Source organism: Panthera leo, chromosome B2 (genome assembly GCF_018350215.1).
Source record: "Panthera leo isolate Ple1 chromosome B2, P.leo_Ple1_pat1.1, whole genome shotgun sequence".
Taxonomy (NCBI): domain Eukaryota; kingdom Metazoa; phylum Chordata; class Mammalia; order Carnivora; family Felidae; genus Panthera; species Panthera leo.
The window spans coordinates 121,104,702-121,166,862 of NC_056683.1; the positions used below are offsets into that span (position 1 = coordinate 121,104,702).

General features: G+C 45.4%; 1 protein-coding gene across 1 annotated transcript; it reads right to left on the bottom strand.

Annotated features, from left to right (window-relative positions):
* Nucleotides 1-32,041: 32,041 nt before the first annotated feature.
* On the bottom strand, nucleotides 32,042-55,586 carry ALDH8A1 (aldehyde dehydrogenase 8 family member A1). Its single transcript, XM_042939887.1, has 7 exons — nucleotides 54,410-55,586; nucleotides 50,411-50,558; nucleotides 48,985-49,140; nucleotides 47,181-47,330; nucleotides 41,824-42,080; nucleotides 37,989-38,150; nucleotides 32,042-32,784 (listed from the first exon to the last, which is right to left on the bottom strand). The coding sequence occupies exons 1-7, from the start codon at nucleotides 54,638-54,640 to the stop codon at nucleotides 32,332-32,334; spliced, it is 1,557 nt and encodes a 518-aa protein (XP_042795821.1). The 5' UTR covers nucleotides 54,641-55,586; the 3' UTR covers nucleotides 32,042-32,331.
* Nucleotides 55,587-62,161: the final 6,575 nt, after the last annotated feature.

Genomic DNA, 62,161 nt, shown 5'->3' on the forward strand with positions numbered 1-62,161 from the left:
TGTGGTCCCTGATCTAATGACCAGCATCCTTGCAAGAAGAGGGAAATTTGGACACCGTGACATACACAAAGAGAAGACGACCCTGCGAAGAGACGGAAAGAGCGCCATGTGACAACTAGGCAGAGATGGATGGGCTCCATCTACAAGCCAAGGATTGCCGGCATCCACCAGAAGCTGGGAAGAGGCAAGAAATAACCCTACCCTGGACTCTTCAGAGAAAGCACGGTCTTGCCTACACCTTGATGTTGGACTTCTAGCCCCCGAGATCTGTGAGAAGATATGTGTCTGTTGCTTCAAACCACAGAGTTTGTGCCACTTCATGATGGCAGCCCTCATAAGGCACTACGCTAGTCCTCGAATTTTTGCAGCCTGGTCAGCATCTAGCTGCAAACAGGAGAGACTCCAAGAACTGCCCACCAACCCTCCGATTTCCTGCCCCCCCCCAACTGTGAGCAAAAGGAATTGGTTATTTTGAGACTCCAAGGTTTGAGATAATTTGTTCCACAGCAGCAGTAACTGGGGTACCTGGGTACTCCCATTCACCCTTCGGGTTTCCATTTAGCCATCGTCCTAGGACGCCTTCTCTGACCTACTCAAACCCCCCTCTGAGCTCCCACAGTGTCTCTTTTTACTTGCTCTGCTTTTCATTCTGCGTTGTATGAACCCATACTGTCCCCCAAAACAAGCCTTTCCTTTCACCATATTCCGGCGATGATGCATGTTCGCCTCGAGACATTAGCCCACCCGCTTTGCCTCAAAGAAGTCTGTGCATTGTTGATTTTACTAAAGCTTCTGTGCAGGAGATAAAAGAGAAAGATGGCAATATACACTCACAGAGCAGATAACTAACACACTCGCCCATAGATTTTTTTTTTTTTTTTTAATTTAGCCTGAAGTCCTCCAGGGGCATCTTTACCACATACATTCTTAGGACCCTTCATATGTCGATGACCTATTAAGAAGAAGAGGTTCTGAGGGTTTCCCAAACTTACAAAATGGCTGAAGTCTTTTTTATGGAGTAGTTTCAATGGCTTGGGATTTTCCTGAATTTGATTTAACTACCAAAACTCATCATCATTATAAATCCCATTTTTTAATTAAATTTTTTAATGTTTATTTATTTTTGAGAGACACAGAGACAGAGCATGAGTGGGGGCAGGGCAAAGAGAGAGGGAGACACAGAATCTGAAGAAGGCTCCAGGCTCTGAGCTGTCAGCACAGAGCCCAATGCGGGGCTTGAACTCATGAACTGGGTGACCTGAGCCAAAGTCCGGCGCTTAACCGACTGAGCCACCCAGGCGCCCCTAAATCCATTCTAAGATATTGCAATCTTTCCCCCAAAGCTTTGGACTCTCTGAAAAAAAAGAGCAGGACCCTGGGCATTTCACCCTGGCTTCTTTATCATCATTAATAAGTCCTAGAGAGAGTTTCCAGACAGACCCTTGAAGAGTCTTTACCCCTGTGACTCATGTTGACGTTCCTCATCCCGAGCACATCACAGAACGACTGAAAAGTTCCCGCAAACTTTCCGACTGCCCAAAGCCAAATACGACACCATTTGGAGCGCACCGAATACTCAATGTTTCTGCTCACTAATTTCATTTCTTAGTTTCAGGCATAGTACTCGTAGGCTACTAAAAAGTTGACGACCCCTGTACGTGTGGCACAGAGAAGGTGTAATGGAGCCAAAAGGAGGCCCCGATGGAGCCTCAGACGCCTTCTCGCAAGGTTCTGTCTACCTCCCAAACGACTACCAGCCCTGAGCAACTGCCAGGAACGCCATAGGGTCTGCCAACGCGTTTTGTTTGTAGATGATAAAGCAAGTGAGGGTCATTCTCTAGCCCCTGGGAAGTGTGAGGGAACGACCGGTGCAGGACACGAACCCATTTAGGAGCCCTGCTCCAGTGCTGGGCGAAGCCCACGGCAGAGGAGGGCTCCCTCAGTTCTCCATCGCGTTTCCTGTTCCTGTGCGTTGGGGCTCTGTGTGTGCTCAGCTGACCTGCGGTCCTTACCGGTACAGTCCTCCTTACCCATAGAGCTTCATTTGCAAGGACTGCAGATTTAACCTCCTCTAGGGTGGAGAGAAAATCAAGCATGGTCTTTTAATAATTGAAATATTGTAACTATGATACAGATTGTGATGTTGCACTGTAATCCTGGTTGGTAACAGTGAGGTCTCTCGATGCTTGTATTTCTTTAGGCTCAAAGTCATTCATCCCTAAGCTGAAAATATACCATGCTCACTTGCCAACACACTCACATTTTCTTGTACACACACACACACACCCACACACACACCTCGTGTAACTCTGACTCCTCTTACGACTACACTCCCTAGTACCCTTTATTCTACCTGCCTGGTTTCCAAAATAAAACAGGAAGTCACCCTGGATTCATTCCTCCCCCTCTCCATCAGCACTGGGCAGCTACCATGAGCTGCAGTCTACCCCTTTCCAACCCTGAACTCCATCCACTTCTCTCCCTACCTGCCGCACCCAGCACTATGCAGTTTAATCACCAAAACCCTTGGCTGTCTTTTCCTTAAAGGCACAGACCTACCTTCACATCATCTTTGTGCCTTAGGCCCTGACAACATAGTGCCTGGCACCTAGCAGCTCTTCAATCATGTTTGCTAAATGGATGATTTTCTCATGCAACCTCTTCGTGCATTTGCTAGAACATATGGCCGCCCAGGCGGTAGGACCGGCAGGCAACCAAATGGAGTCCAGGAGCGATTTGAACCTACCTCCCTCCCAACATGATATAATGCCAGAAATGTCCCCTGGCAGAAGAGACATAACTCCTGATCTGATGCATTATGTTTCCAGGAGGCCCGTGTTTAAAAATCAAACATGGCTCCCCTAAGACAAGAATTATCAAGTCATATCAACGTATTTGGTCAATCGGCAAGGTTCTGGATGGGACATGAGACAAATGAGTTTTGACAGCCGATTAGGTCAAGTGAGATCCATGGCATAAGATGTTACCCCTTGGAAGGACAGGATCTGAAAGAAAAATCACAGAAATAAAACCCGGCATTTAGGCGTTGCCTCTAGAATTAGATGGATCAAAAGAGAGAAAAGCCGATCGTTCAGGTTTGAGTCAGAAATGGGAAAGCTGTACTTCCTGTCTCGGTTCATCGCCTAGATGCTCTGGTTCCACTTACAACGGTAATTCTGTCTCTAGACATGAATCTAATAAGGCCATGTGTCTGGATTTCCCAGAATTTTTCTGACTCTGAATATGGACTTGTTCCCAAAAACGTCCATGTCCCATCTGCCCTCATGAGTGGGTCATTTCCATGATGTCAGCCGAGGGAAGGCAGGGAGATGCCTGAAGCCTGCTCACTGCTGCCACATTTGACAACAATGGCGGACGGAGACTTATCCTCACCAAGAGAAGTGAGGGCTGAATTCACCTTTTAATTTACTGCCTGAGTCAAAATAGCATGAAATGAGAGCTAACAAAATAACCCAGTTGGCTTGGAAGTGTTATCTAATTTCTAAGAGTTCTCTAAACCAGGTTGAATCATCTCAGGATCTACCAGATTTCACTGGCCATTAGAGTTCCTGCGAGTTCACTGGGCTTCTACCCCCTTCACTCCCCTCCCTCTCCTTCCCCTTTCCTTCCCTTTTCTTCTCCCTCCCTCTGCTCCTCCTCCTCCCTCAGCTCTTCCCCCTTGTCCCACTTCCTCACTCCCTCCACACCTCCTCCCTCTCTCCCTCCATCTCTACCTCCTTCTCTCTCTTCCTCCTTCCCTGTCCTCCTCCCTTTCTGTTTTCTTTCTCTTCCTTCCTTCCCTTCCTTTCCTCCTTTCCTCCCTTCCTTGCTTCTGTTCCTCCTTCCCTCTCTTCCTTCTTACTTTCTTTGCTTTCTTCATTTCCTCCCATCCCTCATTTATTCAACAAATACTTGTTGAGGGCTTACCTCAGGTCAGATGCTACAAAAAAGAATGAGATAATTGCACAAAATCCCTGTTACACACACTCACACACTCACTCACACTCAGTAGCACACTCCTATTTGGGGACTGCCCTTGGCAGTTTCTCCGATGGAAACCGGTGTTGACAGTTGGTGGCCCTGCATGCCCCATGCTAAGAGGCAAGGTGTGCTAAAGATCAGGGCAGGATGGGGAGGCCAGGATGACTGGAGGACACCTGGGTTTGCCTCGGGACTCTGCCTGCGACTTCATGAATGACCTTGACCAGGGATCTGGGCTCTGAGATCCTCACTGAAGAAAGGAGGTGCCTGCTCAAGTTCTCTCAGTTTCAACTGGCTATAAGAACTGACAGATCAGCTCAGTGTAGGAAGGGCTCAAAGATAATGAGGAACCAAGTCTTCCAAGGTCAGAAATGGGAAAATGGAAGCCATGAGAAAAATAAGTAAAGACCTGGTTCTCTGAAACTCTTGTCTATCAAGGAATATATGACAGATGTAAGCAAGTCTTATTTCCCCTAGCATAAAATATTCAAGTCGCTTTTCTGGGTCAGGCCTTTGCAGGAGCGACTTGAATGAGAGAGAGGCTAGAGTGGATCACGAAAAATTTCTGCAGAGAAGCAGCGCCACCTGCTGCTGTTCAGTGGTGCTGCACTTGATAAATCTAAATCAGGACCAATCTCCAGTCTGGGGCCTTCCTGAGTATGGAATCAGGAGCGTCAGTCTTAATCAAAAGCTGAGGTTTTCGATTTTGACAAGACCATCAGACTGTGGAAAGATTTCTCCACAGGTTAATTTTAGCCATGTTTTAGATTTACCTTTGCCTCAAACTGTTCAGCCATGCTACTACGTATCTTTCTTTATAAATCAGCTTCAATGATATGTGCTATTAAAAGCCATTTAGTCAAAATCTGACATTCTAAGTAGGTGGCTAGGTTCAAAGGTCCCAAGTGTCCTTTAGTTCAGACTCCATTAATCAATCAACCAACCAGTCAGATCTCCAAATCTCTTCCATCTCTAAAATTCAGCCTCCTGGAGAAAATAGTGTTATCTGTTGAGTTCTATTGAACATGGGGCATTTTGTATACTGAGGGGTAGAGGCATAGGATGCATTCCTGACCTGTCACTGTAGAGAACTGTTATGAAAATATACAAACATAAGTAGCAATTATAAAAAGTAAATAAGGATTCTGATCAACCCCTGTCCCAGGGTAGAATGGACCATAACTGCTTTGAGAACAAATGCTTCAGGCAGACAGCCAGTGGGGCTTTTAAGAGTTTCCCGATCTGCAGATGCAGAATTACTAGGATTTGGATAACATTCAGGGATGATGGAAAAAATGGAGCCAAGCACAAAACATGGAGGCAGAAAACATGTTTCGAAGTTTTGGGCTAAAAATATATAAATAAATAAATAAATAAATAAATAAATAAATAAAATAAAATGCAATGTGCTTGAGAAATACCAGAAAGATTAACTGAACCTGAGTAAGACTTTTTAGAATAGTATGAGATAAGACAGGAAAGGGAAATTGAGACATGATGAGATATTTCGTAAATGAAAGGATACGGAGTTTGAGCTTGTTCCTGTAAGCAATCGAAAAGCACTGGAGATTTCCGGGAAAGAAAATAAAATGATCAGGAGTATGTGTTAAGACTCACCTGGCAATCAGACACAGAATGAAATGATTTTCAGATGTGAAAAGATGCCCTGAAAGTGTAAAAAAGCCCCACAGAGGTGAAAAAGGAAATTTTTCAAGGCCACAAGTGTGAACCTAAACGCAGAAAAGAAATCTGTCTCTGTGATATTTTTCTGTATCAAAGAATAACTTAAAATTATTCTGAATATCAAACCCAGTGGTTGCCCACTATGCAATAAGGAAGAAGATAAGGAGGGACACACACACACAAGCCAGAAAGGAACTACTATAGAGGGAAAAGGATCCTGACCCACAGCTTGAGAGAAGCAGTTACGATGTTAAGGCCGCAGAAACATCTAGAAGGCTAAGAACTGGAAAAGCATTGGTTAGACATGGTTACACATTGTAGATAATGCATAAATAATGAATGAATTACCTGATCGGTTAACTGTTTAAAATTTTTTCATTAGACAGGTTTGGGCAAGAAGGAAACTTGGAAATTATCTGCCTCTCGACACAGTAACAATTTGTGCTACATCCTCCCAAACAGCTTTCCAGTATCCGTGTTGTGTCCGGTGACGTGCGCACCCTCCCGCGCTAGGTGGGCCAGCCGGAGACTTCTGCGAACACTCAAAGGCAGGCATCAGATCTTACTCCCACACCTCCCAACACCTGTTCTTTTCCCTAGATCACCGCGATCAGTCTGGACTATTTTGCCAATGTCTTTCTGGAGCACTGAGCACACTGGTGTAGAAATGCTCTAGAAATCAGAGCGCTAAACAGGACAGCAGCAACACCCAGAGCCTGCGGTACACTCAGTTTGGGTCTGAGCTGGACTCATGGCTAGGATTGTTCATTAGCTACTCCTGGTGAGCAAGCTCACTTCATCCTGTACGTGAGCACTTGATTGTGGTAAACCTATGGCATACATCATGTCATTTCCTATGAAGTTTTTTTCTTTAAAAAAATTTTTTAATGTTTATTTATTTTTGAGAGAGAGAGAGAGAGAGAGGGAGGGAGGGGCAGAGAGAGGGGGAGACCAGGCTCCAGGCTCTGAGTTGTCAGCACAGAGCCCAATGCGGGGCTCGAACCCACAAACTGTGAGATCATGACCTGAGCTGACGTTGGACGCTCAACCGACTGAGCCACCCGAGGGACCCCTTTATTTTCATTTTTTTAATGAAGTTTTTTTTTTTTTTTTTCCTTTTAGACAACATTTCAGCTCAGTTCTAGCACTAGAATTGGAACCTGGTAAATATTTAATAAATATTTAATGTTCCAATTTAAAGTTTTAAGTTTGGCTGTGTTGCTACTCCACCAACAGCAAAACTTTTTCATTTCTTCCCCTTAGGTTCTAGCTCTATCTCCCCATAAAAATCTGAGTATGTTCAGGGCAATGATTATGTCTTATTATGCCCATTTCACCAAAACCTGGTGTAGCAATTGGCATGAGCTAATGAATTAATTTGAAAAGCGTTAGTGCACATTATAGATGGATTGGATAATGTATCATAAAATGAATGTTCTATTCCCGTTGGAAATAGTACCTCAGAAAGATATTCGTACGATGCTACTAAAATTTCAGCAGGTAGATTTTCTTCTTGTTTGTATCATTTATTGAAACTATACGTGTACTTAAGAGACAATCTACTTGTACATCCACACAATGGAATATAATTCAGCAGTTAAAGAAAAAAGAACAACAAACTACCGATACGTGCTGTGTCATGAATGAACTCCAAAAATACTGTGCTCACTAAAAAGCCAGACAAAAGAGACGCGTGTTATGTGATTCCTGTATATACAAAATATCCACAAAAGGCAAAAAGTAGATTCATCGTGGCTGGGGAGGTTGGGGGGGGGGGGGTGGATGCTGCACAATGAAGATTAGCAGTAAATGCACATATTGGGGGTGATGAAAATGTACTAAAACAGATTGATGTTGAGGGCTACACAACTTGGTAAATTTACTAAAAAAAAACACACACACACAAAACTTGAAGGGGGTGAATATTTGATATGCAAAATATGCCTTGATAATTTTTTTTAAGCCAGTTTAGGTCTCTGAAAGTTTTTCAACATTCTTAAGAAGGCTGCGTCAAGTTCCAAGCACACGGGAAATTCTTTCACGGGCAAGGTAGTTTGCCCTTGAAACCATCAGTGGACCCTCCATGATACCTAGACTGAAATTTCCAACCAGCATCTGTAAAACTATAGAGACATTGTCTCCACAAGACCCACATAAAATGTGCTCTGGGTTTCTGCGTGCCCCCCAACACCCACCCCCTGCCCCGCAGACCTTCATGTGAGCACATCAGAGGATTCCCGTGTCAGATTTACTAGTTAATGCGGTGGGTCCTGAGGAATGAGAGACAGCGTTCTGATTTTGATGAAAGGTAAGTGCAACATTTACCAAAAAAAACCCCTAAAAACAGATCTTTCCGTCTGCCCAATGTCACTACTTCTTAGCATAATTCTTACTTGTTCCCCCTTAGCATGCTTGAAAGACTCCCTCTTCCCGCTTTGAGCTCCATTAGGAGGACTCCCTTCTATTAGGCGTTGTGTGTATCCTGCCTCCCCGGGGAGACAGACATGCTTCAGGAAGGGAAAACTGGGGAGGAAGACCCCAAATCATCGTGGCACTGATGAAGAAAACTTACGGTGTTCGCAGTGCTTTGTTGCTTTTTTCTTTTTTTCTCATCACATCACAAACATCTTTCCTTGGATGAAGACTCATGTTTTGTGTTGCCGGTAGCTCTCCCGTCTGGAACTCACATCATGTTGCTATTCTGGCTGGAGAGGGGTGTGAGGTGCTTGGAGCCCCCCACCCTCAGCCTGCCCGAGATCAATGCCTGAGACCCCTGGGCTCTGAGGAACAAGGTTGAAAGGGTGATCATCACAACATCCACATTCGTGGCTAAGTAGCATTCTGTTTATGGATGAACCGTGCCTTTTCAAACATATTTCCTCTGTGGGACCTAGAGTTCATGTCCAGTTTTCCTTATTTAAAATTTTTTTTAACGTTTATTTAGTTTTGAGAGACAGAGAGGCAGAACCCGAGTGGGAGCGGGAGAGAGGGTGGGGGCAGAGAGAGAGGGAGACACAAAATCCGAAGCAGGCTCCTGGCTCTGTGCTGTCAGCTCAGAGCCCAACGCGGGGCTCGAACTCACAAACTGTGAGGTCATGACCTAAGCCCAAGTTGGATGTTCAACCCACTGAGCCACCCAGGCGCCTCCAGTTTTCCTTATTGTAAATAAGACTATAGTATGGGGCACCTGGGTGGCTCAGTCGGTTGAGCGTCCGACTTCGGCTCAGGTCATGATCTCACGGTCCGTGGGTTCAAGCCCCGCGTCGGGCTCTGTGCTGACAGCTCGGCGCCTGGAGCCTGTTTCGGATTCTGTGTCTCCCTCTTTCTCTGACCCTCCCCTGTTCATGCTCTCTGTCTCAAAAATAAATAAATGTTAAATAAATAAATAAATAAATAAATAAGACTGTAGTAGTCAGCGTGTAACTAAATCATTATGCTCATTTAGGATATTTTCTGAAATAAACTCCTAAAAGTGTTCCTGGTGGCTCACATAGATGCACCTATGTATACAGATGGAAAAAACACACTCTTAAAAATTTTGTTCTGATGAACTCTTAGCAGAAGAATATGAGAGTGTTTGCTTCCTTAGTCATTGGATCATGCCCTTTTTAAAATTTTTGTGAAAAAATAAAATAAATAGACAATAAAATCCCTGTCAATTTGAAAGGTGGAAAATTATATTCATTGTTCAAACTTACAGTTATTTGAATACTCATGAGGCTGGATAATTTTTCTATATTTACTGGCCACATGTGTTGTTATGTTACTCCATCTTTAACTCTTGGGTTTTTTGTTTTGTTTTGTTTTTTTCTCAAAATCTTTGAGAAGAAAGCTTTAGCTCGCTTTCTGCTCTTGGAGTTCAGGCTCAAAGTAGAGTTCGGAACCCAAGGACTAGCGAGGAAAGCAAACCGGAGTGTTGTGTTTCAGGTCAGAGGCAGTTCTGGATCATTCTCCATCACTTTCAAGCACTCGACCAGCACTTGAAGCACAATCAAATTTCTTGGGTACAGATAGCCCTTGGACACATAATTTAATAGAAAACTTCAAATAGTTCTCTGTGTCATTTCTGAGGAGAAAGACCAGCTCGGAGGTCTTGGAGGCCATAATCAGACAAGTACCTCTCTACTGAACGAAACATCAGGCTTGCAATAGAATCTTTGCAAGATAAATTTAAGCCATGAAGAAGTCTTGTGTAGAGTTAAAGAGGAGTCTTGAGAATGTGACAGGGTGGCTCACCTCTGAACAGTCCTCAGAATTCTATTATCATTGATTAGTCAATTTCCTTCCCTCCTTCCTTCCTTCCTTTCTTCGTTCCCTCTTTACCTCTCCCCACCCCTTCCCTCCCTTTCCTCTTCCTTTCTGCCTTCAGCCTCCTATTTAGGAATACTTATTCAAGGTATTGTGGGATTTCAAAACAAGAAATAGAACAAGCTGTGTTCCCAAGGTGTGCACAGGACATGCATTCAGAAAATAATTTTGAAAGTAGACCTTTTCTGGGGCGCCTGGGTGGCCCAATGGGTTAAGCGTCCGACTGACTCAGGTCACGATCTCACCGTCTGTGGGTCTGAGCCCCGCGTTGGGCTCTGGGAGCCTGGAACTGCTTTGGATTCGGTGTCTCCCTCTCTCTCTGCCCCTCACCTGTTCATGCTCTGTCTCTCACTCTCTCTCAAAAATAAATATTTTTTTAAAAAGTTTAAAAAAGTAGACCTTTCTTCTTGAAAGAAAAATCTTTCAATGTTTTCATACCTGTACTTTCTACAACCTAGTAAAAAGATACCTGACAGTGAATTATTAATGTTTAAGTTTTTGTATACACAAAAGTAACAAACATTTCCTTTAAAAACTTAAGCAATATGGGACGCCTGGGTGGCTCAGTCGGTTAAGCATCCGACTTCAGCTCAGGTCATGATCTCATAGTCCATGAGTTCGGGCCCCGCGTCAGGCTCTGTGCCGACAGCTCAGAGCCTGGAGCCTGTTTCAGATTCTGTCTCCCTCTCTCTCTGGCCCTCCCCTGCTCACGCTCTGTCTTTCTGTTTCTGAAAAAATGAATAAAGCTTAAAAAAAAATAAAAAAAAAAACTTAAACAATATAAAACCATATTAAGCAGAGTAAAGGTGGCCCCATGCATGGACAGTAACATGGAAAAAAAGTCACAGGTGTTCCATTCCCCCCAGAGTAACAGCATGAGTGTGCCCTTGCAGACGTGTTTCCATGCACACACGCAACGGTAACATATACGTCACAAAATGCTGCATGAGTCTTCTCCTTTAGTCTTGAAATCTTAGCTAAAGCTACACAGCTGAGGCTCATCATCTCAACAAAGCCACGCCTTGTAAATAGGAGCTTCCCCAATTCCCTTCAGCCTCATAGAGTTAACCAGACTGGTCCTTCTACCCTCATCCCACCACTCCATCCATCCTCCAGAAGCACAAGGTCAGGCTCAGGGAAGGAAAAAGGGAATCACCCAGATAGTGAGCTGCAAGCCTGGGGAAAGGTGCTTTGGCAGGATCGGGGATGCTGGGCTCCAGTCCCCAACCCAATCCATACAGGGAGGGTTCGGTGAGCCCCTGTCATAAGGAAAGAGAGTGCCAACCTGCATGTTTACTCAGCCACAGGACCGCATGAAAGAGCCTGCTCTGTGTCCCTCAGCCTACGAGCACACAAAGATGTGAATCTGCTTTTCACTGCTCACCTACTGCTGCTCAGGGCCCACGGAAGCTGAGCAAGGAGAGAGGGCTGTGCCAGGGGAAGGGCCCACCCACCGTCAGCACAGCAGCAGTATGTGAGCTGAGTCGCCAGCGATTAGGAAAATACAGCCGCAAATACTGAGACACCGTCATTGGATGGGTTGGCAAAACAATTTTTTAATTCAGAAAATCTTGTGTCGACAAGAGTAGGTTGGAAAAGGACACTCGCAGATGTTATATCTAGAGCTGCAAGTGTAAATATCTTCCTTAGAGAAAAATTAGTAGGACCTATCAAAACGGTAGACATAATGCTTTTTCACCTAGTAATCCCACATTTAGCACTGCATCTTATAAAACAAGACAAAATTATCCTTCCAAGGTTGTCGGGAGACTTTGAATCCATCCAGATAAGGACTTGGAACAGAGCATGGTGGTGAAAATGAAGGGGAGAAGGACGTGAGAGACAGTTGATAAGATTTAGAGGCTGCCGCAGAGTGAATTTTTTTTTCATGTTGATTTATTTATTTTGACAGAGAGAGAGAGAAGCAGGGGAGGGGCAGAGAGAGAGGGAGAGAGAATCCCAAGCAGGTTCCACACTGTCAGTAGTACAGAGCCCCACACAGGCCTTCATCTCACGAACCATGAGATCATTGACCTGAGCCGAACTCAAGAGTCAAATGCTTAACAGACTGAGTCACCCAGGCGCCCAGGCATTTTGTCCCTCAAAAAGATATATGAAAGTCCCCCAGTACCCAGGAATGTGACCTTATTTGGAAATAGTCTTATGGTAGATACAGTCAAGTTTAGGTAAGGTCACACTAATTTCAGTGAGTCCCAAATCCGGTATGACTGGTGTCCTCATAAGAAGAGGAGAAGAGACACAGAAGCAGAGGAGAACATCATGTGATGCCAGAGACAGAGATTGGAGCATTTTATCTACAAGCCAAGAAATGTCAAGATTATCAGAAACTCAGAGAAAGGAATGGAACAGTTCCTTCCCTAGAGCCTTCAGACAGAGCATGCCTCTGGTGACATCTTGATTCTGGACTTCTTCAGATCTGTAAGAGAATAAATCCTGTTAGTTTAAGGCACAAGGCTGTGGTAATTTAAGGCAGCCCTAGGAAGCTAATACAGAGACCAATCAGTGCAGACATCAAGAAGAGGAAGAAATCCAATATGATTGGAGAAAATAGGATTCAGTAGGCAGAGAGGGAAAGATTAGGGCCTGAGGTCCCTGGGTGGGTAGAACACCTATCTGAGAACAATGCTGGGAGTGTCTGAGCACAGCAAACCCCCTCAGGCATGAGGTTCCTCTTAAGAATGTAACAGACCCCACCTTTGCCCCCTCAGGTTTCTCTTCAGGAATTTGACAAAAGACCTAAGTACAGCCATAGAACCCGCCCCCCCGCCCCCCACCGGCCCTGCAATGGAAAAGAGCCCATCAGGAATGGACAACCCAGAACCCAGAGCTATCAAGCCAATAAGGGCAGAACCTGAGAAGAAACTGGGGGAAGGGTTGGGGGAGGGCTCGCCAGAACCTTATAAAACAAGGACCCTTACGTATAGCCCTCAGGCATTCACTTTCCAATGTCCCCTCTCTGTAAGGAGAGCTTTCCTACTGTTCTTCCTTTCTAATCTTATATTCTAATAAACTTTGGCCTGCTGCTCATTTCGTGTCCACCTCTGCATTCTTCAAAGCAGCAAGACAACAAATCCAGAGTATTGTGGTAAGAAATCCTGCAACATTGACTTAGATGTATCTGGCTTGGGCCACTCGGTAGATGTTAGTGCCATGGACCGTGGGAATGGATATAGAAAACATGCAAAGAGAAGCAGCTGGGGCAGGGTATGGCTTGAGTCATGAGGTCAGTGTCAGTCAAGGCAAGTCACGGCCCCGAGGCCTACCTACTTGGATGCGCCCAGTCTGCCTTTATAAAGAGAAGCTGAGGAGATCAAAAATAGCCTGAAGGTACAGGTGAGCGAATCTTGAGAAATACCCATTTGTTTGATAAACATCTGTATTCAGACTGAAAAGGCTTCATTCCCTCTAAAGTGACTGGAGCTTTACACTATGGAGCAGATAGTAGGCTCTTGGAAGAAATACAGCCAGAACCAACATGGGGAGTTCTGGAAAACAGGCCCATTTCCCACCCAGCCTTGAGTTGACTTTCTAGAGCTGATGTGGGCCCGCTCTGGCTCTCTGGGCCCGCATGGAAGCCAGACAGCAGGCACCCCAGAGGGTGCGGAACATCCTGCAGGAAGAGCAGGTGGCGGGATGGATGTGAGTCTGCCCCTCATTAGGGGACAGCCCCCCGCCAGGGTGCTTACAACTCAGAACCTCCATTTCTCGCCGTGAAGCAGCAGCGGGATGGTACACAAAGGAATGTGAGAACCAAGCTGACCTCAGTCAGTTCAAGCAGTTTATTTTACAGAGAAGGAAAAGCGGACACAGAGAAGTTAAGTGATTTATTCAAGGTCACGCACAAATGGGTCTCAGAGCTAGAACTGGAAAGTGCTCTTTTCATTACAGCATTTCTAAGGTCTCTTTCAGCCTTTAGATCCTATGCTTATAAAAGCAATTTATAAATAGAATGGGGTGATAGAAGTTTCTAAGTAGCACCACACAGCAAACATTGCTATTTAAAGAGAGAACTAATTAGAATTCATCAATCTCACAATTCCAAGGTCCCATATTAATTTTGTGCATTGGAGCAAAACCTGTGTGGCAGATAATTTGAAACGCAGGAGGTCGGTCAGTCAGATAGATTGCTTCTTCAGATCTTCAAGAACGTTCAAGAACATTGTCAAAATCCTTTCATTACAACTGTTTTGCATGTTGGATTTTCACTGATGTTCCCTGTCCCACAGCAAGTGGGTTGGCTGAAAATTTTCCCCAACATGCCACCGCCCCCCGGCTCAAAAAAGGAAAACAAATGTAGCAATAGTAGCCTTGCCCTAAAGTCAATACCTAGAAATTGTGAAAAAATAGCCACGGGTTGCTCTCGCAGGTGAGGTATTCCCTGAAAATGAGCTTCCCTCAGGTCAAACTGAAGCAGGCTCCAGAGTCCGAACTGGACTTTGTGCCTGACAAAGGAAGACAAGGCACTAGAGAGGACATGTCTGAGGGTGCATGCACCTGTCAGCTGTCACCTCCAGATGTGATCACAGCTTGGCTCCTGCTGGAAGCCGCCAGCTGTAGGGCAGGAAGCTCATTTTTTTCCGGAGAGAACAGGACAGAGGAAGGCAGTATTCTCCCTATCCCCGCCCCTACTCCTTTTCCTCTCTTACTCTTTCTCTTAGACCATTCAATTTCCCCCTCCTTTGCCTTTTCTTTGTCTTCATTCTTATTCTTCCCTCTGCTCTTCTTTCTATCTCATTCATAGTTTTCCCTTTACCATAGGTCTTTCCAGAATCTTCAACCCCAGCTCTGGTCTATTACTGGATGCATGGAAATGAAGTCACTTAAATCAATATCAGTCAAACATTTCAATGCCTTAAAAAGACTAGTCCTGTGGTAATGAGTAGGGCCTGTCCTTTCCTCCTAAAAGGCTGTAGTGAGTCTAAATGGTCATAAGCTGTCTGCCAGGAGATCACCAGAGCAAGGAGATACCTGGTTCCATAAAGGCAGCACCGTCTGGCTTCCCTGGTCCATGGATGTCCAAGTATCAAAATCATCAGAACTTAGTAACAGAAATTTCCAACTCCTTTCTCAGTTGAGGTGGAAAACTGAGCATGCGTAGGAAGTACCCCTTCTACTTCCAACACAGAGGGTGCGGAACATCCTATAAGTTGATCAAGTTATAACTCCAGTGGACTCCCTCTGAAGGTTTTGATCTAGAGAAACGACAAAACCAGAGGAATCTTGCAGTCAAACCTGTTTAATCCTGTTTTTTTCATCTCACGTTAGCAAGTAAGTGGTTGGCATAGAAATTGACGATTGTCTTCTAAAGCCAAATCTTTGGAATTTTGCCTGAAATCAATCATTCTTTTATTTGCCCAAACCCTCTACCAGAAATAGGTCATAAGAATCCAACAGACACCCCTTCCTGGTTTTTATGGACATCAATTAACAGCTCCACCACGGTCAAGCCATTTAGAGACTTTCCACTGGAAGTACCAGCTGCTTCATTGGTTAATATGTCTGAGACTTCCACGGAGGGCTGGGAAATCTTGATGGAGCAGCAACACAGAAGGATAATTCAGACCCATTTCGATCCTGTAGCGCCTATACATATTTTTATTCTAACCTATCCTGCTCATATTTTTATTCTAACCCTTGCCTTCCGCCTGGGAATGCTGTCTCCAGAGAGCTTACTAACTTAAGAAAGTGATGGTCTCCACTTCTCCTCCAGGCCACTGAAATCTGGATTTACAAAGGGCTTTTCATCCCTTCCGATAGTAATGCTGTCCTCTGGGTAGAGTTTTATAAGTTCACAGAAATACTTTCACAAGATAACACGGTTCCTATGTGATAGATGATGGGACCAGGGTTTTTATCCACAAATGAGAAAAGGAGGCTCAGGGAGGCCTGGTGACTCTCTGAAGGTTACACGGAAGAACTGGGACTTGAGTCCGGGTTTCTGGTCCAACACCAGGTGCCTCGGAGGCCTTTCCTTCCCATGATCGTGACTTTCCATTCTCCTTGTCTTGACACTGCTTGATGTTGACTATCCTGCACTCTTTTTATTTTATTGTGGCAAAATTGACAAACCATAAAATTTATCATTTTAAGCATTTTTAGGTGCACAGTTCAGTAGCATTAACTATATTCTCACTGTTGTGCACATCACCACCATCCACTTACAGAATTTTTCCCCATCCAGACTGAAACCCTGTCCCCATCAAACAAGCATTCCTCATTCCGCCCCACCCCCACCCCCCCGGGCCCTGGCAACCATTAATCTACTTTCTGTATCTATGAATTAGACATAGGTACCTCATATAAGTAGAATCGCACACTATTTGCCATTCTGCCTCTGGCTTATGTCACTTAGCATGTTTTCAAGTTTCATCCGCATTGTATCAGAATTTTAATCATTTTAAAGCTGAATAATATTCCATTGTATGTATACACGACATTTTGTTCACTCGTTCCTCTGTTGACACTTCTCTGAACTCTTACTTCATGCTTTGGGGAAATAGCACTTTGATTATCCTTTGAGAAATTTCCTCCTCCCTTTGGGTAGAGTCTACTGGAAGCTTTAAGATGTTCTGGGCTGGGACCAACCCAAGCACATGATTCTCCTAGAATTGAAACCTAAGCAACATGATGAATAGAATACAAATGGGATGGCTTTTTAAAACACAGCTATACAGGTGCCTGAGTGGCTCAGTCAGTTAAGCATCCGACTCTTGATTTCGATTCGGGTCATGATCTCGTGTTTCATGAGATGGAGCCCTGCACTGAGCTCTGCACTGACAACATAGATCTGCTTAGGATTCTCTCTTTCCCTCTCTGTCTTGTTCTCTCTCCCAAAATACATAAATAAACATTTAAAAAATTGAAACACACCTATAACCAAGCAAAACAACTAAGTAGTGGTTTTGACTACTAGAAATGGTTCAATTCATATTTATTCCCAAACCCAGGCTTTCAGCTTTCCCTTTGGTTCTATGATTTGCACAATAGCCAGTATTAGAGTCTGCTGCTAGAAATCAGAGAACTCTAACATTCATCAGAACCAAATGAAGGGTACCCCACTTCCACAGCCTCCATTCTGGCTGTGGGCATGAGTTATTTTCCCCTAAAAAAAATGTGTTCAATGTGTTTTTTATATGTATATATTGTTTATTTACATAGATCTGTGAACACAGGATACAAAGTAAGGGGTAGGGAGAACGGAAACTAGGCTAGGAGTTTGCTGCCATGTATTTGCCCAATAGATGAACTCAAACTTCCTTAAAGAATCTACTGATCTTCATTTTCACTAATTTTAAGTCAAAACCTGGGCCTATGGTATAAGGACTTAATCGTCAGTATCCAGAGGCTTGCAACTCCCTGCAATCTGGTATCCCCAGATGACTTGGGGGGCATTGATATGTGTTTACAGAATGGTCTATTTTCATCAGTGCTCTCCAATACCAAATACGACAGTCATACTTCTGTTATTGCCTACCTACAAAAGAAAAAATTCTTATTTCTCTCAAAATGTTCATTCATTCAACAAATAATCGTTCAATCCCTGAAATATACCTAGCACTGGGCTGGGTTCTAGGCATCCAGCAGCTAACAGGACATATTCTCTATTCTCGTAAAACTCACCTTCTAGTGGGAGACAGATCAAAGGTAATTAACTAATGAAGCGAAACTCTGTAAAATTCTAACTCAGCTAAGTGCTCTGAGAAACTTAGAAGGAGGATGTCACCTAGTCTGGGTTGCAGATAAGATTTCCCCAGGGAAAGGGTGACGGAAATGAATTTCAGAAGATAAATAGAATAAATAGGCGTTGCCTAAGTGGAGCAGCAGTGGGCTGAGGGTTTGCGCAGAAATGCTTGGAAACATCCTGGCATCTCTGTCTCAGGAAATTTCAGTTCTTTCATTCTCATTTTACCTAATAGTTTTCACATGGATTTCTGTTTCAGCGCTTTAATGCACCATATCTAACCTTGAATTCACAACAGCCATGTTAGACTGGTTTGGACTGGGTCCCAGCTTCTGCAGCCCATTTCTCCATCCACTTCCTTCCCTTCTTCCACGCACGCACGGAGCATCCACTGGAACTTAATAAACAGGCACAGCCCAGCGGGGCTGAGCATCGCCTGCGCTGAAAAATAAGAGATTAAAGAGCTCCAGGCTCAAGTCCCCGTGCTGGCTCATTTAACCCTGACCTTGTGCCTCAGTGCTGATAACCAGGTCACTGAGATAAGACTATTTTGTCTGCAGGCCTAGTGACAGCTCCCGCTCTGGGTAACCTTCCTGGTGCTCCCAGCACCGGTTAGCATCAGGGTTCTGTCTTGCTTTTCCCTATCTTCCTGTTGGGAATCAGAGCCCCACTTGTGAGTGCCAGCAGGCACTCACTCTCTTCAACATGTCCAGAGGCCACCCCCAGCTTGCCAGCGTTCGGGAACTTCTCCTACTATTTCCAAGTATAACTTCAGCCCCTGGTAGGACAGGAGCTCTTTGGCTTCCAGCTGTTTGCAGTGACTGCCCCCTGGTGGTTATTGTCACAGTGGCACTCTCACTTCCCAGACCAGCTCTCCTGGGCATCCTGGCCCAGCAGCACCTGCCCTATTCCTTTTGAGGGCATGTAGTGCAGGGGCCTGGCTCTTTCTCACCTTCTGCAATTAACCAGGCCCTGCCCCAGTCATACCAGAGCCCAGACTGAACCACAGCAGGGTCACCAGCCTACCCTCTAATCCAGAACTCTTCGTACTCCATCCACATCCTATAACTAGTAAATAAAACGAGTTATGTTGACGAGGATTTGTGAACTCTGACTCATATGTAAAAAATAATTTGGGATTAGAGAAGGATTTTATTTTCATTACTTGAGGAGCACTATTATCATCAGATGCATTTCCTTGGCTGGTCAAGAAGCATCCGTAATGAAGCCATCTTCAACCTGACGTCATTCACACTGTCTGCAGATTGACGGACACCATGAGCCATAAACCAAGAGTCCAGGATCCCTGATGATTAGATCAGCGAATATAGATGGATCCCAGATCTCATGCACTTCCCTTCCCTGAAGTCTACCAGGATTCCAGTGGGGAGGGTTATAGATGGCTTCAGTTCTCTGCTCTGCACTCGGGGCACCTGTCTCCTGCCCCAGGCTCCCCCACCCCACGCACGGCACTGAGGGCAGCAGGGAGGAAAACAGCATCAATTGTTCCCAGTAGAGAGCAACCCTGCGGAAGGAAACACCTAGCTCAAAAGGAGCCCGTATTTTCCCAGCCATCTTTGCGATCATTGTACCAGGAGAGCATTTCAGTGTTGGTTAGCTCACACACCAGGTCAATGCTAAGGGTGACTAGCCAAGCTGGACTTTTCCTCTGTTCCTGCTCCATGGCACGATTTGAAGGGAAGACGAGTGTTTCCTAACATGTCCCCATTCCCCGCCACCTGACCAGAACGAAACCACTCATCCATTTCCTTGAAATCTGCACAGGTGGCAGAGGCCAAGCCCAGAAAATGTGCCAGGGAACATTAGTCGTCACCCCACCTCACATGATGTCTCAGAATCTGTAACCTAATACAATCCCCGTAATCTTAACACTTCATCTAACTTAGCAGTACTCAGTGACAGAGATGCCTGTACAGATCGCCAGGGAGCCCATGATATGAACTCTGAGTACGGGCTGTTCTGACCGTATCTGGGAAATACTTAAGGGTGGGGGAGACGGAGGGAGGCGGAAAATGTTTGATGATGCAGATATTTAAAAAAAAATCCGGAGTTGGCACATTAATAATACATACCAAAAAATAAAAAGAAGAAGGAGAGGGAAGGAAAAGGAGGAGGGAAAGGAATGCAAATTAGACAAAGCAAGGAGCACCCCCCCCATCCCTCCTCTGGGGTGAAGCGCCCACGTGGGCGCTACACTCACCATGACAGTTGTCACCGCAAGCCGTCTGGTTCCAAAGAGTTTAATAATGTTTTGTTTTTAAATAATCAACCCCCACCTGCTCAACTTTGGCAAGCAGATGTCACCGGGACGGGAAAAGCTCTGGACGCAAAGACGGGAGCTGTGGTTTCTGTTTCACCCCATGGTTGCCCAGTGCAGCCCATTGATGTCCTTCCGACTGGGGAGGATTTGGGGCTGAGGATAGCTAATCCAGCTCGGGTTTGCATTTTCTCTTAAGCTTAAAGCTGCTTGCCAGTTGCTTCAGCAGTGCCCAGACCTTGGTAAAGGAAGTCCCTCTGAGCCACCATGGGTAGTCCCAGGAAGCCTCAATGGCAGCCCTTCCCATCCACCAGAAGGCAGCCAGCAGAGAACCCACTGTGTCTGCAAGGCCTGATAAAGATCAGATGGGATTTAGGCATGGCATGTGCGCCCCCAAATCTGGCCAGTTCAGATATGTGCATCGTTTCACAGCTCAAATCGTGGGTGGTAGCTTTAGAAATATTTGCATTTTAAAATCTCATGCTGACATTTTTAAAGTAAACCCTGCTGGAGAAATGTAACAGTTTGCAAACGTAGGCTATAAAGGATTTAAGAAGTTGTTAAAAGAAACTTTCTCTTATAAAATATATGCTTTCAGGGATGTGATCATTTCAACCAGGAAAGCTACACCCAATCAAAAATCAGTCAAGAATAATATAGCTGAGCGGGGAAAGTCCATGCTATAAAATACATATCTAATAGGGAATCTAAAGGTTAACAGGAGATCAGAAATTCCTGGAAAAAAGAAAATAGGGCTGTGAAATTCATCGTGAACTGTAGCTCCACAGAAGAGAGTGACTGTTCCCAAATTAAACAGAGACTCACAGGACCAGAATGAATCGCCTCAGTTATCCAATCTCAGTGCACTTGGCCTCTGGACACAGTTCGCTCACAGCAACCTCGGATTCCACAAAGAGACACAAGATGTATCTGTTTAGGAGCAATTCTCTTTTGCAAGTGCTCGGAAAGTCACCTATTCCTGAAGGATGGAATCATCCTCCAGAAAAGGTGACACAACCACAATAATGTTTTTATTAAAACTCCTTCCATGCTCAGAAATACATTTCCTTTTCTAGAATCCCAGTCTGCCTCTTTCCCACTAGTCCACTGAACCCTGTGCTTTTTCAGACCTTCCCAACATTTCCCCATGAAGGAAATAACAACTCCTGGTAATTCCCACCTTGTTTTATATGTTATTTACTTATATGAGCGTGTGTTACTTAATTTTGCCTCCTTTCTTTGGGTGTTCTTCTCATTCTCCCTCACTTAGAAGCTCTGTGAAGCCACATGCACTCAGAATCTGCTTTTTTGTTCTCCATCATATGATCCTACAAATACATGGGCATTGAAAATGCTCTCGTTGAATATTATACGTATGACACATTAAAAATGAAATGTTTGAGATCTTGGCTTTAAGTTATTATTGTAAAGATTCCTTTCAGATAACAAACTTTGAGAAAAATATGAAGACTGTCCATTCCGTTCTACACTCATGACCTGAACTTCCTGTCCACTGGATCTGGATAGACCAATCGAAGAGTTGGTAGACTCCTGGTGGGTTAGATCAGCTCCTTTTCTACAGACCTTCTTAAAATGATAACCATACCCACTGGAACATAGCGTTTTCATTTCTTTTCTAGATTAATCCTGGAGCCCCAAAGTAGGAAATTTATCCTAGGACTTGCATTTATCTTCACTCATGCTGCTCTGTGAGGACATAGAGTCTTGAAGATCGTCCTGGGGTTTAGAAACCCCAATTACTCACAGCATCTCTTTTCCACTGGACGTGTTTTTCTCCTAGAACATACTCACCCAAGCACACCATCCCGATATTTCCTCACTTAGACGTGAGTGGGTTTGTTTGTTTTTTCCTTTAAGTGGTGGGAAACATAGGCAGTGGAGGGTATCAGGATATGCCACCCAAAAAACACGACTTTGGAAGTCACGCAGTGTCCCTTTGGCTGCAATCACGGGCATGCTGGGATTCAAGGAAGGAAGCATAGACCTCACAGTGGGCAGGACTCTAAGATGATCCCAATTATTCAATCAAACAGGAACCTAGGTACTGCTGTGAAGGGATTTTGGAGAAGTAATTAAAGTCTCTAATATGTTGGCCTTAAGACAGGGAGATTAGCCAAGGATAATCCAGAGTTTTCTCTGGCTGGTTATAGGAGAGCTACCCAGAGATCTGAAGCACAAGAAGACTTTGATGTGCCTTCGCTGTCTTGAAGAGGGAAGAGGGTATGTGACAAGGAAGGTGAGTGGCCTCTAGTTGCTGAAAGCCACCAAGGAAAGGGTGAAGTCAGTCGTCCAGCTGCAAAGAACTGAATTTTTCCAAGAACAAAAGAGTTTGGAGACATGTTCCCTGTCCCCACACCAGCATCTCCAGAGGAGAACTCAGCTGGGCTGACGCCTCGACTTCAGCCTTGCCCTATCCTTCAAAGAGAACACAGTCACACTTGTAGAGCTGTGAACCAATAAAGGGGTGCTGTTTTAAGCTTCCAAAAAAAAAATAGCACGTTGGTATAATGATTATTTTGAACTGAAAGCAACTGAGAAAAACCAGACACAGGAAGAGCTCTCTGCCCTCCTCCTATCTATCCAAAAGCAGAACATGAATTCCCCTTTTTTAGGTGTCCCCTGCCCTCTCCCATACCAGGAAAAGAGCCGCCCTTATCACCGGAAACGGAGACAGCACCTAAGTGAGTCTCCAAAAACAAACTTTACTAAATAACCCTTATCTAGCATTAGTTTTTCCAGAATGTTTACCCTCCCGTAATTTCTCACCCCTAGAAGCTCAAACCCCCTTTCCTTCATTTAGACACCTCTCCACAATCTATTGCCCTTTATTTGAATGGTATATAATTTCCCCAACCCCAGTCTAACTGCTACTTTGGGTTTTCATTTGTGGGGAGGGAAACCACCCCCATTCATGTAAAATTAAAAATAAAATGTTTATGCTTTTTCTCTTCTTAATCTGTCCTTTGTCAGTTTAATTTACAGGCCCCAGGAACAGAACAGAAGAAGGCAGAAGAAACATTTTCCTCCCTAACAGAAATAAGATGAAAAACATGTTCACCTAATTTTTATTTCTTGGGCGCGGATCAAATTGAAAATTTTACATTTGCCATAATAGAACCAATGTAGGAAAAAAGAAAAAAAAAAGTGAGGGATGGCTTCAGAGGTTTTAAGAACTAAAGGTAGAAGTTGTAGATGACATGGTCCAAGCACTGGCCCCAGAGACTTTCCTGGCACATCATGTCACCACCCCCTCATTAACTGGCCAGCTCCTCCTACTAGAAGGCGTCATTTTATAAGATATGAATTTATTGCTTTAGTGAGTTTAATCCAAAACACTTGAGTCAGTACATTTCTGATTTTAAACTCCTATAAAAATGTCAGTTCATGTTCCCCACTGACTTGTTTCTTTTTAGATTGCTTTATGGGCACCTACTGTGTCTCTCAAGTTTTCAACTGTGAAGTATTTTCTACTCCTGCAGATCCCAGGCACGCACTTTGGAGAGCATGACAAAAATTCTAGAAGGTATTCCAGCAGTTACAAGGTTATAAATGACCCAGTCGTGGCCTTCCGGTCACACAGTGTGGTCTAGTTTTCTGGGGAGTGATGTTCAAGGGGGTCACATGTAATGAGCTCTGAATACACTGGAACAGTGGACGGGGCCAGGTCGCATCTGTCTGGGTAGTAGGCTGAGCCCTGAGCCCTCACCACTCGGGCTATAACCCTCAGCCAAGAAACAAGAACCTGACCTCAGACTTTGTACGTCTGACGAGCCAGGACACCTGGCTTTTGTGTTTTGTTTTTTGGTTTTTGGGGGGTTTTTTGTTTGTTTTAGTTTTTAAGTTCTTCTTTAAATTCCAGTTAGTTAACATACAGTATAATATTAGATTCAGGTATACATTGTATTCTTGATTACGGGATGAATGTGCCTACTCAGAGATCAGTAGAGTAGCATAATTAATACCACTTGGTTTGGGCGTCCTCATAAATAAGCATGCTATTTCCCCAGGACACAAGACTATTCAAATTATCATATAGTGATTTTTATATTTTTTAAGCTCAGAAGAGCAAACTTGTATTCAGTCTCCACTCTGTCTAAGGCACTGATCTGCCCTAGGGATAAAAGAAATGTTGGCATGACTAATATGAAAAACCAATCCCTAACTTCAAGGACCTGGAACTCTGGAGAACGGAAGGGTGTTGGAACTTATTTTCAGAGCACTTTATGTGAAGCATAGAGACGATGCTTATACAAGCATCAAAGTATGTCAATCACTAAAAAAGAAAAAGAAGACTGGGACACCTAATACCCTTCAGAGCTTAAAAACTTAAATGTTGCTTACTGTACGGTTGACCTCTAAGGCAATCAAAATAGGATGTAAAAAGCTATCTATTTGTGCCAAGATTTAAATCACTTTTCCGAAATGGATTTGCCAAAACAAAGAGAGGTGTTTTCTGTAGCAACATGCCGAACAGTCCAAGTAATCATTTTTTTTAGTTTTTTTTTTAAGGTTTCGGTATCTATCTGCCCCTTTGCTTATGATAGCAAAGCGTAACGAACAGCCAAAAGGCAGAAATAGCAACACTCACCTTATCATGCCAAGGGATGTCACATTCTTTCTATAAACAATACGGTGCAAAGGTTCAGGAAGAGTGAGAGATCTGACCTCCAGCGATTTTTCCACTACTCATCATTTTGGATAGTTACAAGAAACCAAGAGAAGGGATTTTCTTGTCTAATTATTTCTAACCTTAAGTTCAGGGAGTTAGTCTTTCGAAAGATTAGAACGCACTAAACACATCCTGAGGAAAGGGTGCAGTACATTTTCTGCAAATACTGTCCGGGAGATGTGAACTCTCTCCCTTCATTTAGGATATCAGAGGAGGGAGCAGGGGAGGGGAGCAGGTTCAGCGAGCTCAGCTCAGGGTAAATGCTTCAGTAAGCGCTTTACGTTGCTTCCCGGGGAACAGGGCAATATCCATTCTGAGGATGGAGCTCAGTCTGACTGCGGACCACTAACAGCCCAAGTCCGAGCCGGTGGCCTCAGGATCCCAGAGAGTTACAAATCACCCCTCAGAACTGCTTTCTGGTGAGTTATTACTGCAAACTGAGAGAGTGCATTTCCCCGAAGATACCTCCAATTCAGGCAAAAAGGACTCAAGAAGCACGTATTGCGGGTGCGCTTCAAACATCAGAGAAATAGTTCCAAAGCCCCCCAAAGGGATAAATAATGCTGAGCTTCAAGGTTTTACCTATCTTGAAGATTCTCACGTGCTTTCCTTTCTCAAGGAGGTTACATGAAAGTCTGATTTCTCCTATTTAGGAATTTGTGCCCTCCTGAGGCTTATTTACCCGCGGCCGACCTTGTGATCCGACACGTGGACACCCTGATGAGATGCCTCAGTGACAACATTTGATGCGGGCACTGAAATCCCACTCGGGCTATTGGCATGGGATGCAGCGACCTCCCCCACCCCAAACGAAGGCGACACAGAACCCGGGGCTGTTCCCCTACCTCATTCCTCACAACCCCTCACGGGGGCCCCACCTGGGCTTGGAGCCCTCCGGAAAACGGGTTTCCACCCTCTTCCACCATTCACTATTTCTGAGCTCAAAACATCAAAATAAAGCACTTCTAATTTTACATATGAACTCAAACTGTAATTAAGAACTTTTTTCCCCCTTTATCTTGTCCTCGGTGGATATAGAGGCCAGCTGCTTACTATCTGTGGGAAGGAAGTCCAAAATAGTTACTAGAATTTGCAATTATCTTTCATTGTCCTCAGAATACCCCTATCTCTTTGACGCTTGTATATTTCTGTACCTCCTGTTCCACTTGGAGGAACTATTTGCTGTAAGATTTTTGGCAAGTCAGTTAATCTCTTTGTGCCTCAACTGTCCACCGGGAAATGGGGAGCGACACAGGGTGACCTCAAGATCCCTGGCAATTCTGCCTCGCTGTGATTCAATGACCCCCCGGGGTCCGTAAGATTCCGAGGAGGAGTTTTCAGCGCGTCGTTGGAAACTGAGTCACACTGGCATGGCAATTGTAAGACGAGGCTGGAGTAGAATGACTCCTCCTGAGGTAAGAAAGATTGGATGAGGAATGCCATGAGGTGTAGCGTGGGAAAGTGTAACTGGAGTGAGGCGACGACATATCCTCCGCTAACAGGCAAGATCAGGCAAATTCCTGATGCTTGATGGGTGGCCGGCCGCAATCGGAAACTGGGCTCTTCCCAGAAGGCTGCTTATCATTTCTTTGGCAGAAGCCTCAGAGAAGTGACTCTGATGCTTTGCACAGGCCCTGGGGTGAGTCAGCAGTGATTGGGGTGCTGACTAACGTGGCAGCAGATACGGACGATGTGAATGCTCCGACCTGGTGGGCTAATGACCACGAGGACACCTTCCAGAAGGCTTGCTTTAGACACCCGCGAACAAAACGTTTTCCCAAAACTATGTTTGAAACCCTCATCTGAAAAGCCCCAGTCTTGTCCCTGGGATATCGTAGGGATGTCCCCCTTCAATGTAGGTCACAGGCAGCCTCAGTAACCTCCAAAAAAAAAAGGACATGGGAAATTCCCAGCAGAGAAGCAAATCCAAAGCCAAGAAGGACCATAGGCTGTAGAGTTTTCTTTTTAAAGTCCCAGCTCAGGCTTAGGGGAAATCCAGCATGGATGGCCGGAGGCTGGTGAGTTATCCTGCACTGCCTCTCACCCTCCAAGTGCAGGCAGAAGGAAAAGAACAGGTGCAAGGGGAAGGAGGTTCTCCTGGGCGGTGACTCTCTGGAGCCCCCTGCTGAGCAGACCGGCCAGGCTAGGGACAGGGCACAGGAGACCAGGTGTCTTCCTCCCCTCACCTGACCCGGGGCAGGCTTCCCAGATGCTCTGCAATCAGGCTGCGTCTCCCAGATACCCGGGGATCTCAGCTCTCTTATGGCAACCAGAGGTCAGAGGGCCGGAGGCTTAAGATACCCTGGAGCATAGAGTACATTCGTCCCAATTACCACATGCATAAAAAAGCATCACTGGGAGAGCTTTGAAATATATATGCTATTATTTATAAGACTGTTCATAGCACGTTAAAAAACATAAACTCAAAGGGTACCTCATGATTCACATGAAACTCTCTCCATTATACTAAACAACCCCTCGCCTGTCCTTGTTCAACTGAGAAGCAACCATTTTTAAACAGTTCTGGTTTTAGGTCTGTCTATACTACAGAACTAATCGGTATGTGTGTGCCTGTGTTTCTGGCCTTATCAACTTCGAATAATACATAATCTTCCCACGAGGAAAGGTGTGTGCACTTAATACGCTTTGTACTCTGAGTTCACCTGCATTCCACCTTCCAACTTTTATTAATTCCATTAACATTTTGAGATCTTGAATGGTTACGTGCGTCCCTTTAAATAATCTGCCTCGATCCTTGCTTCTTGATTCATCAATTTGTGGCATCTTCAACCCACGCTCTGTTCTGTAAGAGGAAGAAAGTAGATCCCCGCGGCCTAGCCTTGGCCACACCCTTTCCTCTGTGCGACTCGTCAGCTGATTACTATGATCCAGGCTGGAACCTTTGTACTCTGTTCTGTCATTTTAAGTTAGTTTTCTGTACTTTGTCTACAGCTTGACTTTAAAAATTGAAAACCAGTGAGAGACATTCATAACATTAAGATCATATAAACACTCATTGCAGAACCCAGCAATATGTAAGGCCCATGAAGATGTAAATGCAATTTTATATTTACAAAAATGTCCATCCAAAAAATAAGGGAAAAATGGATTCCCTTTATTTACACCCTTTCTATTTTTCCAGGTCATGTCACACTTCGGTTCACTTCGTCTTATCATCACTTCTGAATAGTTATTATTTCCTTTATTCTAACGGAGAGAAGAGACATACGTGGACATTTTTACACATCTAAGATCTTCCAGCTTGTTACACATGTTTTGTAATCAGTGTTCGTCAGTTACCATCTCCGGTCTACTCTGTTCTAATTTGGGCCAATTACTTTCTAGGCCTGTTTTACTGCTGATAATTTGACATTTCTTTTCATTTTGTTCCTCAGCAGTTCTTCTGTTTGTTGGATTTGTTTTTCTTTCTCCTAAGTTACATCCCAGGTCACACCCAGAAGAGTAAACAGGAGAAACACTCTGAGTCATTAGCTTATTTTGCTTGGATTCTTGAGTAATAGGTTAGCTGGCTATAACATGTAGGCTCAAAATAATGTTTCCTCAGAACTTTGAAATCTTGCTCTACTGTCTTCCAAAATCAGTATTTTATTTTTTTGAGAGAGAGAGAGAGAGCACAAGTGGGAGAGGGGCAGATGGGGGGCGGGGTGGGAATAGAGGATCTGAACCAGGCTCTGTGCTGACAACAGTGAGTCTGATGCGGGGCTCAAACTCATCAACTACAAGATTATGACCTGAGCTGAAGTCGGTGCTGACAGCAGAGAGCCCCTTGCAGTGCCTGAACTCACGAACTATGAGATCAGGACCTGAGCCAAAGTCTGACATTCAACTCACTGAGCCACCCAGGTATGCCCAAAGTCAGTATTATTAATGAAAAGCACATGATGACAATCCTATGCTTGTATTTTTGTTTTTGGGTTTTTTTTTGTGTGCGTGTTTGTTTGTTGTGTTGTTGTTTGTTTTTTGGTGGGGGGGAAGGTTTGTAGGTATCCTGGCAGGTCTCTCTGCAAGCCTTATGCTAAGAATTTTTAAATTTCAACAGAATAGTCCTTAGCACATGGTGAGTGTTTTTCATCGGAAAGTTATTTTTTAATTATTTATTTGCTTCTCTACCTTTGTTCTCTCATCTTGGACTAATTATACTGACAGCTTTCTAGATCTCTGCTCCATCTTCTATTTTTCCCTTTCTGTCATGCCCTCTATTCTGAGCAATTTTCTCAACTTTATCTTCCAGATCGGTACGTAGTTTTCAGCCAAACCAATGATTCAACTCTATTGATTTTTCATTTTACTTCATTTTATCGCCAACGTTTAATTCTTCGAGGCCTCTTCACGTCCGTCACCCGCTCCTTGTCCGTAGTAGCCCGCTGCTGTGGACAAATGTGCTGTGCCCTCAGATCTCTCTGAGACGAATTCGGTGTTTCCCATCTTCTTTCTTGTATCTGTTTCTCCCACTGTTAATTGCTCTTTCCCACACCTTAGTATTTCTCTTTAACCAGATATTTGAGGATCCTCGATTGACTGGTGATAGCTCTTAATAAAAAGCATGCTGGTTGATTATTATAGGTAGTCGGCAAAGTTATTTTTTACGGTTTGGCGGAACATTTACCCCTAACACCTGTCACTGAATGGTGTTAACTAATTGGTGTTAATTAACTAACTACATTTCTGTGTAAGCGGGTCAGAGACAGGCTTCTTTTCAGGCTGTGAGGTCAGTTCAGTGTGTGCCCTCCTATCAAAGGGAGGAGAACGGTACCCGGATGGTGAAATTCTTTGGTGGGTTTCTCTCTAGGTGTTGCCTTTCCTGTACCTCCTCTGGGCTGCGTGTGAAGGTCCTGAGTTGTCTCAGGCTCCGTGCCAACAAGCACGCTGGAGGCCTTCCCCAGGAAGGTCTACACTGGCGTTTGAGCACCTCCTTCGTGTCTGGGAGGGGCCAGATCCAGGAGGCAGCTGCTCCTGAGACCTGGGAAGGAGACCTGGGAGGAGGCTCAGAGTGGGAGCTTTTCTGAAGTGCCCTCTGATTCTTTGACACTCAGAGTGCAATCGGGCCCCACCCCGGACCATCTGAATCTGAATCTGCCTGTGAACCAGAGACCTCAGTGACTCAAAGGCACGGCTAGGCACACTCAGAAGTGGGGCTCCTCGAAGTCCTTGCTCCTGCCCCCTCATGTCCTGCTGTCATCCAGGCCACCTCCGCGAGCAGGAGCCTCTGGGGCCGTGCCAGAAGGAGTGGCCCTACGTCCCCTCAGCTTCCCCCGTGCGTGCTCCACTCTGTCCTTCACCACGATCCACTTTCCCTTTTCGGAATGTATTTCCTGTGTGTGCAATAGTGTAGCAAACACCCAAGCACCCGTCACCCAGCTCAGAAATAAAACTCAACAGATATAATTGAAACCCCTGTGCCTCCCCTTCCGGTGTTTTCATTATCAGTTCTGAACACAGCACACAGGGGAGACGGCAGGCACACAGCTGCAGAGTCACCCCTCTGGTGGGATTCTGTTGTGGGGCCAGCACAGACCCAAAGGGTGCCCTTAACTGATGTGGGGCCTGAGACAGTATAGGATGGTCTGGGAGGGGAAGGTCTTGGAGCTAAAGTGACCCGTGGTAGGCTAGAACGAATGAAAAAAGGCCCATCGGGTGCTAAGACATCATAGCCACTGGCGTTCACAACGGAGAACTGGGCCCGTGTTGGGGTGACAGAGAATAGCATCTGGTCAAATATGCATTAATGAGACTGCCTCATGAGCCCAGAAGAAGCTTCTACAGATCCAAAGAGACCCAGAAGCTGGGAAATGACATCCAGAATGTCTGTCAGCAAGAGGCAGTCCCCTGCACAATACAGTCCCCTGACAAGATTTGGAATCAAGATGTGGCTTAGGTCTCAGAAATAAGGATGAGCTTGGGCTAGACCAGGTATAAGAACAAAACTGTGGGTTCTTCGAGACTGGAGCTGCTGAAATTCTTCCTGTTGATTCATGGGATTGGTCCTAGACTTAACTAATGAAGACACCGGGGCCTGAGCTGGAGAACAGGGCAGGTGAGAAAAGGGGAGGCGAGGGGAGGTGGAAGCTGGGAACCAGATATGATCCCACACCATCGCTTGACCTCAAAGGCGTTTATGTTTTCCAGCATTTGTGAACACGCTGACATATCCAAAAAACTACACAAAATGGTAAAGACTATTCTGTCCCCCGGCCCTGACCCAACCCCCACCCCCATACACGATGAAACAAACACCCCAGAGTATCAGGAAGACCTTCACTGCATTCCTGGAAATTGTTTCGAGCACCTTCTGTGTGCCAGGCACTGTGTTCGGATCGAGACTTCAGTGGAAAGTCGCACCTGCAGTGGCACCTGCCTGGGCTTTCAGCAATTATCTGGGCGGTCAGATATGCAAACAAGTGGTTTCAGTCTGTGCAGGAAGGGCTGTGCTGGAGGAGTTCCTGGGTCACATGGCCTAGTGGGGCCGGGGAGGGGCAGGGGGAAGGAGGCATGGAAAGGAGAAACAACGCGATGTTTTCCATGAGCCATAACTATGTGGCTGTTTCCAAAGCAGAACCCAAGACAAGTGTGAGATGGTCAAAGATCATGGCTTTGGAGACTGACATCCCTGGGTTCGAATCCTTCCTCTGCCCCTTACCGTATGTATGACCTTGAGCATGCTACTTTAATCTCCGTAAAGCTCGGTTTTCCCCTCTGATCATTAGGGGATCCAGAAAAAAAGGCACTAGAAATACCTTTATTACTTTGTATAAAGTCCATACCCCTAAGAGGATGAGGATAAGGAAGAATAAAGGACAATTCAAGAAAAAGGTATATGTCATACTGTCTACTAAAATTGCTTACCATTTATTCTTTTAGGATTAGTAGGTTGTAAATCTAATGAGATGCATACATGAAGAACTGTAATCAATTAGACACTACAGTAGAAATGGATCAAACTATTTCCTCTTCTTCTTCCAAATTCCCTCCAAAAGCAGTCATTATGTTATTTTTCTTTGTCCTTATATAGATGTATTTAGTGGGACCTACCATACAAGCCTTCTCTGACAAAATTCCATATTATGCTTATCATCAACATTGGCTTCATCAATATTGATGTTGGTGCCTGGGTGGTTCAGTTGCCTGAGCATCTATCTGACTCTTGATTTCAGCTCAAGTCATGATTCCAGGGTCATGGGATGGAGCCCTGCATCCATCCATGCTAAGCATGGAACCAGTTTAAGATTCTCTCTTTCTCTCTCTCCCTCTGGCCCTCTCCCCCACTTGTGCTCATTCTCTCTCTCTCTCTCTCTCTCTCTCTCTCTCTCTCAAATTAAAAAAAAAGAAGCAAAAAAAAAAAGAAAAAGATTGTCTTTAAATTACCAAGAATTCAATCAAAACAATGAAAAAAAAAAAAGTGAAGACACAACATAGAGGAAACCTGACAATCCCTTGGCTCCCTTTTTGTGCCTTCCTGTTCAGAAGTCTTCTCTTCTTTGACTCCACAGTGAAAATAGACAGCATCTCTTTGACAGCAGATAAAAATACTAACTACCAAGGATAAGGTAGAGAAAATCCGCTAAGTCAAGATGTGGCTAGAATTTATGCTAGTGAGTCTGCTCACCACGTTGGATGACTGATTCTCTTCAGCCGAGCATTGACCATAACAGCTTTCTCCGATGGCCGAGGTCAGTGCTTAATGGTGATTGTTTTGACTTCAGTGAAAAATTCGTAAGAGTCTTTGGCTCCCTCTCTGCCTATCCCGGAACTCTTCATCCCCCCGAAAGGGAGGTTCAGCTCTCTGATGAGCCAGCAGTTGGTCCAGACCAAGCCCGACTGCAGCTTCTTAGCCACTCGGTGGACACGGCCCACGTTGCTTGACCACACAGTTGCTGCCAACCCGTATTTAACACTGTTCGCTCTTTGAATCACTTCCTCCTCACTATCGAAGGGAACGACACATGTCACTGGACCAAATATCTCTTCCTTCATGCAGCAGGATTCATCCTTAATGTCTGTTATGACTGTGGGAAGCATAAAATATCCTGCTTGATTCTTGGGGGGGAGACTCAACGTATCCACCCCTTCACCACACAGAATTCGGGCCCCTTCGGCGCGGGCTTTCTTGACGTAACTTCTGACCTAAGTGGGTAGAAACCATGATTAGCAGCACCTTACCATTTGGTTTTACAGAAAGCAGCAGAAAATTCAATATTTTTGAATCATCTACATAAAACGTGTAAGGTCATTGCTAAGAACTCTAAAGCTGAGGGGCACCTGGGTGGCTCAGTCGGTTAAGCGTCCAACTTCGGCTCAGGTCACAATCTCACGGTTTGTGAATTCGAGCCCCACATCGGGCTCTGTGCCGACAGCTAGGAGCCTGAAGCCTGCTTCAATTCTGTGTCTCCTTCTCTCTCTGCCCCTCCCCCACTTGTGCTCTGTCTCTCTCTATCAAAAATAAATAAATGTATACAAAAATTTAAAAAAAAAGAACTCTAAAGTTGACTACCTTATTGCTCAGCTGCTAAGCCTGAGGGCAGAAGTGCTCTGACCATCATTTGGGCATCCAGCCCTCATACGTTAGAGGAGAGGAGTCATTTATTTAATGTCTACGTGCTGGGCACATGGATAAACGCTTTTCAGACATTCTCACTTAATTCTCTCAAAACTCTATTAGCTATGTATTATTATCCCCTCTTTGCTGACAAAATTGAGCGTCAAAAAGGGTAGATGGTCCATACAATGAATAAACAGGAAAGCCAGAATCCACACTCCGGTATAATCGGTAGTTAAATACACAAAAGAATAGTTGCTCACTTTTGGGAGGGACTGTGTCCACTGCAGAATATGGGAAGTTGAAGGGTGTATAAGATTTCATTAATGGCCAAGATAGCTAGGCTTCCAGAACAAATAATTTCTAACTTCTAGTCTCATTACCGATTATATTCTAAAAATATATCTAGGCAATAAAGTATAGCTAACTATAATGGGAAATAAACTATGTAATAAGTAAACCCAGTGACTCGGGGACAATGACAGATGTTTACTAATAATGGTTGTAGAAATGACTCATTATAAAATGATACGTATGGTTATGTCTGGAAGGCTTGTTGCGGTCACAACATTATCCTGCCCCTGAAGGGTATGATAAGCATAGAAGCCGTAGAAAAGTAATCCCCCAAATTAAAAGCATAGAACAGCAGTGAGGTGGTCCATCAAAGGCTGGGTACGTTGAAATCATACTTTGGCTTCTTACTTATCACCTATCTATCTGAGCATTCTGCCCCAGTATCAGATTAATATTTCATCGTAGAACTGTATTCAACGTAGAGCTATGTGTTCACTCTGTAAAAATAAAAAGGTAATGTTGTTCTATGATTCGTTTCGCTCTAGTTTATGGAACACTTAATAAGCCATGAAGTCAAACACTTTCAAAAAATAGAACATTTGGAGCAGCTCTGCATTCCAAGCTGCTACACGGTTCCCCCCCAACCCGTGCAGGGATCTCAATGTTCTTCCTGAAAAGCCCTAGTCTAGTTTGCGGGTGGAGACTAAATGAGGTCTGGACTTCTCCTTCCTCCTTCCCGTATTCTCTTACTCCTCTTGAAGCAACCCACCCAGATTAACTAAAACATGCCAAAGGTTGCATCCTGCATGAACAAGAGAAGTTGAGGCAAAGGTCCCCAGGGGCCCCTGCTGGTCGCAGGACCAGAACTTTCTTCAGTGATTCAAACTCAGAGCGTTCTGGCTTTAGATTGTCTCCTCTACCCAGAATTTCATGATTATCTATCTCTTAGAGGTTCTTGGCTCTAAAACATGAAAGCGTCGGTTTTCAAACTGTGAACTTTTCAAGATATTTAATATATAAGATGACTCACACTAAACTGAATTTATTTTCTGGGGAAAGTATTACTGGATGATAGACTATCTATACTAGAAGCTCAGGAACTGAGATTTTCAGTAAAATCTGAAAAACGAAAACATTGTGACTGGTAATATGCCATAAAATGTAATAGACTATTATTACGGAACTTTTTTGAGAACAGAGAGTAGTTATTACTTCGTAGCTCTGCACGTAAATCAGAGCACAGAGGGCAGATGGGAGTGCTGGGGAGCCCAAATGTTCAAATCCCAGGGCCTCCACTTACTCGCGGAGAGATTTCAAATGCTCTATGCCTCAGTTTACCCTCTGAAAAATAAGATTAACGTTCCCACCCATTCCTAGGATTCAAGAAAATCATGCATGTGAAATATTTAGCGTGATGCCCGATACGCAGTAAGTCTTATGGATGCCAGCTGCTCTCGGTGCTGTTGGTGAAGAAGGAGATGGTGTAACACACGATCTGATGCTTACTGGCTAAGAGACTTCAGAGATGCTCCCACCCTGCAGGTCGGGTTTTTTTAACCTGACAAAAGAAGACAGGAAACTGCCAAAGTGGACCTTTGTTAGGCCTGAAGCCTGGCCCTGTCAGGGGAGGGCACCAGCCAGGATCCCCTGCGCTTCCCCCAGCCTCACTGTCAACACTCAACAATTCCGTCTCCAATTACCCGCATCTTTGGGGAGGCTGGCATATAGCCAGATTCTCCAGACAGTCAAGTGGAAAAGAATTCAAGGGGGTAAAAAGAAAAACAAAAGTGAAAACAAAAAACACCGTGCAATAGGCGAAGAGCCTTTTCTTCACTCCTGGAGGACAGAGTCGCCTGCAGCTACCTATGCATCCCCTGGGTCTCTGGGAACCTGAAAAGTCACAGGTCCTCTTAGGAGCATGCTGTGTCTCTGTGGGTTCTGAGTCCTTTGCCATTACAGGACAACCTCGACATGTTCTAATGGGATTCTTCTGTCCCTGAATCACCACCTATCGCGACAGCCACATAGAAGTAAGATGGACACAGACGCTGCGGGGCTAATTTGCAGGGGACAAAGACCCCAGACGCTGCAGGGCTAATTTGATTCGGAGAAGATATAGACAAACTGCAGAAGAAAACAAAGATGGCAGCCAGACCTTCCTTAGCACGCAGCCCCCCAGGCTTTCCAGTGAGAGGCGAGGAAAGATGCCCACCAGTGGAACGTGTCCGCTGCCTCCTCCGTCCCGGAGGGTTTGGCATACTGGACTGAAAAGAGTCCCACCGGAAAGGCCACATTTACACTTCCCTAGCTGCTCCCATGAGCTCCCCGTCAAGGGCAGAGGTTACCCAGGGCCTTCGCACAAGAAGTGATCTGAAAGCACCTGTCAGGGGTCCACCTGGTGGGAGAGTCAGAGAGGGATGCTGTGATTCCTTGCATCTGGGCACACTTGCTCCACGTGGAGCAGCGACGATGGCAGACATCCAGGAACCCTCTGAGCCCCCGCAGGATTGCCCTAAGGGTTCACAAGGGGAGGAAACATAAGTCCACCTGAGGGGCGCTCTACACGAGGAAGGAGGGGACCACAAACACGAGAGACTCCATAGACAGCAGCGGGTTGATACGTGGTGGGGTAACGGGAATAACATCTTTAGTGTGCTTCCCTAGAGAAATCAAAATAAAATAAATTGGCCAATGATAAAAAACTATTTTTTTTAATTTTTTAAATGTTTATTTTTGAGAGAGAGAGAGCGCGCGCGTGCGTGTGGGGGAGGGGCAGAGAGAATCTGAAGCAGGCTCCAGGCTCTGGGCTGTCAACACAGAGTCCGACATGGGGCTCAAACTCACAGACTGCATGATCATGACCTGAGCCGAAGTTGGGTGCTTAACTGAGCCACCCAGGGACCCCTTTTTAAAAACTTTCTAACTGTGTGTACAAAATCTTTCTCCTTAAAAGCAGTAGGGTCATGGAACTTTCTAAAATGAGTGCAAAGTAATTAACTTTATTTTATTTTAATAAGGAAAGTAGCTAAGAAATTATTTTCTCTAAGGATCGAGGAGAAAATTAAGAGACGTTGGCTGAAAAGTCTGCAGTTTGGCTAACGGTAATGTGCTAACGTCAGTTTCTTGGTGTGGACAGTTGCACCGTGGACATGTAAGATGGTAACAAAGGGAAAGCTGTGTGAGTGGATATAGAAACCATCTGCCTTCTCTTCGAGATTTTTCTATAAATCTTAAGTTATTCCAAAATAGAAAGTTTATTTTTTTTCTTAGTTATTTGACGGAGATAGAAAACATTCATGAGGGTAAAAATATTCGGGAGTGTTCGAAAACTTCTGTTTGAAAGATAAATACGTGCTTATGTTTGAATGCGGTCAGGAAAAAACTGGTAACTGTACCCGTCACCATTCTCAGGGTTATTCATGGAACCTCAGCAACTACCTTGAAATGATAGTAAGAAAACAAAATCCAACTGCCACGTTAAATAAATGCCCGTCTTGCCAGCATAATTTGGTTTCACAGAAGATGGCATTTCTGGGTGGCCATACTGGGCCTAAAACCTTGTCAGTGGCTCAAGTCTTGAAAACAAACTAAAGATCACATATGGCTTAGGTTAGGGTTCTTGCCCTTTGTCCACAGCTTCTGTGGCTACGCTAGAAGCCATGGGGATCTCTCCCGCAGAACCATTTCACACATTCTCCCCTCCTCACCCTGCTTCCTGCTTCCCTGGAGAAAATAGAAGAAATAAGAAGAGACCCTCAAGCTACTACACCCTCCATTATGTGCATCTCTGCTTCACAATATTGTAAAAGTCAAAGTTAAAATGCAGTTAATCTGCCACATCTGTGCAATGTCAAAGATTTCCAGAAACTTAGGTAAAGGCCCTGTCCCTCAGAGGCTAACTGATGGGAGCGTATCTTCCTTGGTGGCCCTCAGTCACCACAGCTGAAAACAAGGTCCCCTAGCCCCCAAATTCTATGACTTCTTTTGGGAGTCACATCAGGTAATAAGTTAAAATGACCTTAAAGACCTAAATTCCACAAACCACCCAAAGACCATCGATGGCTTCTCCCACATGGACCACCACTCACCTTACCAATTACGAACCACCTAATTAGGATCATGCATGCTGGCCCTTCCAGAATTCCATCTGCTGTAAGCCAGAGGCAGAATCCTTTCCACTGGGAACTTTTATCTATGGAAACTCCTGCCTCCCTTAGTCTACATCATTCTTATTAGTGACCCTTATGTTTTGAAATTTGACTTCCTCACTCTTGATTCTATCTCCATGCTGACTCCCTAGATTCATTCATTCCGTGTAGATGCTGCTTTAACTTGGACTACATTTGTGTATTCGTATCTAATATTTCAGAGACCATTTCCTATACAGGTCCGAATGCTTGAAGAATAAGGCAGTAATTAACAACATTTCAAACCATGGATGTGTGCTGTGTCCTACACTGAGCTTATGCCCAAACTCACATTGCACAGATGTACTTACTTTTTCCAAATGAGCTTTACTTATCAGAGCTCCCATGTTGGCCGATGGATCGGAGGGAATGCCAACTTTCCACATTCTGGTAGCTGCTACAAACTTCTTCAAAAATTCACTATAGATGCTCTTCTGGACAAAGATTCTGCTGGTACAGAGGCAGATTTCACCCTGCCAAGAATGACATGTGAGGACAATGACAAGACACCCTCCTTCGTGGATAGGTCAATGCGGCAATTGTGAGCACCTGCCAGTGGCCAGGCACTGGTCTAGGCAATGGGAGACGGTGACAAACCAGACAAAGTCCCACCATGAGGACCACAGCGGTGTGCGAGGCAAGGCAAGACAGCGTGAGCAGGGCTGAGCGGGAGTGTAGGCAGGAATGGGGTCGGGGAGGGTAGGAAATGAGGGCAGGAGGTGAGGAGCAAGGCAGTATCATGCAGTCTCACAGGCTCACAAGGAGCTTGCACCTTGCTCCTGGCATCATGAAAAGACCGTGGAAGCCTTTAAGCTTTAAGCAGCAGGATGATGTGATGGGGTTCACGTTGTGAAAGGATCCTCCCAGCAGCTGTGTGGAGAATAGAATGGAAGGGAATTCGAGCAGGATCAGAGTAGAATTAAGAGAGTGTTCCAGAAGTCCAGATAAGTGGACGTAGCTCGAACCAGGGCAGGCCCAGTGGACATGAGAGAAGTGGTAGGCATCCACTGACGTTCCCAGACTCGAAAAGGGACATGGGACCCCAAAAGTGCAAGGAAACTGGTATAGATCCTCTGCAGAACAGACAGGTTTCAGGATGTATCCTAATAATTGCGGGGCGCCTGGGTGGCTCAGTCGGTTAAGCGTCCAGCTTCAGCTCAGGTCATGATCTCTCGGTTCACGAGTTTGAGCCCCACGCCTGGAGCTCAGAGCCTGGACAGCTGTGCTGACAGCTCAGAGCCTGGAGCCTGCTTTTATTCTGTGTCTCTGCCTCCCTCTGTCTCCCTCCCTCTGTCTCTGCCTCTCCCTCATTTATGCTCTGTCTCTCCCTCAAAAACCAAAACCAAAACCAAAACCAAACAAAAACATTAAAAAAAAAAAAACAACTGAACCGACAAGACTGGTTGATGGGTTATTGAGACAGAAGGAAAAGGAAGGGTAAGAATCAGGGTGGCTCCCAGGTTTTTGATGGAGCCGCAGAGCAGATGGTAGTGCTCTTCCCTGGGAAGGCGAGCCCACGGCAGGGAGAAGATCAGCACTGCAGGGAAAGGAGAGGGAGGGAAACCGGAAGTTCTGCTTCACACAGGTAAGGCTCAGACGCCTAATCGTCACCCAAGCAGAGGCACTGAGTGTCCTGGCCTGAGGTGCTAACAGGTGCCTGAATGAAAAGTCATCCTTACTCTCATTTGGCTATGCCATGCAATCGTTCGCAAACACCATTCTAGACACATCAAAGCATTATATAGGTTTGACAAGTACACGTTCGCATGAACAACTATTTTTGTCCCATTTATATTTGTTTGACCTTCACAACAATCCTAACAATAGAACGTTTCTAATTATCTCGCTGGTTGTGCAAAGATGCACTGTCCAAATTAAACACTCACTGTTTGGGAGCAATAAATTCTCTCTGCCAGCCAGGATCACGGTTGGAACCATCTGCCCACCTGGCTTGGGAAATCTCCCAACACGAGTGCCCTCCGCCATGTGCGGGAGGCAGGGGAGGGAGTGGTAAAGAGATCTGAGGGGTTAACCAGTCAGGGTTTTCCTGACTACTTAGTGCCGGGAAAGCATAGGTGAGACTAGCGTCCCTAATGGCATGACTTGAGAGGAAATAAGAGAAGGGAAATCTTATTGATTGGGTGCCCATTGTTCCCCAGGCACAGCGCGGGATGCTTTCCTCATGATACTCCTGTGGTGTACTAGCTTTTCCAGTTCAGAATTAGGAAATGAAGTTTGACCAAACACAGGCCCGAGGCCCCCAGGCACAGGAAGTTTCAACTTCAGTCTGAGTGATGTTGAAGTCCGCGTTCATTTCTTCCGAGTCCCACGGCGTGTCTTAAGTATGAGTGTGCCCCACTCCAAAGGGGAGTACACACAGTGGAGAATTTTCGAAGGAGCCCGTTGTGTCCAGTTGAGGAGGAAGTGCTCACTATGTGGGACTCATCTCTCGGCCAAGGAAAAAGAAATCAGCCCCTCTATTTTGCCTAAAGTCTATTTGTTGTCTCGAATTAGCCAGGTGGGTTCATGTCCTTTCCCACCGGCATTTAAAATACACGCCCCCCCTTCCCCCCAAGAGGAAGGCTGTCTGAGCACTTCGAGTTCTTGCACAGTCCTTCTGTGCACTGGGAGTGCATTTGCCACCATGCAGAGGCCACTGAACACCCCCTCAACTATGTCTCAGGCCACGGTTTGTCCCCCCACCGCACTGTTGTCACTAAGCCACCCAAATGCTCGATTTCATTGTTCGTTTTGATCCTTGTTGGTTTTAATGATTAAAATAGCTGTATCATAAAATTGCAAGTCTATTTTCTCAAATCTGAAATTGAAGTCTATTGATTCAGAAACACTCTATACACACGGATATATCTGTATATAGAGGTGCGGACAGAGATACGTAATCAAACCACTTTCTCTAAGAATTACTGCAAGAGAAATCATTACAATTGTAATGATCCTGAAAAACCACCGTCAAGAATGTTTTTCGCTCGACACTCATGAAAACCCTACTGGAAGGCATCATTCTTGCTTCCGTGATTTTACAGGTAAAGAAACAAAGGTTCAAAAGGCTTTGCAGTTTATTCAGGTTAAATAAAGATCTATCTCATTCTACTCATCCTTCTATGACAGTCCTCTTTCATTAATTCTTTGCCCTCTGCTAATTTTTTTTTTTAAAACAGACCCTTTGGAGAGGGGCGCCTGGGTGGCTCAGTCGGTTGAGCGTCCGACTTCGGCTCAGGTCACGATCTCGCAGCTCGTGAGTTCGAGCCCCGCGTCGGGCTCTGTGCTGACACCTCAGAGCCTGGAGCCTGCTTCTGCTTCTGTGTCTCCCTCTCTCTCTGCCCCTAACCCACTCGCATTCTGACTCTGTCTCTCTCAAAAATAAATAACCATTAAAAAAAATAATAAAAATAAAAATAAAATAAAAACAGACCCTTTGGAGAAAATCATTCAGTATTTTCGTATACCTGTTGAAGGTCAAGTGTGCCCCCAAAGCAGGTACAGGTGTCCTCTTCGTGATGCTTCCAGTCTGGTCTGTCTGGGCTGGTTTTCCTAACCCTTTGGGATGCCATCGAAGAATTTGCTAAAAACCGTCGCCTCCAGAAAAACAACTGCTTACACAATTTCAGGAGATGAAAAGTTGCCACGACTCCATGACACCCATGACTCCAACATAAGAAAGGTGCTGTAGGCTTGGTTTAGGCATTTATTTCTAAGTGTGTGGTGCATTTAGGATGCTTTGGGGGAGCAAAGGTTCACTGGGGATAGGACATTGAGACAGCGAGAAGAGAATGAGAGTGACTCTATGAATTAAGGGAGAGAAAGCTTGGAGAAACAAAAAATCAATCATTTTGCCCATGGCCAGTACCTGACAAAAAGCTGTGACTCAGAAAGAGGAGCTTGCTAAACAGAAGCTGTGACTGTACAAGACCACAGATGGACATCGAGATAAAACAGACAGTCAGCGGAATAACACAATGTAACAACCTCTTCTCACTGAAATAGCACCAGACTGACCCGCTCACTCCTGGCTTTGTACTGTGATGAAAGAGATCCTGTCTGACAGGGTCACAGAGTTTAAAAATAAACAAACCAAAAATGAAACGAAACCAAATAAAAACAAACAGAGCAACCCAGAGGACGTACCTGGTTGGCAAAGCTGGACCTGACGGTCGTGGGAATGCACTCCTCCAGGTTGGCGTCCTCAAAGATGATGGCGGGGTTCTTGCCCCCCAGCTCCAGGGACAGCTTCTTGCAATGGGGAGCACTCAGCTGAGCGATCCGCTCGGCGGTGGGCTGGCTCCCCGTGAAGGAAATCAGGGGTACCTCTGGATGGGACACCAGGGCCTCGCCTACCTTGGGCCCCGTTCCAAACACAATATTTACCACACCTGGTGGAACACCTGGATGGGACACAGTGACAGTTACACTAATTCTTCTCGGTATGTTGAGAACTTCTGTTACACAGACATTCTCTTGGAAAGTCCAATAGCTTGAATGGGTGGGAGGAAATGTCTATGGCCGCCTCTAGTTTAATAACAAAGCTCCATGCGCTTTGCCGTAGAAAAACGAAGAGTAGAACATTCTCTCTCTCTCTTTTTTTTAATGTTTATTTATTTATTTTGAGAGAGAGAGAGCCAGCCAGTATAGAGAACCCCAAGAAGTCTCTGCACTGTCAGCGCAGAACCCCATGCAAGGCTTGATTTCCCAGATCGTGAGATCTTGACTGGAGCCGAAATCAAGAGCGGGACGCTTAACTGACTGAGCCACCCAGGCGCCCTGAAGATTAGAACATTCTAATTAATCCATTCCATAATATTGACCAGGCATCAGGGGCTGAGGACGCAGAGATATCCTCAGGCAGGTCAGGCCCTCTAAGGTAGAGAAGCCCTGCTCTTAGCTGGCATCCAGAAGTCACAACGCAGTGTGAACACGTTAAGTAGAGGGAAGAAGAGATTAGACTATCCTGGCCCAGGGACGTGAGGGAGGCTCCTCTGGGAAGGTGAGTATTGAGTTAAAGGTCCTGCGTCTCATAATATGGACATACCATTACACTCCTGGACTGACGTAAAACACCAAGGACACCCGAACACGGGTGCCCCAATCTTTCTATCATGAGACCCTACCTTCCTACATTTGCGTGTATTTTTTTTTTATGTGTTTATGGCTTTTCTTGTTTATTACCTATCCAACACTGGAAGGCACACTAAGGGCAGAAATGGTGTCTGTGTTTTGCTCCCCACTCTGTTCCCCGTGCCATGGCCTAGTTTGCCATATAGATTAACACTGCTAAACGCTCACATTCACTGCGGGTCAGTTATTGCTGCAAGTGATTTACATCCATCCCATCTCCCAACAACTGATGATGCAGGTAGGATTTAATATCCTCACCTCACCCAAACTGAGGCAAAGTGAGGTTAAACGGCAACCATTACGAGGCAAAACCGGGTGTGGAAGATTAATAATCAATTAAGTGGATGAATGAACAAATACTTAGCATACATTATCCAAATCCAAATATCTTGACTTTGTTTGAAAGCTTTAAGTGCCCAGAAAGAAAATCTGTGTGCAATTGTGATGTGTCCAGGAAGCTCTTAGGTTTGCTTGGAGGTAGCTGAATGTATTGCCTGTATTTCTTCAGCCTTGAAATGCAACAGAGGCAGAAAACCTCCAACGTGTAAGGTTCTTGAACTACCCTGCTGCTAGGATCTTTTTCCGTCCAGGTTGGCCATTCTCTCCTTCATAGAAACATACTTCATGGGATTACAACCATCTCTTCAAGAATATGCTTTTAAAGTATAAATAATAAGTTCTCATCAATGATCCATTATCATCGCGAACACCTTCCCGTAGAGCCAGAGTCTTAGCCTGATCACTTGAGGGGACAAACGAGGCCCCATTCAGGTGAGCCTCAGGGACAGGTGTGAAGAATCAACGTGGCATCTGACAAAGCGTCACCTCTAATGGCCCCACCGTTACAGTCATGTGCACACTTATCGAAACCTAGTCTGGCTCGATCCTGGATCACAGGTCACTGCCACAGAGGGCAGACCCAGGGCCAGACACCATGTGAATGCAGGTGAGCCCTGCGTTGGGACAAAGAGGAGGTTCAGGAGGGGGGGCCCCATGGAGGCTGATGGGAGAGAAACAAGGACAGGTTCCCCATCATTTGCAGGAAGGGGTCTTAATCTCCATCAATTATTACTGGGCATGTGAATATTTGCCCAATATTTTCTTTCTTTTTTCTTTTGAAATGTTTATTTATTTATTTTGAGTGACAGACAAGACAGCATGAGCCGAGGAGAGACACAAAGAGAGGGACGCAGAATGCAAAGCGGGCTCCAGGCTCTGAGCTGTCAACACAGAGCCCGATGCGGGGCTCGAAGCCACGAACCCACGAGATCATGACCCGAATCGAAGTCAGACACTTAACTGACGTATCCACCCAGGCGCCCCTGCCTGATGTTTTCTGATTGGAGTTTGGGGGCAAGAGAAGGTGGGCTATTGGTCAGGCTTTATAAATCCTGAAGGCAAAAATGGATCAAATCCCTTCTAACGTTTACAATAGCATTTTAACGAAGAGTGAAGAAAACTTAGAAACACCACACATTTATAATCCAGGAAAGTGGGCTCATTTCTTCCAGGCCAATTGCCTTCTACACAACGGCGCAAACACTTTACATTTCCTTGAGCTCTGGTGTTAATATGTTAAGAGCTACATACTGGCCATTATTTCTCAGTACCAGTTTGCCATTCGATGGAGGCAGTAATGAAATTTTTCTAGAGACACCTGCCCTCTACCCTTAAGATATTCTGGTTATCAAAGGAAGAAGGCAGCCAAGTCGGCAAATACCAATTCGAGAAACCTCAGAATAGGTGGCTAACGGATAAGAAAGGGCACAAGGTCCCTCCCATGCTAGGATGTGGCAGGGTGGCAACAAGCTTAAATTGGGCAGAACAAAAATAGGAAGGCCAGGGGCACCTGGGTGGCTCAGTCGGTTGAGTGACCGACTTCAGCTCAGGTCATGATCTCATGGTCTGTGAGTTCGAGCCCTGCGTCGGGCTCTGTGCTGACAGCTCAGAGCCTGGAGCCTGCTTCGGATTCTCTGTCTCCCTCTCTCGCTCTGCCCCTCCCCCGCTCGTGCTCTGTCTCTCTCTGTCTCAGAAATAAATAAACATTAAAAAAAATTTTTTTTAAATAGGAAGGCCAGAAATCCACTTTCAGTAGACCCTCCAAGAACAAGGGCAAACATTTGGTACCCCCAAGAAGAAGCGAATACTCTAGGACTTGCAAAGAGTTACTCGCTGCGTGCTTTTTTAAATGATTGCACTTCACAGGAAGGTCATCTGCCAAGTCTGTTTGAAGTCTCAGGACTAGAGGACTGGCTCTTTAAATATCCAGAACGCACCAGCAGGTCATTTTAGCTTTCTTTTTCTTACACCATTAAAAGTGTCTCTTACATAGTCTCAGTGGAGAAACTGAGGGGTTAAGGCAGGTGCAATTTGAGGGGCGCCTGTGTGGCTCAGTCGGTTAAGCATCCAACTCTTGATGTAGGCTCAGGTCATGATCCCAGGGTCGTGGGATCGAGCCCCGCATCGGGCTCCGCGTTGCACATGAAGCCTGCTTAAGATTCTCTTTTTCCCTCCCTCTTCCCATCTCCCCTGCTTGTGCCCTCTCTTTCTCTCTAAAATAATTTTTTTTAAGGTGATATTTGAGCCTTATGCTCTCAGTGGGCCAGAGGAAGGAAGTTCAGCAAAGCCAGCCCAGGCTGGGAAGGAGAGAAGGACCACCTTGGTATAGTCAGTTTATTTGTTCACAAGAAAGAAGATCAATGCTGTGCAAATACATGGATACATAAACCTCTCATGCAGACCAGGTTCTGGGTGTATGGAAGGGGAGAGTACTGAGGGAAAGGAATCATCCTAGATCAAGACGTAGTTGACTTCAAGAGAGCACGGTTCTGGGAACACAGCTCTGTGGCCCACGCCCCCTCCGTGCGTTCCCTCCCCGACATGGATCACAGCAGAGCCTAGGTCCCACTTCTGTTCACCCGGGGGACCTACAGTCAACAGGCAGGGAAGAACTGCCTTGGACCCCCGCAGACACTAGGCACTTAGTTTTGCAAAGAAGGGCATTAGAATGTGATCCCTCGTGGAAGGAAGGAATGACAGACAGGTGGGGCGTGGGAGAGGTCGCCATCTTTCTATCACACACCCTCCAGGAGCCTAGGGCATCCATAAATGTCACCTCAAAGACTGAGGATGGAGGGCCTCATTCCTCTGTACAATACAAGGGAAATGGGCAGCTAGACTAGGGTCATAAGGCCACAGTTCAACCTGCCATCTAAACCTTGGAGTCAAGAACTGGCTCAACTTCTTTAGAAGCCAATATGTATATTTTTGCTTGGAGAGATGAGATATCCAGAAGGGGGAGGGATGGGCTCTTTCCAACCACCTACTTTACACATATGGGTGAGCCCAGCTACCTTCTCTGAGGGCTTGAAGGACGTATGCACAGCGGAGACTGACAGAAAGACAGCCTGTTTCCCACCATCACCCATCATCCCAGCCCAGAGTGAGTATGGAGACCTGAGCTGAGGGACCTAATAGCGAGGGGCTTTCCTGTGGGTTACAAGCTGGGGCCTCCCAATGGTTCCCCTCTAACCCTGTGCCCACGCTGAGTTTACCCCAGAAGGTAACCAGGAACATACCTTGAATGTGACCATTACACTATTCACAAAAAGAGGGCAACGAGGGGCACCTGGGTGGCTCAGTTGGTTGAGTGTCAGATTTCAGCTCAGGTCATGATCTCACAGTTCATGGGTCTGAGCCCCGCATTGGGCTCTGTGCTGACAGCTCAGAGCCTGAAGCCTGCTTCGGATTCTGTGTCTCCCTCTCTCTGTGTGTCCCTCCCCCACTTGTGTCCTCTCTCTCTCTTTCTCTCTCTGAAATAAATAAACATTAAAAAAAAAAAAAAAAAAAAAGGACAAGGAACCATATTGCATCAGCTTCCACATAGTGGCTCCAAGTGCTAGGGAAACTGAGGGATATATATTCAAATCTCTTGAAAATGGGCTATTTTGAGCAGTTACTCTATAACCATACACAAAAGTGCCTAACAGTAGCCTTATTTTCATCAAGGTTAACACGTAGTCCAAACAGATTTAAATTGACCATTGAAGACACTCTCTGGGGCCCGCTGCTGTCGGGCTTGAGGCTCCCCGATTGTACAAGTCTCTGTACTGCCTGCCCCCTGCTGGCGGAAGGGTTCCTGCGGCAGCGCGGTACACGGGGCCAAGAGAGGAAGCAGTGTGATGAAAGGGGTTTCTCGGGAAAAGCTCAGGGAGACAACAAGCAAAGATGTCGATGGAATCGATCTTGCTCTGAGCGGATTTCCATCCAAAATAACTTTTCAAACGTCAGCGATGCGGAGGTGGCCGCAGCCCGCAAAACTGCAACCCCAAAGCCGATCCCGTGCCTCTCGGGACCCACAGCTAAATCACCTGCTGTCTCCAGGAGTTTGCACATCATCCAGGCGGTCACTGACGTCAGCTCGCTGGGCTTGGCTATGACGGTGTTGCCGGCAGCAATGGCCGGAGCCACCTTCCAGGTCAGCAAGTAGAGTGGCAAATTCCAGGGGCTGATCAGACCAGCTGCAAGAGGACAGAAGCACCTTCAGCAATGGCATGCCCCTCAAAGCAGGCTGGCCACACTGGGTTTCTTCACGTGGGGCTCCTCCCTCCTGCATCAAAGTGAAGCTTACTCTTCTAAAAATCCCCAATTCTGCTATTGGTAGCCACCTTCAGGAAAAGAATTCTGAAACGTATCATATGCCATTGTGCCTCTTCAAACTATAAATCGATACAATTTACTCTTTTCTTGATGTCGTAACAATTGTATTGATGAACAAACAGCAATATAAGTTCTAGGACCAAGAGGCTGTCACTTGTCACTAAACAGTTCCAGCTGTGATGAGTTTTGAGATTTATAGTCCGATGTTCACATTTTTTTAAACCTCTCTCTCCTTCATCATCAAACTGTCTAGCTCCTACTTAAGGTTTTCCATCACTGTTTCTAATCTGTTGTGGATTAAGACATAAAGTCTCAAGCTTTTTAGAATCATTTGTAAAATAAGAACAAATCAGTAATGAGCGTGCCCTGTGGGGGCCTCCTACTAGTAAGGCTGATGAATTCTGATGCATAGACTGCGAAATCCATTTTTGCGAGCCAGGGGATTTTTTAATAAAAAATTCTCTCTAGGTTCTCACCTGTATTATGAGCATATAGGATTGCTAAACAAGTGATAGAACCAGCATCTAGAATTTGTTCCCATGCGATACTGAAACGATGTGTAGGCTTCCAACCATAAAACACACACACACACACACACACAACCTACCTTATGAATAAGTAAATGGATTCATTTTATTTTATACTCTTCCCTCAAACCTGTGCTGTGAAAGTAAACATACACTCTATATTATTATATTTCTCGTTGGAAAATCTTTTCTTTAGGGGATAACAGTATTTTTTCAGCATTGTATATCATCATGCTTCTTAGAGGAAGGTTTGAGCTTCTCTTAAATGCCTTCAAAATGTGATTTCCAAAGGGTTCAAATAATCAAAGTGGTAAAATATCCCATTTTCTTTCCTTTTAATTTATTTTTTCCTGTCATAAAATGTAATAAATATGGGAGGTTGGTGGGTTTTTTCCTCGGAGGAACAGTGACATCTAGTGGATATTTTGAGACATTGCTCATATTTATATGGCCTCCAAAAGGAAGCAAGAAGCGGCCCATTCAGTCAAGGCTCACTTACCTGGCACTGTTCTAAGTGCCCTACACTTACTAATTCATTTAATCCATGTTAAAATATATAAGTATAAAATTAAACTATTCTCCCAGTTTTTCAGATAAGAATCGTGAAATATACAAATGTTAACGAAACCGACCCTGCACATATCCAAAATCCATGCTGTGAATGACAAGCCTCTCTGGAAAGAAACTTTTTTTTTTTTTTTTTTTTTTTTTTGGTGTATGAGGGGAAAATCTTTGTACGTGAATTTCCTCTCGGTATTATTCTTTTCCTGGTAATTTCCCAGGAACGATGTTTTCGGAATAAGTGGGGAATTTGACACAAAGAAAAATAACCTCGAAATAGATTTTTGTGGCCCATTAATTTTCAGTCCAAGTAGAAGAAATCAGCTCTTTCCTTTTTCTGGGTCTGTTCCCTTCGATCGGTGCTGCAGGACCGACGGGGCGTCCCTCGGCACCAACCCAGTGCAGGCTTTCACCCAGCAGCACCTACCGATCCCCACGGGGGCCCGCAGGGTGTAGTGCAGACAGTCTACGTGGTCCATGTGTGTGCACTCTGATGTGTGGTGCAGGATGGAGGAGGCGAAGAACCGGAAGTTCTGCACAGACCGGGGGATGTCCATGGTTCTTGCCAACGTTACGGTTTTCCCTGTAACAAGTCAGCAACAGGAGGCACAGTCAGTGTAGTGGAGACACCACCGCACCTGCATCCTAACTCACGCTCACGTAGCTTGGTGCCTTCCAGCCCCGGACCCCAGCCCTTGACTACACGGACAGCTGATCATGGTTTCATAAAGCTGTGAAATAATTAGGTATGACGTTATAAGATGGGGGGGGGGGGGAATTAAAACGGAGTCAAGTAATCTTTGTGGGTGGGGGAAGGGTTGAACAATTGATAGCGATCATGAATTCGCCAGATGCTACCACTCCGCTCACATCAGCTGTTTCAATTCAAAATCACCCTGCCTTGTGCAGGCTACAAAGGGGTTGGAGTAATGGGTGTTAGGACAGCTGTATCTGCACGACACCATAAAACCCCTCGGACAGACATACGCTGTACATGAAATGTCCCCCAGCACGTGGCAGAGACCCTCAGATGGGCACGTGACAGAGCGACCAATGGCATCCGGGGGTTGGCATGTGATGCTCGCTCACCATGTGCCCCATGCACCACCTAGCTCCTGGACGGAACAAAAAGAGATTCCGGACTTTTCCTTTATTCTCTTTGGCAATTCCGGGGACTCCCCGCAGCAGGAGCACCAGCAGGAAACATCTCCTTCTTAAGGGCTTAGACTCAAGCTGCTTCCTAAGTTTAAGCTGATATATAACACACATACCATTTTAAAAGATCTTGGGTTTTCCTAACAGACGTCCCTCCAAGGATTTATGGGCATTTACTCCATTATCCACACCTCTGGGACGGTAGTTGCTTTGGGAGCGGAACGCTGACCTGTCGGACTCTTTCTGAACAACTTGACTGTAACTGCTCTTCAATTACCCGCGCTTAGAACCCCTCTGCCTAGGATTGGAGAATTGTAGGATCAGCCCTCCTCTTCCTCTCCCCCCATATCCGTGCCCTTTGCCAAGCATCTCCGCCGTGCCTTCCACCAAATGGACAAAATGTATTTGCTTTCCTGCCCTGGAACCTGGGCTCAGCTCTGACTTGCTGTGGCCATCAGAATGGGGCAGACGTGGGCCAGATGCCAGACTCCCAGGTGGTTCTGCTTTCCACCTCTACCTCTGCCATGAGAAGCGTCGTGCAGGCTAGCCTGATGGGAAGAAGGTGCCCTGAGTCCCATCCATTGTGGTTAAGAGGCAAGAGGTCCCCTGCCCAACCGGAACGAGGGTGTGAATCTCCAGCGTCTGAGTAGTGGTACGGCACTTGCCATAAAGCACTGCTAAGAGGCGGCTGCACTCACCCTGGTCTCTGGATTCCGCCTGGGCCAAGTCCTCCAGGGATTTCTCCAGCAGATCCGCCAGCCGGTGCAGCACCTGTGAGCGCTCCTGGGGGCTCCTGGCCGACCAGCCGGGAAACGCTGCCCTGGCGGCCTCCACTGCGGCTTCGATCTTTGAGGAGCATCAGGAAGACAATCACCTTAGGACTGTTGCTCCTGAGGTTCGAGGAATCCAGAAACCACAGCTCCACGCATGCCTAATTTTTTTCAGCCTAGTTTCAAATATGCAACACTTGCTAGTGCCGAGTTACCTGCAAAGTGGTGTTTTTGTGACCGGTGAATCAGGGCACCACAAAAACAAAGAAGAGGGATCCGTTTTGACCAAGGTGTGCAGATGTGGCAATCAGATTATTAAAAAGAAGCTGTTTGAGGGGCGCCTGGGTGGCTCAGACAGTTAAGCACCCGACTTCGGCTCAGGTCATGATCTCGTGGTTCGTGAGTTCGAGCCCCGCATCAGGCACTGTGCTGACAGCTCGGAGGCTGGAGCCTGCTTCAGATTCTATGTCTGCCTCTCTCTCTCTGTCCCTCCCCTGCTCATGCTCGCTCTCTCTCCCTCTCTCTCTCTCTCTCAAAATTAAATAAACATTAAAAATAAAAGCCATTTTAATTTTAACAGATGCACGTTTTCAATCATGTCAAAATACACATTTTTTTAATATCATAGGGAGGGGAAACTCATCTAGACATGTAGAATCTCTAAACTTTTAATCCAGCTCCAACACATCTGAGAAAGTCTAAAATTTTGCTTGAAATCATATCTACAAGCTCTTTCCCCTCTGAATGACTAATTATAATAGCCATTTACTAATTTTTCTATATAAAGGAATGTTAGACACACAAATTATTTCATCTAACCTGTTCTAAAATTCTAAACCGTGCCTATTGCTATGCCCATTATGCAGATGAGGAAACTGAGGCACAGAGCGCTCAAGTCACTTAGCAGAGGTCACACAGCCAATAAGTGGCAGTATCAGGATTCAAACCCAGATCTTTGTGGCCCCCGAGACCATGGCTGGCCTTCTGTGACACAGCCTCAGTCCCTGCCCCTGCCGGGCTCTGCCCAGTAAAAGAGGCCTGTTGGGGAGGAGGATATCTGTGTTTGAACAGATAGTTTGGAGACCTGGTTTTGGAGCCAAATCCAAAAATATACAGGGGAAGGTACGGGCAAGGCCAATTCATGCAAGGTGAAACGGGTCTTGGGCTGCCTTTGTCTGCCCCTTAGCAAAGTCTAAGCAGTATCTTTTCCAGAGACAGCAAATCCATAGCCTGTGTCTCACCCCTCTCCCCTCTCACACACATGACAAGACTATAATAACTCACAGCTTGCTTCTACCCCTGGGCTCAGACCCAGCCTCAGAATCCTTTTCCACAGGCTTCAGGTCACCACGAGCATCTTTCTCATGTCACATGATCTGACAATTCTGCTGCCCTCTCCCCCCAAACCTGACGTACATTCCTCCTTTGCTTTCTTTATGCAAACAAAGTCCCTCTCAGCGGGGCTGAATAAAGGATAAAATGAGTCTCGTTTTAATTATACATTTCTGGGAAAAAAAAATGGTGTTTTCATTTCAAAAGCTGAATCTCTAATGTGGACCCGCAGAAACGATGAAGGAAGAATGTGGGCACCAGAAGCTGCCGTCCGGCCGAGGCCTGGGTGCCTGCCAACAGGAGGAGGGTTCATTCCTGCTGTGGTCAGTACAAAACGTCCTCTTCCTGAGGTTTGTCAGTGTAAAAGCTAAGCTTTTCGCTACGCAGAGAACTCAAGTACAGTCATGTTTTCTAAGTTGTCTTAGAATACATGTGGATATAACATGAGCATACGCTAAGACTTAGGAAGCATTTACTATTTGCCAAACACTAAGGGCTTTATATATACCAGTCTGTTTAATCCTTAGAACAACACTATAAGGTGTTATTATTATCCCCATTTTACAGGTAAGGCTACTGAGGAACACGGAAGTTCAGCTCTAAGTCAAGACCACACACACTAAGTTGTGCAGCTGGTCTTTGAAGCTAGGTGGTCCGACCCCAGTCTGTGCTGATGACTGCAAAGCTATCATGTAAATGCCACGATACGTGTGTGTGTGGCCACTGATCTAAGCATCAGAGATGAGAATGTTAGCTCACTGTCGTCTGTGGAATAAAGGACGATGATAAAGTCTTATTTGTAGGCTGTTACGACTCATATTGGGGATAATTCTGCTGTTAGCAAAACCAGCAGCACTTTCTGTAGTGACTTTCTGTAAAATCGGGCATGTAGTTTGTATGTGGACCGTAGTTTTCAAGCCAGAAAAAGCTGGAATTTATGGGGATCAGAGAGAATATTTGCAGGGAAATCCAAAATGTTTATTCCTCTACCAGCAGGTGCTTCCATAGTACATTCTGTCTTCTGAAAAGGCATGAGCCGTTAGTTGCAGAAAATATTTCAACTGAATTTGTCTTATTTGTCGTTTTTAACTTCAGTTTAGAAAACACCCTGAGACCAGGAGGACTGGAAAACACAAAGCTGGATTTCCCACATCTATCCCAGGTCATTTGAAACAAACAAAATTGTGGGTTACAGTTTAACCAATAGATTAGCCAGTATTTGCAGACTTTAATCCACAAGTCTAAAGGTTTTTTTAATGAAAGACAGATTTAAAATATTATTAACAAATGAGAAATAATAGCTTAGTATAGATGAAGGCTTGTTTATATATCTTTATTAATATATGAAGGTTACAATTATCCTTTAAATAATCTAGTTCTTTGTGCCTTAAAAAATAAAATCCATTAGGCATTAGATGAGCATAGGTACATCAGCCACATTTATCACCCCAGACACATTTACATTGTCAATACAATAAGTGATAACTAATCAAATGTATCTCCACCATTTTATAAAATTTCTCAAATAAAATTAATTCAATATCAATAAAAAATTTTTAACGTGTGTGCCATTAAGCACTTTGAGTAAGAAAAAGGATGGTATTAAATTTAAACACAAAACTCTATGGGAATTTGATTTTGCATTTCACCATTCAAATGATCAGTTTTACTTTACCAGATATTTTAAAAACATAAGGAATTATTAAAGGATAACCTAAAATAAATCCCTGGGTTTTTACTTTTGCTTGTTTTTAGAGAAATAACAAGTTTTTTAGAAAACCATGAATACAGTGGCAAGTTTAGGCAACACTTGGTAGAGAAAAGGAAACAGTAATACTAATCATTCTTAACAACTAATAGTTTTTAGTAGACACCTATTAAGGAATGTCTGAGAAATGCAGCTGTGTGTTAAGCTGCCTAGACTAATAACTTGCTTCTGCAGAGTCACCTGGGCTTTGTTCCGTGCACAGATATCACCCCTTTCTTTTAAGAATATTGTTTAAGTTTATTTATTTATTTATTGGGGGGAGGGGCTGAGAGAGAGAATCCCAGGCCGGCTCCGTGCTGTCAGCGCAGAGCCCGATGTAGGGCTCGAACCCGCGCACCGTGAGACCACCCTGAGCTAAAATCGGAAGCTTAGCCGACTGAACCACCCAGGCGTCCCAGGTAGCCCCTTTTGAAAGGTCACATGACACTGCTTCGCTTTTACCTTAGCTCCTGTTTTCGCTAACCAAAAGAAACCCAAAGAGGATTTTCACTTTTAGGAAAAGAGCCATTACCATAGTCTGTACTTCTTTCCCAAAAGCAAAGTTGCATGACACGAACTTTCAGTAAGTGGAGGAGACTCTGCACTTTATGCCATTTCCACAGGTCGTAGGAAGTCGTAGGAAGGCTCTCTTTTCGGATTGCGGGGGAAACCTACATCCTAGGAGTCCGATTACAAAGCAAACCTTCCCAGAACTAAAATCTTCCTGTCCCCCGATGTTTAGCAACTGGGCACCTTTTCCCAATTCCCCTTGCTCCTAGAAAAAAGTAAGTGACGTGTAATCATCAAGACATCAAGTACATTTCAGTCTCCCTAAGTGAACTACTCACCTCTTCGTTTCCACTGTCTGGCACCCTGCAGTATACTTCCCCCGTGGACGGATCATAAGAATCGATATATGAGCTACAAGGTACAAACTTTCCATTAATGAAGTTCTCCAGCGTCAGAAGTGCCTTTGTTCCGGCCATGGTGGAGACAACTCCTGTCTTTCTCCCCACCGGTGAGGGAGTCTCCCTACCCTGAGTTTGCCTTGTCCTCACCTCCAGCCCCGACGTCCTCATTTACCAATCAGGGAATGTGGGAGGCGTCCTGACACTCAGGAGCCTTCCAGTCTCCCAACTCTAAGTGAAGAGAGTTCTGGAATATTTCACAGACTTCCGGTACATTTTGAGAAGGGGACAATAACCTGGTAAACTAACATCAGCTTATGTGTTCATGGCCCTTTGAAATGTCAGAAGGTATCTGTGTATCTCCTTTTATTGCATTCACACTATAAGCTTTATTGCTCAAACACTGAGGGCCAGACCCTGAAGCAAGTCCTTGACACGAATGTACTCATTTATTCCCCACAGCAACCCTATATAAAGTAAGTGTCATTAAATCCCCTCTATTGTAGAAGAAACTGAGCCTCAAAGAAGTCAATTTGTCCAAAATCGCAGTTAGTAAGGAATGACCATTAATCCGTTTTTCTCCTGATCATGTTTTTCCTCCACACATCGCTGCCCTCACCCCACAGAGGTAACTGAAGACAGACCCCCTCTCTCCATCACTCATCTGTGTTTCTCTTTACCTTGCCTGCCTTCTCTCTGACCGGTTCCTCCATCCCGAAACCAGCAGCTTACCAGCCAGATGTGCCATGGCAATAAAGACACAAGCCAAATATATGCATGGTGTGTGTAACACACAAGGGATTCATATCTGTGATGTGTGTAAGAATTTCTATAAATTGGTGAGGGAAATGAACAGCCCGATTGAAAAAAATAAGCAAAGGCTAAAAAAAAAAAAACCCCTGATAACAATTCGTAGCAAAAGGGATGCGATACACGATTGGCTAATGAAGGTATGAGAGGTGCTCGGCCACACTGTTAATCAAAGGACGTGAAGGACAGAGAGATGCCCTGTCTCCCCAGTGAGAGACAGTACCCATCCCCCGTGGGCAGCATGTACTCTTCCGTGGGCTCCCAGGGTGGGAGGGCTTACAATACACCTGGGAAGGCAACCAGGCAGTTGTCAACATTTTTTTTTATATTTATTTATTTTGGGGAGACAGAGAGACAGAGCACAAGCAAGGGAGGAGCAGAGAGAGAGGGAGGCACAGAATATGCAGCAGGCTCCAGGCTCTGAGCGGTCAGCCCAGAGCCTGAGGGGCTTGAACTCACGGACTGCAAGATCATGACCTGAGCTGAAGTCTGACGCCTAACCCGCTGAGCCCCCAGGTGCCCCGGAAGCGTCAACATTTTAAATGTGCCCACTTGGAGTCTGGTAAGCCTAGGAATCTCTCTCACAGAATTTCTTGCTCTGGTGCAAGTAGCTGAGTCACAGGACATCTGTTTGTATGGTCATTTAAAAACTATGGGGCGCCTGGGTGGCTCAGTCGGTTGAGCATCCGACTTCAGCTCAGGTCGCGATCTCACGGTTCGTGAGTTCGAGCCCGATGTCAGGCTCTGGGCTGATGGCTCAGAGCCTGGAGCCTGCTTCTGATTCTGTCTCCCTCTCTCTCTGCCCCTCCCCCATTCATGCTCTGTCTCTCTCTGTCTCAAAAATAAATAAACATTAAAAAAATTAAAAAAAAAAACTGTGAAAACCATAGAAATGTCTACCAACTGACGAATATGATAATTAGTTGTGACACCCACAGTAAGGAATATTATGTAGCCATTGAAAGGATGTGGAATTAGGTGAAAAAAGAGAGCTAGTGGATAATATGTCCTATATAATCTCCTTGGATGCCTATTTGATTGAGGGGTTAGAAAGGGCAGGGGGAGTGAGGGTTTTTTCCTCTTTTTACTCCATACAGTTTTAAATTTCATGAATACTTTGTGATGAACCTTTATCAATATGCCACTTTTGTAGCTAAAATTTTGTCAAATGTGAGATATCAATATTCTAAATTCATTGGTCATTTGGGATGTTTCCTGGCTGTGCACAACCTTAGATCCTTAGGGCTTCCCTGCTCCCCCCTTGTTGGTCTCTAAATAATCTCCAAAATTCTTGCTAATCAGTGATGCAAAGCGAGAGGCTCTTCTTTCCCTAAGCTTCAGGCCTCTCTGCAGATCTAAAGGTGACCTCTGATGATGGTCTGATGAACAAAGGACCAAGCCCCTGGTGTTCTCTCATTTGCAGCTCAAAGCCTCTGCAGAAACTTGGGAATTATAACTCATCTTATTTAATTTAGCCATGTTCTCGAGGCTCCTTCTCCTCACCCAGTAAGAAGCAGGGAAGAAGTTTAAAGGCAAACATTTTTCCTCTCGGCCTAAAATTCTTAACGTTCCTTTTCCAGGTGGCTTTTCTTTTATCTTGTGTTATTGACGTGGGGTCATTTCGAGGTGCTTCTGTTGGATACCTGGTTACATATAAATAGAAACATACGTGCAGGGACAAATACAACACTACATGCAGCCAGCGTCCATTCCGGAACCCAGAAACCAGGGTGGGTATTTCGAAGTCTAATGCAGGGAAATGGTTACATTGTGTTGGAAGGCCGAGAGAGGGTCAGTCCGGCTGAAGCGCCCAGACAATAGTTAACATCAAAGAGCAGATGTCATGTCTGAGCCCCGGGAACACAAGAAGAGGTGGGTAGAGGGAGCTCCTGCAGGGTTGTGGCGTGGCCACAGCGGGCTGGGCCAAGGGCAGCTGGGGGCTGCAGCTCGAGCTGTCGCTGGAGAGATGCTGACAGGGCCTGGAGACAGGGAGTGTCTCTTCCCTCCCCCTCCTTCCAGGCTCTTCCTAGTGCCTCCCGTTGGCAAAAAGCCACTTGGCAAGGGATCTGAGCGATAGGGTCTGCAGACCCCAGCTGTGGCCCCACAGTTCAAAGTACCAGGGAGGGAGCCTGGAGCAGAGAGCTGGCAGGGAAATACCCAGCCCAGACAGACTTTTCTTTTCTTTTTTTTATTTTTTTAATGTTTATTTTATTTTTATTTTTATGTATTTATGTATTTATTTTTTTGAGAGAGACAGAGCAGCAGACTTTTCTTAGCTTGTGTCCCTGATTCTCCCATTCAGCTTCCAGTGTCTTGTTTGCTCCTTCCGAACCTTCTAGAAGCCCACCCTTCTTTCTCCTAAGCACGTCATGCTCAAAAATATGCATCACCCACCCTTCCCCTCCCCCACTTCACTGAGATTTCTCTCACCCAAGCTATTGAGAAAAAGATCTGATTGTGTGACAGAAACAACGGAGACTAATGTGGATTGCTTAATCAAGGTTTTTGTCTTTTTGTATAGTTTGCAATAATCCAAAAGATTCTAATTAGAGGACTACCTAAGGGAGATCTTTTAAACATAAGGGACTTTCCAAGGACACCGGGGGGGAATTTTCTGGAATTTTCTGACACAGAGGAGCAGAATAGTGCGAGAAGCTGGCCCCAGTACTTGTAACGCGCACTTGGTGCTTCTCAGAACTTCTCACAGAAATCGGCCCAGCTTCAGAGCAGACATGAAGTTAGCTTTTAGCTGATGCACCTTTGTGCCACTTGTCATTCAAGCTTGACCTGGTCCATTCTGGCATAGTGCCATGGCCCTTCACTTCCCTTCTCCCTCTGTCCTAGCAGCCCCTTCCTGTCTACACGGCAAGCATTGATCCCCACGTGCCGCTCAGCCACAGGCCTGACTCTGGAACCAGAGCGCAGGTGAAGCGGGAGACACTTCCTGAGGACACGGCATTCAGCCTCACTTCGGCCTGAGCCCTAATGGGTCTTCATGCCCTTCCCTTGAAACTCAGGACCAATCGTCTCTTGCCTGTTTCCCTTAAGGAGACTAAAATCCGATACCCAAGCCTAGGAGTAGAGACTCTACTCCCTTGTGGTTCCACCTGCCTCACTGTACCTCTGCATGTGACCTGCTCCCGAATCCTGCGGACTGGTCCACCTGCTCTGCAGTGCTCGTCCTGCTGAGCCCAGACCCCTGGACTGCGTCCAAGTGTACTCCCATTGGCAGCAACTGCCCCCACCGCACCCCAGCGGTTGCTCTAGCGCCAGGGCCTGCACAGTGAGAATAGAGGACTCAAGGCTTTAAGTTCAACTGACAAAATTATGAACATGAGGTGTGCAATATTCTGAAGACCAGTAGTTCTAGAATACTTCAGAAGGCGACAGGGTAATTTTCACCTCATAGGCAACAAATTGTTCTTTTTGGAATTATTCCCTGATTTTCCACGATCCTCTCAAGTGTTTTTGGAACTAACTCTGAACCACCCAGGTGGGCCGCAGTACCAAGAAGTACACGGTGTGTTTGTTACGTAAGCATCTCCAGAAGCCATAGGGGAAGATACGGGTACCTTCCAGTTCTCTCTCTCACCTTCGTCTAGGGGAGACAGAGCACGAAGCAAGTCACAATGTAGTAGCGCGTGGGTACCCCGAAGGCGGGCACTATGCTTGGCAGAAACCCAGGGCGGGGAATGGAGAGCTCCACCTGAGTTCAGTGAAGGGACCAGAGGACGGGACTTTGGAGGTGGATAAGGAAGGACAGGGAGGAAGTTAACAGGCAGACAAGAAGTGGGTAATTCCAGGCAGGGCAAGACCTGTTGAGGACCCCACCATCCTTCTGTCTCCACAAGAACCTTGACCAGCAGACACTCTCCTCTCTGCCCCCTCCTTCTCCCCTCTCCTGGTTCTGCAGCCTTTCAATGGGCTCAAGTCTCTCTACTATAATATTTTATCATGTGACTATATGGAGGAAAATAGAAGCCTGATAAAGTGAAAATGTGTATCTTCTCCAGCACGAGAACACTGCTCTGAGAATCACAAAACTAAACCCAGTTAATGGGGTACCGAATTGATATTACAAAGGCCACACGCTACCTCCTGCCCCTCTATTGGGGGCATAATTTAATTGACTCATTTGTTCTGTTTTACACTATTATTTCTACCTATTTAAGTGGTTTCCAAGTAAGGAAAAAGTTGCGTCTGAGAGCTGAAAGCTGGCTTGGCCATCTTGGGTAGGCCATGGTGTTCCTCTATCAAACATTAACAATTCCTAAATCTCTGACATCAGACAAGGTCACTGTGATCCTGAAGTGAGATCCTATAACCGCTGAGCGAAAAGCACTGTGCAAACCATAAAAACGACTGAACGACTCCCTCCTGTGGCTAACTTGAGTGACTGCTGTTGCTTTACTTGCAGCCATTGCCCCTCCCTCAAAGGGTACCCAGTTGCAGAATTACTTCCACTTTCTTACAGCCACCAAGTCCAGAAGAAACCCTTGCTCACTCAAGCCCACCTCAAAATTACCTATGTGTGCCAAACTCTCTAACAAGCCCCTCTGTACCCCTTCTTACTCAGAAGCACCTAGTCTCCATCGTGGATGGCCTCTCTTGCTGCAGCCAGCATCGGTCAGCCCACCTCAAAATTACCTATGTGTGCCAAACTCTCTAACAAGCCCCTCTGTACCCCTTCTTACTCAGAAGCACCTAGTCTCCATCGTGGATGGCCTCTCTTGCTGCAGCCAGCATCGGTCATTTTGACTAGTCGTGTCCTGGTGGTCTTTGACTGATGACACCAACAAATGATGGGCACCAACATATGCTTGATGCAGATTCTTCTACTATGACTTCCCGGAAGTTTTGAACTACATCTATGACCTGAGTATTGTATATCCTGCCTCCCCACTTCTCCACCCCCTCCCACAAGGACTCCTTACCTTCACCTCTGAACACCACCGCCTGGGTGGCTCAGTCGGTTGAGCGTCCGACTTCGGCTCAGGTCACGATCTCGCGGTCCGTGAGCTCGAGCCCCGCATCGGGCTCTGTGCTGACAGCTCAGAGCCTGGAGCCTGTTTCGGATTCTGTGTCTCCTTCTCTCTCTGACCCTCCCCCATTCATGCTCTGTCTCTGTCTCAAAAATAAATAAACGTTAAAAAAAATTTTTTTAAATGCATAATGAAATTAGTGGCCTACACCCCCTCTAAAAGTTTTACACATTTGGCACCTGTGTCCCTTTGTCTTCTAAAATGTGGTGCTCCACAAAAGACTGGGGTTAATTTTTCATTTCTTTGAAGATGACATTTTGGGGGGAGGTTTGCTTTATTCCCAAGATTTGTTTTAATCTTAGAAAAGTCAACAGAAAAATGTGGTTGTTGATCCCTTTCTGATGTTTTGCACAAAAATGGTGTGCTCTCATCACGTGCAATCTTGAGGTCTCTCTGTCCACCATTTTCATCTATCTGTGTTCTAGGAGTGGCTCCGAAGGAAAACTTACAGGTCATCAAACTTACAATGATCACCTGTTTTCAGTCTTCAGCGAGTATTTGGATGTTGCTGTTATGATTTAGGTCGGTTCCTATGCAGTCTCTTCCAGCCTATCCTGATTCCTTCCTCAACTCAGCAAAATCTCCTGCTGAGACACCATGCAGCAGTTCAAGAAAACTCGTGTTTGTTAGGATGCACCTGAAAGGTCTTTGCCTCCAGCTGCTCAGAACACTACTCTACATGTAGGGCTGATTTTTCCACAGCCCTCATGCTGTGTTTCACAATCATCTTTAAAAGAAATCTATCGGAGCCCAGTGCTAGAAAGCAAGAGTGTATTACGTGCCCTCAGCCACCTCACAGTCCATTTGCGTCCTGGTAGAATCTCTGGCAGCCAGTTGATTTCTTGTCCGCATTCTGAAACGCAAGCACATTTCAATCTCCGCAGCTCAAGAGGCTCACCCCAGGTCAGGAAAGACTCCAAAGTGGGGCTGTGGTTTAATGACAAGAGGACAGACAGAAGCAGTGCTAAAGTTTGCTTTTCTTTCTCTTTCCTTCACTATAAAAGTAGCCATCTGCACACACAGCATTAGAATAGAAATAAAAGCTTGTAATTTTCGGTCACTACACACATAAGGAAATGGAAAGCAGTCATCTGCTGCCACCGGCATTAATTCTTGCACTCACTCAACAGTCGTACGTGCTAGGGACTGTTCCAGTTGCTGAAAAATAGTGGTAGGCAAAACAGAAAAGGTCTCTTTCCTCTTGGGACCGACATTTCAATAGGAGAAAATGACGAATTATACAAATGAAATATGAAATTGCAGCCATGAAAGGATTCCAAGGACAGGGACAAGGTCCATGAAAGCACGCAGTAATCCTATCTACTGTAATCAGAGCCCACGGGTTCCCTGGAAAGTGACAACGAGCTGGTACGCGGGAGCTGAACCTCATGTTACCTGCGGTCTTTCCACCAATCCTCATCATGTAGTTATATGCCTCATCTCATCCCTAATGTTTATTTTAAAAATCTTGAATAGCTTTGGCATTTTCAAAGAACCAGACTGTAAATTATTCAACGATTCTACTTTTCCTAAGACCTCTGATACAGAAGGGCTTTCAGTGGCTCCATCAAGGGTTTCTCTTGGGTTCATCTTGCCCCTGGACCCCATCCCTCCTGTCAGCACGTTGTTCTGCTGGCTTGTGGCAGCTCTGGTCCCACTGTTAAGATGCTCATCGGTGTGGCTCTTCTTTTTTTTTTTTTATTTATTTATTTATTTATTTTTGGGACAGAGAGAGACAGAGCATGAACGGGGGAGGGGCAGAGAGAGAGGGAGACACAGAATCGGAAACAGGCTCCAGGCTCCGAGCCATCAGCCCAGAGCCTGACGCGGGGCTCAAACT

Bases quoted from the DNA above. Each gene is read 5' to 3' on its own strand.
- ALDH8A1 (XM_042939887.1), bottom strand. From the start codon at position 54,640: ATGAGGACGTCGGGGCTGGAGGTGAGGACAAGGCAAACTCAGGGTAGG. The intron at 49,141-50,410 runs GTGAGTGCAGCC...GACTTGTTACAG, and splicing joins GGCGGAATCCAGAGACCAGG to GGAAAACCGTAACGTTGGCA. The intron at 32,785-37,988 runs GTAAGTACATCT...CTACCCACTTAG, and splicing joins GTAAAGCTCATTTGGAAAAA to GTCAGAAGTTACGTCAAGAA.